Here is a 72,089-nt window from a genome sequence, read left to right on the forward strand (position 1 = left end):
TTTATTTTCCATACATAATCATTTTAGAGAGCTCTTCTTGAAGAAATTTAAATGTATTGCATCATCAGATTAATGTATTTTCATCATCAAACTAATGACTTTGGTGAACAGTACAATGTGTTATTTTGTTTTTGTGTTACCATCATCCTACTTCTCATTCTCTGTTCCAACCACTATTTGATCACTTTTTTAAAAAAGCACAGAATGTATAACTTCTTCCTTTTTTCTTTTTGAGATCCATGGTATTTCTCCATGCATCTACATGTTTCATGGCCGAATGTGTTTTTCAACACTGCTCCCTTTCTCTGCTGGCTGTCTTGCCCTTGTACATTTTTTATCACTTTTCTGTGCCAATAAATCATTTTTGAGAATAACCCAGTTAAAATTTAAATTATGAGTTTTTTTGTCAAAATGCAAAATTGTTCTTCTTTGACAAAAGTAAGAACAGAAATCATCTCATGAGCCATGAAATTGTTGCAATACTTACAAATATTTCAATGCTGGCAAATTAAAAAGATATGGATCTTGAACAGTCATCAGAGGATTTTCATGTAGAATTCTGGAAAATGCAATAGAATTAAAATTGTCTGCATTTTTAATAACTGCTATGAAAGTTTATATTCATTTTGTTGGTTCAAAACGTGAAGGTTAAAAAAATCATTTTTCGTCTATTCCCAGAGATCACCCTTAGAATCTGTAAAGCATTCTCTTTTGTTGTTGTTAATCTCACCTGAAGATATTTTTTCCACTTCTTTTTTTAGAGAGAGTGAGAGAGAGAGACAAAAAAACAACAACAACACATCGATGTGAGAGAGACACATGGGTTGGTTGCCTCCACCACATGACCCAATGAGGGCCAGAAATAGAACCTACAACTCAGCTATGTGCCCTTGACCAGGTATTGAACCCAGAATCCCTTGTTGTATGGGCCAATGCTCCAACCACTGTATAACACAGGCCAGGGCTACAAAGGATTCTTAATTGGGGAACTACCCAAGTTTCTGAATGATAAAGTGCAGAAGAGAAAGTAAAAAATAAAAAAGAAGAAGAAAGAAGTGGATAGCAAAGAAAAATATACTGAAGAACCTTTCAGATTGAAAACCCCATTATTAACTATGCTGAGAGGAAGCTCCTGCTCTACAGAAAATCCATTTCTTTTTTCTTTTTTTCAATATTTCTTTATTCATTTCAGAGAGGAAGGGAGAGAGAGAGAGATAGAAACATCAATGATGAGAGAATCATTGATATGCTGCCTCCTGCACACCGCCTACTGGAGATCAAGCCTGCAACCCAGGCATGTGCCATTGGCCAGTATTTAAACTGGGACCCTTCAGTCCCCAGGGCGGTGCTCTATCCAGTGAGCAAAGCCGGCCAGGGCAAGGAAATACCATTTCCAATGTCCTCATAATTCAAGGTGCTTTTCTATCATCTCCAGAACTTTTTAAAAATCCAGTGTAAACCATCCAGATGAATAGAAAAATAGACCTAATTCCTTGCTTTTGGAGCCACAAATGGGATAGATGTAAGAGGAACTGGTGAAAGCCATGCTCCTATCACATACTCCCATGTGTATTCTTGCATCACAGGCTTCCTTACAATGTATGTAATCACCTATTTACTTGTCAATTTCTTGACTATTAGTGCCTGACATTTACTAGGAATTTAATGGATGCTTGTTTAAAAAATAAATAATATTTTGATTACATATCAATCAAATAAATAAATTTCTTAATTGACACAAACTTTTATTCCCAGTGCTGAAATAAATTTTCCCCTCAATTCAGTATTATCACCCTCCCCCCTCAATTCTTGAAAACAAACAAGCCCATGCCAAAAGTCAGTTCTGGGAAAGCAGAGCATGGCATATGTCAGTTAAACAAGTCTCTTGGACACTTTGTACCTTAGTTTCCTCATTTAAAGAAGAAAAAAAAAACTGAGCTTATACCCAGCCAACCAATCACTGTATGAAGTTTTTACACATAGCTTTTACATGTGTTCATCTTCTATTTCACTTACAACTTGTGTAACAGCTTCATTCCATGCCAGGTCTGAAATGTTCCAAAGTTCACTTTGGTGATTAAATTGCAACCAAGATTTCTATTAAAAAAAGACAAGAGCAAAAGAAGAGAAAAAAATTCTTTCAGATCACTTATCCTTTAGCAGAGATTCTAATTTATATATGATAAAACAACCTCAATACTCCCTCTATATACCAAAATTCTTACTATGGGAGATATTTGCTTATGGTTTATGCTTTCATGTTTATACATGTGGTGCATTAGATAAAAAAAATGCTTCTATTAAACTGATCTATATTTCTCTGAAATAAAGCTACACAACCTCAACACTATTGACATTTGGGGCTAGATAATTCTTTATCATGGGGAACTGTCCTTTGCCTTGAACAATAATTCTGGCCTCTGCCACTAGATGCCATTAGCAAATCTACAGTTCTGACAACTACAACTCTCTTTGGCGATTGCCAAGTGTCACCTGGTGCAAAATCACCCTGGTTGAGAACCACTGCTATAGTATGGTTCATACTGTTTTTAACTTTTTGAGGAAAGTCCATACTGTCTTCCACAGTGGCTACACCAGTCTGCATTCCCACCAGCAGGGGAGGAGGCTTCCTTTTTCTCCACAGTCTCACCAGTACTTATCATTTGTTGATTTGTTGATGATAGCCATTCTGATTGGTCTGAAATGTTATCTCATTATTGTTTTGAGTTGCATCTCTCTGATGATTAGTGACTTTGAACATGTTTTCATATGTCTCTGGGCGTTCTGTATGTCCTCTTTCACAAAGTGTCTATTTAGACCTGTTGCCCATTTTTGTTGGATTATCTATCTTCCTTTTGTTAAGGTGTATGAGTTCTCTGTAAATTTTGGAGATTATACCCTTATTGGAAAAATCATTGGCAAATATGTTCTCCCATGCACTGGGCTTTCTTGTTGTTTTGTTGATGGTTTCTTTTGCTGTGCAGATAGAATGGTTCATTCGGAATGTGACAGAATTCTCACACTAATCTATGCTAGAGACAAATGGGATTTTCTACATAAATTTAGTAGTTTTCTAGTAATAAAATTTTAATCTTACTTCAAAATAAATAACAAAAAGGTTTACAATTATGTTTTATGAAATTCCTAAACACAATGAGGTTATATTTATAACTTACATATATTGTAAAAGAGGTAATGAATCAAATGCATTCTTTTCAATAAATTCTATCTTATTACAGGACAAGTCCCTAGAAAAAGTAAAAGAAAAATAGTGTTTAATTACTTATTAGTATCTAATTAGTAGGAATAACTGGTAGAGCTTACAATAATATTGAATACACAGGTTTAGTCTAAACTGAAAACCTTAAGAATTGTGATTTGAACCATCTACAACCCATTGTACTGCCCTCACTCAAAAGTCTCACCATCAGGATCTTCACAAATACAACATACAACTATAGATCTGGATACATTTTGAAGGTATTTATTCCTGAGAGCAGAAGAATTGATTAGAAGACCCTTTGCGGTCTCATCAAATTTAGATTATGAGCTAAAGTTTATATCTTCGTGTACATTTATAAATGTCTAACATTAAAAAAAAATAGTCTCACATCTACACACCTCCCTGGTTTACTTCTGTGTTTTAGCAAATTCAATACCAGAAGAAATAAAAGATGCCTTTTCACATAACTTAAAAGGAAGTGACTGCTCTAAATAATACAGAACTTTGAACTAATACAGAACGTTGAACTAATGATACTTTCTATTATACTAATAGCAATTCATTTCTTATTATACATTGTTTTAATATCCATGTATTTAATGGCTTCAGTTGTACAGTGGTCGGACAACACAACACAACATGGTGCTGGATTTTTATTTGAAAACACCATCCCTTGTCTATAATTCACTGTCTTATTTCCATTGATTCCACTTTAGTCCCTCACTTTTCTCACTTTTCTCCTCACTTTTCTAACTGTCTTCTGACTGGTGTTTCCATCTATAATCTCGCCTTTGCTAAACCATCCTGCACACAGCCACCAGATTAACACTCCAGAAGTGGTTCTCAAATACCAAGTCAGCATCACTTGGGAACTTATTAAAGATGGAAATTCTCAGTCCGACTGTGGAGCGACTGAATTAGTAACTGAGGGTACAGCTTGGGTTTTAACAAGCCCTCCAAGTGACTCTGTTGTAGGCTAAAGCTTCTCCTCGAGCAATGGTGTGATAACTTGGTACTTGGTATTCAAAACTCCAGAAGATCTGGCTCTAATCTCCTACTCCGCCTACGTGTACTCTACAGCTACTCAAGGTATATTTTCCCAAGCTCCTTTTGCAAGCTTATTCTACTCAAGATGTCTGTCCATTGATCCTCAAAAGCCCTTCAAGGTCGTGTTCAAACAGCATTGCTCTACTGACATCTTTGCTGATCCAACATAAAGTCTTTTTTCTCTCTGCTGTCACCAAAACCAATTTATATATTCATTTCTTACCAAATTTTAATAGAGTTATTTTTGCATCCTATCTCCTCTGAGTACAAACTCCTTAAAGTATGGACTGGGTCTTGCTCATCAGCATTGTCTACTGACATGCGAACAGGTGCAAACTGAAATATTTATCAAATAAACAAATAGCTGGGAAGTAGAGAGAAAAATGATTTTTAAAAGAAATGTAGTTTTATTATTTCATGGCTCCCTCTTGTGTGAGACTGCAGCACATAGTCTTCCATTTATTACTTGTGCTCTGTGGTTTGAGTTGATATGTTTATTTTCCCTATGAGAGCATCAATTATCAGAAGGCTAGGAACCCTGACATAGCTATCTTGTGCCTATAGTTCTAGGTACAGTGCTTGGCATGTTCTGTTTTAGAGTGCTTATTGATAGGCATTTTTTAATGGATGGGGATATTTTATGCTAGCATCAAATAGGTAGCTTACAAAGTATTTCACAGTAGAAGTAATGAATGACATAACCTATTGAGCAGTTATTTACTTCATTTTATTTCCTCCAAACTGTATGGAAGGTTTGAAAGCGAGATAGCAAGAAGACCAATATAAAAGTGGATGTCCCTCTGAAGTTTGAAAGGTTTAATAATACAAATGACTATTTTTAGTGTCATGTGAGGCTCTTTATACCTACTTGCCTGAAGCCTTCCATATTTGCAGAAAGAATCCATTTGCTAAATAGCATCATTCATTAGCCTAGTAAGGATTAATGACAGACACAGCTCTGGGTGCCATGGACAAAGAATCATAGTTGAGTTTTTATCGTAACCAACATCTCCCTATTTCTAAGTAAATAGGATACTAGGCAAGCATTTCTTCCTTGACAAGGAGGCTGAAGAGATTTTTATTTTGTAATTAGTGAAGTTAGGGGCATTTCTGATATATTTACTTAGTGGAGACATTTCTAATACCACTTAACCATCATTTTAAACATTTATTTTTAGTATTGGTATACCAATTCTTGCATTGAAATCCTCAACACCAGTCTGCTCTCTTCATAATATAATATGTTCTTAATAATATTTTTTACATAAGTCATCTGCTAAAACATTTAATTGTAAATGTTAATCTAATTTAGAATCAATTATTAAAAAATTTTGGGTCAATGGCATTCAAATTAATGTAAATGCTTTATAGTTTCTTGTCCTATAGGAGGCAATTTGAGGTTAAGCTAAATTCCTCTCATTTGACTAAATCAACATTTTAAAACCTTTTATGTAAAGGTCAGAAAGTAAATATTTTGGGCTTTGCAGGCCACAAATAGTCTGTCTTGCATATTCTTCTTTGTTTCTTTTCTTTCAAAGTCCTTTAAAAGTGTGAAAATCCTTCTTAACTTATGTGCTGTAAGATCCAAACAATCTGGGGGAGGAAGGAGGTGGCCAGGGAGAGGTAAATGGGGGGGGAAAGGATACTTATGTAATACTTTAAAAAATAAAGAATTTAAATTTAAAAAATGTAATGAGCAATCATAGGCTCAATTTGATTCTTGGGCCCTAAACTAAATATAAATATAAGCAGATGGTATATAAACCTTATATAACAAGGCTCATAATGGTGTGTATCATTACTCAGACCTCATCACCACTTTTACTCCATAACTGAAGAGTTTTTCCTATCAATATTTTGTCTAGAGGGCAAAACTGAAACTGAAAATGCATAGGAGATATTAAATGCTAGAGATGAGCTACACAGACTTATGGAATTGTAGAATTTTATTGCTGGAAGAAATTGTAGAAATTTTTTCATTTGAACCCCTTATTTATTTTATAGATAATATAACTAAAATCTCATAAGTAAATACAATTAACTTACAAATACTGGAGGGAAGCCAGGCCTTCAAATGAATCTTTACGTAATTCTCTCAAATTATTTGCACTGAGATTTCTGAAAAATGAAAAGGTTATATCTGGATCAAAATGCAAAATAACTACAATTATTTCCTGCACAGAAATATATATGGGGAAACCCGGGTAATGGTGCCCGCGAAATACCCTAATTCTTATTTAATTGAAGGGAGATAATCTGTGTGTTTTTTTTCAAACCTTTCTTCTCCTGTCCTCTTTTGCAAACAATATAGCATTCTAAAATGGATTCACTTTCTTTACTCAGCTTTCTTTCTTTCCAAAGAACTTACCAATATTTGAAATGATATGTACCTAGTTAATACGTATATATGTGTGTATATATATATACACAATATAGGCCTAGTGCACAAAGTTCATGAATAGGGTAGGGTCCATATACCTGGCTGGTGATCAGGGCTAATTGGGACCTTCCGGCCGCCTGGCCAGGGCCTCCCTTCCCTGGTTGCTGGCTGCTGGCCAGGGCCTTCCTTCATTTGTTTCGCACCACTCCCTGATGGTCAGCGCACATCTTAGCAAGCCATCGGCCTCCCAGTTGAAATCCCATGGGGACAATATGTATATTAGGCTTTTATATATATAGGTATTCATTTTCATATTGTATACTTGTAAACCCCTTGAAAAATGGAGTAATTTGTCTACTTTGTTCTTGAGCATGTAATTCTGGCACATAAAACAGTTCCTGGCACACAGCAGACGTTCCATAAATACCTTTTCCATGATTTCAGAAAATGACAAACATCATTTTCAGTCTACTACTTTTGTTTAAAACAAATCATCCATTTACTATTACTCATGAGAATAAGCACAGCTTTATAGGCAAGGAACTGTCTTTCTTTTCCTCAACATTTGTGACTATTAATCTTTGGAGACAAGAGCCCTGTGAGAATTTCATAAAACTATGGACCCTTTCCCTAGAAAACTACACTTTCTTGAATACATGCCAAAGTGTGCATATAATTTTCATTTGCTGATTACCACTTCAGGCCAGAGTCGGTGAATAGCATTGTATGGATTGAATTCAGGGGGCCAAACCTGAATGGGAAATAAAATTACATCTCTATTTCCATGAACATCTACCAAAAATTAGCATTGCCCTACATTGTGAATGTAGGCAACAAACCATACTAGATTAACAGTATAGTACTTCATTAGGTCTCCAATAAATTCACAGATGTTTTCATATAATATACTTGTTGCAGATATCTCAAAATAACATTTATTCTCATCACTACATTGAAGTTATAATAGTTATCAGATCAAGCACTACAGATTGTGTTACTTATAAGAGGAGCAGATTTGCCATGGCGGGTTTTGCTTGGTGGTTAGAGTGCTGGCCAACAAACCAAAAGGTCATGGGTTCAATTCCCAGTCAAGGGCACATACCTTGGTGGTAGGTTCAATCCCTAGCCCCAAACCAGCAGGAGGCAGTCAATCGATATCTCTTTCTCATGTCTTTCTATCTCTCTCTCTCTCTCTCTTTCTCTCTTTCCCTCTTTCCACTCTCTTTGAAAAATATTAATGGAAAAAATATCTTAGGACAAGGATTAAAGAAAAACGTAAAAAAGAGAAGTAGTATCAATAATATTTTTATTGCTTTAATTTAAAAATATACTTTTGTTAATTTTACAGAGGAAGGAAGAGGTAGAAAGAGAGAGAGAAACATCAATGATGAGAGAGAATGATTGATCAGCTTCCTCCTGCACAGCCCACTGGGGGTTGAGCCTGCAACTGGGCATGTGTCCTCAATGGGAATCTCACAGGGACTTCGATGTGCATAGGCTGACACTCAACCACTGAGCCATGGTGGCTGGCCTTTCAATAATCTATTTTTTAAAAATATTTTAGTCCTAGCTGGTTTGGCTCAGTGGATAGAATGTCTGCCTATGGACCAAAGGTCCCGGGTTCAATTCTGGTCAAGGGCACATACTTGGGTTGCAGGCTCTTCCCCAGCCCAGGCCTGTTAGGGGCTCCTGCAGGAAGCAACCAATCAATGTGTCTCTCTCACATTGATATTTCTCTCTGTCTTTACCTCTCTCTTACACTCTCTCCAGAAATCAAAGGGAAAATATCCTCAGGGGAGGATAGAAAAATAAATAATCATAGGAAAATAAAAAATGTTTTTGAATACGCATTTTAATAATAGCTTTCCTTTATTTTCATATATATTTTAACTTATACATCTTTTAAAAATATAGTCCTCAAGAATATAGGCTTCTGCAGATAACCAAGAGATATTTGGGAGGAAAAATGGTAAGAAATGGTGCAGTGGGGGGTCCACTGACTCTAAGTTAGGAACCTCTTCTTTCCAAGGTATAAATCTCAAGCTGACTTAGAAATCTCCAAACCTGCCTGGCCAGCATGGCACAATGTTTGAATGTCAACCTATGAAGCAAGGGGTCACGGTTGATTCCCAAGTAGAGGTATATGCCCAGATTGCAGGCTCAATCCCCGGTGTGGAGTGTGCAGAAGGCAGCCAATCAATGGATTCTCTCTCATCATGGATGTTTCTATCTCTCTCTCTCTCCCTCTTCCTTTCTGGGATCAATAAAAAATTATTTTTAAGAAACAGATGTTCAATAAATAAATAAAAGTATCTGAATTCACAAGTAATCAGAAAAATTCAAACTTAGGTGGGACCGCCTTTATTCACCCATTAGATCAGCCAAAAAATGGAGACTATCTAGTGATGGAAGGATAGAAGACAATAAATACTGTAGTTGCCCACTTAGTGGTGTATAAATTGGCATAATTTCTTTAAGGAAAATTAAATGCTGTATCAATATAGTTTCATGCCAACAATTCCATTTCTAAATATCTATTCTACATAAATACCAGCCCATGGTCCCAAAGATGCATGGACAAGAATGTATGTTGCATCAAATACATGTAACAAGAAAACTGGACATAATCTAAATAGCCATCAATAGGGGGATTATTAAACTATGAAATATTCTGAAACAGTTTAAATGAATTGGGTAACCCTCTCTCTAACAAGAAGGAAACATGTGTAAGATATATTATGAGGAGAAAGAATCAAGACATAGGATGTTATCAATTATGTAAAGAAAGATATGAAAATCACATAACATACCTATTTTGCTATCTGTAAATATGTATGTAGGCAAATGCATTGAAAAGGATATGTAAGGAAATATAGGAAACATAGAGAAGCAGTTACCTTCGGGTGGGGATGAGGACACAAGCAGGGTTTTCAGTATATCTGCTCTCTAATTTTCATATATTAAAAAAAAAATCATGTGTTGCTTATCATAAAAGAAAATAAGTTTCAATTGACTGCGATTATAAAGAGGGCCTACCAAATTTAATTTTTTAAAATGAACAGAATTGCAATCAATAGACTTGATTTGGGATACAGAGTAGGAAATACCTTTTCTCAGAGCTACTGACCTCAAAATTCTGGACCAAGAAGTTCTTACAATGCAGTTAGTTTTTTTTAATTTACGTATGGAGAGAATATACTCACAGTTTCTCAACCAAATGGTATGACTTCCACGTATCTTTACCAATGTAAGAAATGGCATTTCCTTGCAAGTTTCTGCAAAGAAACAGTTAATATCATTGAATAAGTAAGAAACAAATGATCAGAATAAGTAAAACAATCATTGCAACCTTGATATTTAAATGGAGGAAACACAAGCTTTCTAATCTACACATCTGACAGCTTTCCAGTTTGCACAATTAATAAAGATATAATGTGAGCTCCAGTTGGTTTTGCTCAGTGGATAGAGCATCAGCTTGTGGACTCAGGGGTCCCAGGTTCAATTCTGGTCAAAGGCACATGCCTGGGTTGTGGCTCCATCCCCAGTAGGGGGCGTGAAGTAAGCAGCAGATCAATGATTCTCATCATTCATCTCATCATTGATTCTCATCATTGACCTCATCATTCTCTCTCTCCCTCTCCCCTCCTCTCTGAAATCAATATTAATGTATTTTTTTAAAAACCCACAACAGTGAGAATGTGTCCATGAATTACAAGTGTTTAAAAGAAGCTGTTAAATTCCTGAGGTTCAGTTTCAAACACTAACTCAGTGGATGACTTTGAATCTTTAGCTTTGTCCTCATCCCTCAGCAATAACTTACCTATTCAGTTTACATATTTTTCAGGAAGGTCAGAAAAAGTCAGTTATCTGTCTGCCCCTCTGCCTAGTGGACATCTCCTCTCAAGCAGAAGCCTTCTTGTTGCTTTATGCTCACCAATGAAAGAAGCGCAAACTGAGCTCACCTCCTAAACCTGGCTCTCTTTCACAACTGCTGTATGCCCACCTGTCATACCACCATCATTCTCCTCATCATCCAGGACAGAAATTTTCCAGGGTCATATTTGATCTTTCTCTTGACTGTACATCCCATCCTCACTCCAGTCAATTACTAAAGCTTGTCAGTTCTTCCTTTATAGTGTTCCGAGGATTTTCTTTCTTCTTCTATCACAACATTCTGATTCAGAGTCTTCTCACTGAACTCCTAGAGTATTCAACTTGGTCTCCCTGAGTCAAGATTTCCTTTCTAGGTCACTCTACCAATGGAATCTGAAATAATCCGCCCCGCCCCCCCTTTTTTTTACTGATCTGTCTTCCTCACTTGAAAACTTTCACTAGAACTCCTTTTTTCAGTGTAACTTCGAAACCCCTAGATCTGATAGTCAAGAGTTTTCATCATCATATTTATCACTACTTCCTAAATCAATTCTTTATAACCAGACTGGTCTATTAAGTCATGATCATTCCTGTAGCCATGCCTTTGCCCTACTGTACTCACTATTTTACCAAACCATAGCCTCCCTTAAGTCCCAGCTAAACTTCTGGGTTATCCATGCAGCTTTCCCTGACTTCCATACACCAATAACTAAAGATTCTGCTGTATTATAGCACCTCTGGCCTGTATTTCTTTCAGAGCTTAATTATATATCACCTCCTTTTTTATGTATATTCCCTTTCTTCCCCCCTACCACTGTCATGTTCCATAGACAAAGTCATACTTCTGTGGCTCACACAGTACTTAAACCTGGGCTGGGAACAAAATGGGTCATTTATATAGAAAGCCAGGCGGCAAAGATAAGTTCTAGATAAGACTGATGGATCAAATAATAATAGCGAACACAGACATATGTTAGGAAATTTTATAAATTATATATATGTATACAAACACACACACACACACACACACACACACACACACACACACACACTAACTCTCCTAAAACTCACAACAATCCTATGTAAAGGTAACTATATAATCTTCAGTTTACAGGTGAGAAAATTGAGTCTCAACACTAATAAAGGTGTACTGGGTTCAAACCCAGTCACTCTGGTTGTAGAATCTCTACTCCAAACCACTTTGCTGTATCACCACCAATGAGTCTGGGAGAGGGCCATGTGGCTAAAAAGAGAATGAAGCATAAGTGGGAGGACAGTAGAGGTTAAGGAATGAAGGGCTGGGGCTAAAAATTTGGAAAAATAATATGGGCAATTACAAGCAAAAGACTGGTTAAGGGGGAACAAAGTATTAAGAAGAATAAAGATAAGAAAGAGCTATCAAACAAAGATAAAAACAAAGTCATTTAACATGGTTTGGGGGAGATGAGGAAGGCCCAGGAAGACCTCAAGGAAAAGGCTGCCATGTCAGCCAGGATGCAGAGAGCAAATGAGGAAAGGCAATACTTACAAGATGGTGAAGGTGCCATTATAGGTGCTGGGCTCTGGTACTGGCACTCTGTCAAGCCTCTGCTTTGAGTCAAAACCAATACACGACAGTATCCCATTACTGCAGGAACAGAGCTCACAGATGTTCATGGTGGCACTCTGTTCAGTCATTGGAGGAACTGTCTCTGATGTCTGTGGAGGCGGAGTTATGGTGACTTCTAGGTTGAACAGTAGACCTGTGGCTGTGACCTCAGGAAAAGTTGGCTGCGTAACCTGAGCAAGTTCTGGATGTTGAAGTGTCACCTCGGGGTGCTTGGCAGGAGCTGTAGTCTGCTGCAGGGCTGTAACATCAGCCTCCAAAGTCGGTTCTGGAGTGATGGTGATCACCAGGTCCAAAGGTGGAAAGGTTGGCTGAGGAGCCTGAACCGGTGCTTCCTGTGGAAATGTCACCTCAGAGGACTTTGGAGGAGCTGCATTCGGCTTCAGGGCTGTAGCCGCAGCCCCCGAAGGGTGTTCAGGAGTGATGGTGAGTCCCAGGTCCACGGGTGGAATGTTTGGCCACTGAGCCTGAACCAGCACTTCCAGTGGAAATGTCACTTCAGAGGGCTTTGAAGGTGCTGCATTCTGCTGCAGGGCTGTAGCCGCAGCCCCCGAAGTGTGTTCAGGAGTGATGGTGAGTCCAAGGTCCATGGGTGGGATGGTTGGCCACTGACCCTGAACCCCCGCTTCCTGTTGAAATGTCACCTCAGAGGGCTTTGGTGGAGCTGCAGTCTGCTGCAGGGCTGTAGCCGCAGCCCCCGAAGTGTGTTCAGGAGTGATGGTGAGTCCCAGGTCCACGGGTGGAAAGGTTGGCTGCTGAGCCTGATGGATGTGAGAATTTTTTATCTCTTCAAGAGGCACAGAAGGGAGAATTGATCTCTTTGAAGAGCGAACATATTCACGATAGGGTTGCTGTTTATCTTGATCTCCGTGGTGGTCCAACAAAAATTTCAACGGCTCAGAGGACACTGCAGGCTGAGTTGCAGCTTCTTGTTGGGGTGGAAGCTGAACTAAAGCCTCCTGAGGGTTTGGAGAAGGTTCCGTTTTCTCAGGGGCCTCTGCAAGTACAGCTGAGACTTCATGGTTGACAGAAGAAAGTTCAAGGTGTGCAGGATTTTGCTGATCCCAAGACCAGGGCTTGGTGGGCCCCAGGGGCATGGGGGTCAGCAGGAGAGAGTCCATGGCCACCTCCGGAATCGGAGCTGCCTGGACCTGCAGCCACAACAGCTGCCATAGGAACAGGAACCGTGGGGCCCACATGTGCAGCCCGGACATGACAGGCAGAGGTCTGGGGCACAGTGAGCCACCAAGGCGAATGGGGCAAGGAGAGTGACCCAGAAGACTGGGGCACAACAGGTAATCCAAAATAATGGAGCACAATACGCGATCCAGGAGACTGGAGCACAAGGAGCGATCCAAAATACCGGGGCACGTACACGCAACCCAGAGAAGTGGATGCAAGTGCCTGCGCTGAGCAGGAGCCCAATAATTGGCAGCCATGTCACAATTGGCAGCCATGTCACAATTGGCAGCCTGTCCTGCATGTGCCCTTAGCAACCAAGCACCCCTCCCCCACCTCAAGTTCTAACCGTTATGTAGGCAATCTTGATTATTCTTGGGTTGAAGTGCCTACAGAAGAGGGAGCTTTTTTCCGCAGAATCATCAGGGACCAAGTGGTTTTTTCACCTGCAGAAAAGAGAACTATCTCCCTCTGGGTCTGCCCTCTCCACTCACAGTGAGGCAGGATTTGGACTGCACACTTGGGTGGCCCCAGAGCCCAGGCATTGTGGGATGTGTGGAGGGGGTGTAAAAGAAGGTGGGGAGGGGGGAGTGTTGAAGAGCTTTCCAAGAAAGCCACAGGGCCTGGCATCTTGTTATAATGTACCCCACGAATCACAGAAGGATGCCTCAAGCAGTCGAATTAAAGAGTCACATTTATTGCAATCCGGGGCTCTGAGGGGGCATTTCACTCTCCCAAATCTCAAATTGATAAGATGGCCGCAATACCAGATTTATAGAGGCAAAAATCACAAAGGTATTGACTACATCCCAGGGTTTGGGATGAGGAACCTGGTTGGCAATAAAGCAGTTTGCAGAAGCAGAATTAAGCATGTTAATTATAGTTTTGGGTCTCCGGATCAATGCATTGACAGGAACACATGATCTAGAGCCCTCGGGTCTTGGGACCACTGAGTTACCAGGAACACATTATCTAGAGCCATGGAGGCAATTTAGAGTAATTACGCTGTCCTGGTTTTTGGGGACCAGAAAAATATGCTTCCTAAAACCAGTAAGATCACAATCAATGGGATATTCACATTACAATCAATAAGGCATTCAATCTAATTGTATCGCTTGACTCAGCGAGATAGACCAAGGACTCAGAAGTTAAATTTAGGCGCCTTTATTAAGCTGGCCAGCTGACTACAGTTCCAGCACCCCGCCGAAGCAAAAGGCTGACTGTGGTCCAGACTGCAAAAGTTACAGCATATTTATTTGCAAAAACTACAAAGTTACAAAGCCTTGTTTACGCAATTTGTTCCCGACACAGTATAGCATTATCACCTTCCTATCTATGTTTTCCGGGGACAGAGAGCACAGTATATTGAGGAAGGACCATGAGACCATATCTCAAGGCCTGACCTGATGTCAGTACCTTTCTATCTGTCTGTTCCAGAAACAGACAGCACAGCGCTCACGGATATGCAGCCCAGTACACTAATGGGATGATTTATATAATTCAGAAAAACAAAATAACTTTTCTATTGTTAAGCCAAAAAGCAAGGTTAGAGTTAAACTACAGTTTCTACCTGAGATGGTTGCTACCATACTTCATTCTCAGGAAATTCAGAAGAGCTAGTCCAGTCTGGCAATCTGAGCTCCTCTACAAAGCTGAAATCTGAGTCTTCCTCCCATGGCCATACTGCTCCCTGGAAAAGTAGCTGACTTAAAAAATACACCACTTAGAGTGGTGTGGAGTGGGACACACACTTTACAGTTTAAAAATGTGGCCATTTCCTTGAAATTCTCAATATCCATGTTTGATTTTTTTTTTTAAATTCTCACCCAAAGATATGTTTATTGATTTTAAAGAGAGACAAGGGGGTAGGGAGAGGGGAGAAAGAGAGAAACATCCATATGAGAGAGAAATATATCAGTTGCCTACAGTACACGGCTGATAACACACGGCATCCTCACATGGAGAGTAGACAGAGAGGAAGCAAGCTCTTCATGACCCTTACAAGGGCACTATTCCCATTCATGAGGGCTTCACCTTATGGTCTCATCTAACCCTAATTACTTGCCAAATGAAATCATACCATTGCATTGGTCATTGGGTTTCAACATATGAATTTAGGTTGGGAGGGACATAAAGATTGGACCGTAACATTTCAATTTTGGACTTCTATACACCCAAAGAGTGAGAGAATAATATTATGTTGTTTAAGCTAAGTTTGTGGTTCTTGGTTACACTGGACCTATAAAACTAATACAGACTCCAACTACCCTTCAGGAATGGTTTTGAACTTCAGTGATGAGTGGGTTGAGAAATCTTCTCAGGTCTCTGGATTAATATAAAGCTAACTGAAAATAGCATATACATAAATAACTTTCCTTAATCTTTAGAGAATTGAAAGAATTATTACCTTTTTAAAAAATATTTTTTGTTGATTTCCAAAAGGAAGGGAGAGGGGAAGAGAGATAGACACATCAATGATGAGAGAGAATCATTGACTGGCTGCCTCCTGCACACCCTATACTGGGGATCGAGCCTACAACTTGGGCATGTGCCCTGATGGGAAATAAAACCATGATCTGATCATTCATAGGTTGATGCAGCCAGGCTACTTATTACCTTTATAAAGGGACATCTCTCAGTCAGACCCCACAATTAATTCACAGTGTGAAGCTGTCAGGATAAAATCTGTGTATTTCCAACCACCCCAGGCAGTTGATCCATAATCCACCAGAGACGAAGAACTTGAAGAGCCCCAGATAAGGTCAGTTAATTAAAAAAATGAAATTATGTTCTAGGACTCCATCTACAAGGAAAAAATGATGAAAGAAAAATCAGAAACTCAAATCAAGCTCCAGATAACTGAAAATTCCAAAATCCTTTCTTGTTGGCTGGGAAAATCTACATCATAGTATAAGTATTATTGTTCTGACTAATTAATGATGTCTATGCCCATGGGAATGCTGGCTAGCCATAAAACAGCAAGAAAGAACACTCCCCTAGAGGAAGCATGTCAAACTCGTGGCTGGCGGGAATGAGGCATGTGCGGCCTGCCGGCTGCAAGTTTGACATGCTTACACTAACAAAACCATTTAAGGCAGAGACTTAAAAAAATCAACTGAAAACAGCTAACAAATTCAAAGATCAAGTGGCTTGTTTTTCTGGGAAATAAATGAATAAGAAAACATAATTTTTGTTATTTGTTTACTCTTATACTATTTATTAAAGAACCACTGATGTGAAAGTAATAAACCAACTCATAGCCACAAATGCCATTGAAAGCAAGCTCTTGAAATTTGCTGTAATTCCGGTTCATTCAAAGAGCCCATAGTTCTCTGCCACCTTATTTTATTTTTGACAAAGTCTGGTTGCATTTTCCAATGAGTTCTGGTAAGCCAGCCAACAACTCTCTGACCTCTCCTATATTTTTTGGAATTTTAAGCATAAAGCCAGCAAGGACTTGCCTGGGGTTGAGGGGACAAAGTTATTTCCGATTAAGACTCTAATTGGATAAAAATCATTAAGAAAATAATTTAGTAATGCCAACTAAATTTACAAAGACTTATATTGATCCTTAAGTTAAAGATTGAGTGTACAATGGCAAGCTAAAATGAAACATTGTATACCGAGCGGTGCTGGGGCCGTGGTCTTCTTCCCCTGCCTGTGTGGCAGCCTTACTAACTCAGAGACTTAAAATAACCACAAAGGATGATCTGAAATTAAAACTGTTTAAAAAATATATATTTTTATTGATTTCAGACAGAGAAGGAGAGAGGGAGAGAGGAACATCAAGGATGAGAGAGAACCATTGATTAGTTGCCTACAATATGGACAGGTGCCCTGACCGGGAATGAAACCCGGACCCTTCAGTCCACAAGTCAGCGCTCTATCCCAGAGCCAAACTGGCTAGGGCTGAATTTAAAACTAAAAGCAGTAGTCACGTTCTAGGCTAGAATCTTACCTGACTAAGTTCAATTTTCACCTTACTAAGCCTGTATGTTGTCTTTTTGCATCTACCATAACATTCCTTTGGAATCTCAAAATAATTTCCTTTTTCTAGACCCCTCAAAGCACAGATACCACATTAGAAGGGAGACCACAAATGCCCTCACTGTTATTGAACTAGTTGCTCACTATTAACTATCTTGTACCCACCTATGTAAAAGAAATATGTGCCGCTCTAACAGGTTTGGCTCAGTGGATAGAGCGTCGGCCTGCGGACTGAAGGGTCCCGGGTTCGATTCCGGTCAGGGGCATGTACCTGGGTTGCGGGCACATCCCCAGTGGGAGATGTGCAGGAGGCAGTTGATCGATGTTTCTCTCGCATCGATGTTTCTAAGTCTCTATCTCTCTCCCTTCCTCTCTGTAAAATATCAATAAAAATATATATATAAAAAAATTAATAAAATATATTTTTAAAAAAGAAGTATGTGTCTATCATTTTACTTTTTATTCTATCACCAATGGATTTAATACATGTAAGTCTTATTTGGATTGTAATGTATCAAATAAGGTGAGAAACTGCCATTCTCTGGAGCATTTTCTCAATCCTTTGAGATTCTGCTTCCCAGCAATTGTCAGTTTGGCTCAAATAAACTCACAAAAGTTCTTACACGTTTGAATATTTCTTAGGTTGACATAACCCAAACTGATCCATTTCCTCAACATAATTTTAAAACCACACAGCTAGGCGTGCAAAGGGGAGTGTGTGTGTGTGTGTGTGTGTGTGTGTGTGTGTGTGTAAGAAAGAGGAGAGAGGGAGAGGGAGAGAGTGAGGGAGAGGGAGAGAGAAAAAGAGGGAACAGGGAGGGAGACAACCTCTCTAAATCCTTAAGTCCCTTTTAAAGAACAGATATATAATATAAACCTAAAGGAAACCACATTAGAAACACAGAGAGGTTTGCAAAACAAGAGGCTTCTTTCATCCCAAAATACCAAACCAACACAAGGGGAGAAAAAATGAATGCAATGGATCCATGTGCCAAAGTTTTGGTCCTGCCTCATGGAGACACTGCAAGCAAAGCCAAAACAAATGTGATAATTCACCTGATTCATTCCCAGGCTGTGCCTTAAACACACTATGTATTTGCCGGCTCACTGGTCAACACAGAGAAAAACACTTGTTTTCATTCTCAGTAAGGAACTTTGGGAGGTAACTTGGGCAGGCACCAAGAGAACAGCATTAAAGAGGAAAATGGGAGGGCTGGGGGCAGAGAAAGAGCGAGCCAGTATGTGGCCTGCAAACTGAAACAAGGCAACCTCCATGAACAATTTGCTCTGTCCTCTGGTAGATGTAGGTGTGCTGTTGTGTTGTGTTGTGTTTGTTTCTATTGTGTGTGAGTGTCACTCGATGTGCCCTGGCATTTCTCCTCAGTCGGGGGAGTGGAGGTTGGGGTTCGGGTTTGGGAGAGCTCGGGTGAGGGCAGAGGAGGTGGGCAAGAGCCCTCAGCCATGGGCTGGGTGGGTACCTGTAGGCGCTGTGCCTCCTGAAGCTGCTTTCCCTGCAGTCACTGGCTGAGTCGGCCTCTTCCTCGTCCTCTCCTCCTCTTCCTCACCATCTTCCCCTCTTCTCCATCTGTGGTCAACGTACAACACACACTATTTGGATCTGAGCCATGGAGCCCCTTACGGCAGTGAGGCACACCTATGACACAAGAACTCGTTTTTTTGGTTGATTTTTCTTTGTTAAATGGCATTTAAATATATCAAATAAATATCAAAAATATAAATCTTTGTTTTACTATGGTTGCAAATATCAAAAAATTTCTATATGTGACTTGGCACCAGAGTTATTTAGGGTTTTTCAAAATGCTGACACACAGAGCTCAACAGGTTCGCCATCACTGCCTAATGGCCCCAGGAGCTCAGTGCCTGGTTGGGGGGAATGTAGGGGAGGAGCTGGCAGCAGCTACCTCCTGTGACTGCTGTCCCCTCCGCCGTGCATCATCTAGGTCCCCACCTCAGCCACCTCCCGGTGCTTCCATAGAAGAGGATTAGGCCAGACTTAGTTGGACCATGTGTCCCATGGCTACAGGTCCTGTGGAGAGGGAGCCTGCATGGAATGCATCATGCTTATAGGCAAGGTGAGGCAGGGACATCTATACCACCACCATGAAAGCTGTTGGATGAAAGAAATTATCTCATTGGAAAAGGGGGTTCTTTTTCCATTATGTGCTGGTACCTGCTGAGCTAGCGATCTGGTGAGCCACTGAAAGGGGTCAGGAAATGAGTCTCCAGGACGATCCCATTTGTTGTTCCTCACCTCCTGGATTCCCCACACTCACTGATCCCCATTCCCAGGCTGTGCCTTAAGCACACTATGTATTTGCTGGCTCACTGGTCAACACAGAGAAAAACACTTGCTTTCATTCTCAGTAAGGAACTTTGGGAGGCAACTTGGGCAGGCACCAAGAGAACAGCATCCGAAAACTAATTAACCACATAGGAATTGGAGGCCCTTGCACTCTGCCTAGAATCCCACCTAACCATTTCAGATAAGAATTCCAAATTGTCCCCATTTACCCTTTATTCTTATAGAAAATCTCATCCTCGTTAGACAATCCTTGTCATGTAGCGTCTGTGCCATGTTTTGCTTGTATGTGGCATTGAGAGGTCTAAATGTATCCCTTAGCCAAGGCGGCTGCTTTCTCCAGAAAAAGCCCTCCTAGAAAACAGATAAATATGAATTCTGCGTTTCCCTTGTTTCTCCTGCCACAAAACATGCTGTCCTGTTTCCCAGTCCCACTGCTCCACTAGGGGACGCTGTGCTATTGTCCTCTGTGTGGTTGGCACCATTCTGCATCTCAGATTGCTAAGCCACCAGCAGTTATCTGTGGTCATTTAGGTCTATTATTAAATCTTATTCACTCAGAATTTCTTTCACTCACTCAGGCATTTAACTCTCACTGACTTAATGTGATGTAGTAATGACTCTCCTCTCTTTGCAGGAGTAGAGGAACCAGTACATTCACTTGGAATCATGCGTCAAAGGATCTGTGTTGGACACAGAAGTAAGTAGGTAGGTTTGGTGCTGGGCTGAGCTGGAGGGAGCGGAGGAACACACACATGACCCGCAGTGGGGTCCACAGAGGCTGAGGCAGGACAAGTGAATGGAGCAGTGGCCCCACCAGTACGTTTCCAGAAATAAAGTCCTGAGGAGGGAAGTCATAGGCAGTTACTGCTCACACATTCTTCGTTATCTCCAGCAACTCCTTGATAGCTGGCCAACAGTTAGGAAGGGATTTTTGTTGTGTGTTTAATAAAAATGCTTGATTATTTTTTTTAGTTCTGGATTTCACAGAGACACAGAGAGAGAGAGAGAGAGAGAGAGAGAGAGAGAGAGAGACTAGATGCCTACGGCCAGCTCTCCTACTAGAATTGAATTTGAAACTGGGCATTTGCCCTCACCTCCTGATGCATGGGACAAAGTTCAACAAACTAAGCCATGCTGACTTGAAGTAACCACAAAGAATGGTTTGAAATTAAAACTTTTTAACTAAAAGTAGGTTATGGCAGGTAGCCAGCCGGCCCCACCCCCTGGTTGAACTTCTGGTCAAGGAGACAATTTGCATAGTAGATTTTTATTACATGGGATATATATATATATATATATATATATATATATATATATAGAGAGAGAGAGAGAGAGAGAGAGAGAGAGAGAGAGAGAAAGAGGAAATATGCAAATTAGGCCAGGACACCATAACGGGTCATGACCATACACCAGGAGGTTGTGCGCACAGGTGAGGCCTGAGCTAATATGGAGACAGAGACAGGAGGGCTGGCAAGCCGTCGTGCTGGACTTGGGCCGGCCCCCTGGAGCCAGAGCGGACACAGACAAGGACAGGGCTCGCTGGCAGCCTCTGCAATGGAGCACAAGCCTGGAGAGGAGACTGTGGGCCCGCATCCCGTGGAAGCAGCAAGGCTCCCTCTGGCCTCCCGCAGAATTGGCGCGAGTCCCTCCCGGCTCCTGTGAGCGCTGGTGGCTCGATTCAGCCTCTTGTGGAAGCTTCGCAGCTCCCTGTGGTGCACCTCGGTTCCCCCCGGAGCCCGCAGCAGCAGCAGGTGGACTACTGCACACGATATCGCAGGATGGGCTACTAGTATCAGAATAACTTCCCCTGACAGTACATCAGGACTCAAATCCACCTATCACATTTCCTTATGTGCTTTTGGAATATGTTAAACCACCCCTAGAAAGTTTTCACTTCCAAAGCATACCCACATATACACATTTACCTGATTGGGGCTGGGGATGGGGGTGAGGGTGGGGGGCTTCCTCTGGCTACTACCCTTGGGCAAGCTTAGCCCCATCTTGGGCACCACCTCAGCCTGGGCAACAGCCCACTTGCCCCGGCTGTTGCCTAGGTGCCTGGAGCAGAGCACCTCTCCCCGTGGGTGCAGCATATGGGCATCTACCATGTAGGGCACAGACAGAGCTGGAGCTGGGGGCTGCATGAGTGGTCTGCCCCTGCTGGCCCCTCCAATGGGAGTGCAGGCAAGGAAAAAGGGAGAGCTGAGTGGGGAGGTGCTGGGGCCAGGCAGGAGGTGCAGGCCTGCAGAAATTTGTGCAGGTAGAAGGCCCATCGAAATTGCTGAGGTCCCTCTGGATCAACTTCAGACTTTTCTTATCTCTGGCTATGTGACCAGAACTAACAATGGGTTTAGCATGGTCAGTCAAGGGAGCTATGTCTCCAAGGAGCCTAGAAGAGACTGAGCCCATGAAGGGACCACTATAGGGCATGCAGTGAGGTTGGGATAGGATGGGGGTGTGGGGGGTACTATAGGTAACCCAGGCGGCTCTGTACTGTGGCATATATCTCATCAGGGCCTCCCTCCTTGTCTCCCTTTAAAGCTTGGAGAGGAAGGCAGGGGAGGCCTCAAAGGTGTCCCCCTCCTGACCCTTTGATGCCAAGAGATCTCGAGGGTATTGCAGGGGATGGGGGAGGGCGGGGGGAGGAACTTATGCAACCCAAGCAGGCCAGGGCAGCAGTTAATCCACTCCATCCACAAACAGCCCTGCCTCTGACTTAAAACCCTAAGCCAAAGTGCTATAGATTTTAGGGAAAAAACTCAGTACTGATCAGAATATCCTATTTACATTTGACTCTTTCTCCTCTAGCCCCTCTATAAGAGGCAAAGGACTGAATATTTTCATGAGAGTATTTAAATCTTTGGAAGGTAATTTTAATGGAAGGCTACACAAGATCAGTATTTGAAGCAAAACCTTAACCAAAATTTCCCTCCTCCAAGCATCCTAGCAAGAAGTCATCTCTAAAATTTTAAAGTTAATGGTTCTTTCAGGTATTGCTTAAAATTAAAAAACAAAAACATGCAAGCAAAAAACCGGTGTTGAAAGGCAGAAAAATTCTGCTCAGAGGGTTAGTGGTTTAACAATGGGAGAACTTGATGATGTATTTGAAAAGATGAGTTTTAAATCAAAGAAAAAAAGAGAGGTCCCTACTACCCAAACACACTCCAGAAACAGACCCTCCTCCAGCTTACCCAAACGCTCCTCGGCCATGCCAACTCCGAGATTCCTGCACTCAGGATGACACCACCTGTAAAGCACAGAACTTCAGCTTTGCTTCTGAAGTGGTGCAACCACAATACCTTCATTTTCCCTTTCTTCAAGGTCAGAAAGATCCTGAAGCTGTAAGGATTTTGAAGTAAAGGTCCTTCCCAGAGTCTCAATGTAGACTTCAAAATGTTTTGTTATTAGAAATAAAAACTAAATTCCAACAATCCCAGCTATCAGTTGAGGTGTTCTGCGGCTTCAAAATCAAAGAAGACTTGCAGATGCATTACTAGACATAAACAATTGTTTTTATAAGTACCATAGAAATACCGGAGAAAATTATGGACAGCATCACCCAAGTCTATGAAATTATTATGAATTCTAGCTGGCAGTCCAATACTCAGATACTTCCACTTACAGGCCTTTCACATCTCCTCCCCACAACCCAGGTCTATTCTTGTCTCTAAAGTCTAGAATTTCAATGTTGAAAGGAGTCTAGTTAGTTCATTGGTCAGCAAACTAATTAGTCAACAGAACCAAATATCAACAGTACTTCTTCAAAATAGACTCGCCCAGGCCCAAAACTGACTTTTGCGCATGGGCCACAAAGTTTCAATCGCACTGTAAATGCACACCCACACGTGGTATTTTGTGGAAGAGCCACACTCAAGGGGCCAAAGAGCCGCATGTGGCTCGTGAGCTGCAGTTTGCCAACCACGGAGTTAGCCAAAGAAAATCCACAAAGTTTACCTTGATGATTCCTTTTGAACAATCACTGAAAACAATGTAGTAAATTGCCAGTTCTTAGTTAGCACTGGGAGCTGTTTAGGTCAAGGGCCTCATGTTGAACTGTCCTATGTCTGATGCCAAGATGAACCATAGGACAAAAGACATAGACATAAGAATATCACAAATCTGGAGAAACCAAGATGCTGGCATAGGTAAACACTGGAAATTGCTGCCTCCCACAACAAATTCAAAAAACAACTAAAAGACAAAAGGACATCATCCAGAACCACAGGAAAGCTGGCTGAGTGGAAATACTACAACTTGAAAAAAAGAGAAAAGCACACTGAGACTCAGAGGAGGTACGGAGGTAAAGTGCAGAGGTACAGAGGCACACACGGCAAGGGCTGGCAGGAGGGAGTCACAAGCCCCCTACTGCTCTGAACTCCAGTTCCAGGTGAGTCTCTGGGGACCTAGACTCATACAGGGAGAACCTGGACTGTCTGGCAGCAGGCAGAACTCAGAACTCGAGGGCGGCTTTCTCTCAGGGGTGCCTGCAGCAATTACCGGGACACAGAGGGGGGGGGGCGGGCCTTAGCGCAGGGCTGAGGATCAGCCATAGCTGCTTGCTCCACCCTGTTGTTTCCCTGAGACCCCACCCCACCCAAGCTGCTGCAGAGGCTTTTGCATATGAATGCCCTGGCCCTTTGCAATATGAACATTATCTAACAACTGCAGCTGGGACAGACAGACCCAGAACTTCCAAGAGAAGGCCCAAGGCCCCACAGCAGCTTGCATTGCTTCACAGCTGGGACTCATCTGGGCACCTCCAAACCCCAAACAAGGAAGGGGAATCTGCAGATATCTTCATAGCTCCTGTCGGGTAGCCTCAGGCAGAGGCTAAATTAAACCACCTTAGATCCAAGAGCCAGTGTACCCAGTGGTCAGAGTGAGACCATCCAGATTACAACTCCTCAGATCCATAAGGGACACACTCAGGGGGCAGACTCAATGAGCACCAAAGCCCCACTGAAGCAAGTCTTGCCCCAGAAGGGTGTCTTCAGCACAGAAGTTCTCCCACTGCAGACACAGCTGATTCTCACAGCCAATTGGTCTGGAGGTCAATTCCTCCCAGTGATACCTACAACAATCAAGGCATAACTACAACAAGACTGTGCACAAAGCTCACAAAGGGCTGCACCAACAGTGTCCACCTCAGGTAATTGGGGAGGCTGAGCCACTGGTCCCTATAGGACACCTAGCACACAAAGCCACTCTATCAACACAGGGAAGCAGCCAAAATGTGGAGACAAAGAAACAGGTCACAAATGACTGAAATGAAGGAAAGCCAACGACTGGATATAGAGTTCAAAACCATAGTATTAAGGTTTGTCAAGAATTTTCTAGAAACCGCCGATAAATTTAGTAAGAGGATATGAAAAAAGACCAACTAGAAATTAAGCATACACTGACTGAAATAAAGAATAATATACAAAGATCCAACAGCAGACAAGAGGATCCCAAGAATCAAGTCAAAGATTTGAAATACAAAGAAGCAAAAAATACCGAACCAGCCGAAACTAGTTTGGCTCAGTGGATAGAGCGTCGGCCTGCTGACTGAAGGGTCCCAGGTTCAATTCTGGTTGAGGGCATGTACCTGGGTTGCGGACACATCCCCAGTGGGGGGTGTGCAGGAGGCAGCTGATCGATGTTTCTCTCTCATCGATGTTTCTGACTCTCTATCTCTCTCCCTTCCTCTCTGTAAAAAAATCAATAAAATATATTTTTAAAAAAATACCCAGCCAGAAAAGCAAAAAGAATCCAAAAATACGAAGATAGTGTAAGGAGCCTCTGGGACAGCTTCAAGCGTACCAACATCCGAATTATAGGGGTGCCAGAAGATGAGAGAGAGCAAGATATTGAAAACCTATTTGAAGAAATAATGACAGAAAACTTCCCCTACCTGGTGAAAGAAATAGACTTACAAGTCCAGGATGCACAGAGAACCCCAAATAAAAGGAATCCAACAAGGACACACCAAGACACATCATAATTAAAATGCCAAGGGCAAAAGACAAAGAGAGAATCTTAAAAGCAGCAAGAAAAAAACAGCCAGTCACCTACAAGGGGGATACCCATACGACTGTCAGCTGATTTCTCAACAGAAACTATGCAGGCCAGAAGGGAGTGGCAAGAAATATTCAAAGTGATGAATGCCAAGAACATACAACCAAGATTACTTTATCCAGCAAAGCTAACATTCAGAATTGAAGGTCAGATAAAGAGCTTCACAGATAAGAAAAAGCTAAAGGAGTTCATCACCACCAAACCAGTATTATATGAAATACTGAAAGGTATTCTTTAAGAAGAGGAAGAAGAAGAAAAAGGAAAAGATAAAAATTATGAACAGCAAATACACATCTATCAATAAGTGAATCTAAAAATCAAGTGAATAAAAAATCTGATGAACAGCGTAAACTGGTGCATATAATAGAACCAAGGGCATAGAAAGAGAGTGGACTGACAAATCTTGGGGAGAAAGGGGTGTGGGGGTACAGGAAGGGGAAGAGGGTGGGGTGGGAACTGGGTGGAGGAGAGCTATGGGGGGAAAAAAGAGGAACAACTGTAATAATCTGAACAATAAAGATTTCATCTAAACAAAAGAATACCACAAATCTGACACAGAGACCTATTTTTAATACACCTGAAATTTATGAATTTCATAGTGATTGTGAATATTAAATAGGATACATTTTAAGCAATAAGTTCATAGTAAACTATAAGTATTATATTTTAAGCCACAGTACTTTTCGGCACCATTTCTAGGGGCCCTGGCTAACTGAAAAGTTGCACTGAACCCTGGTGGTGAAAATGATGATGGAACAACTTAGAAAGCCATGCCTATGCCAATATAGGGTTATGGGTACCCAGAGGAAGTAAATTGTTTTAGTCATCCCATCCTGTAGCTCCTGTTTCAGACTATAGCATGAAGAACAGAAAAAATGGACCTCCCACCAATAGGATCTTAATTTGCAGCACTCCCCTCCCCAAGTTACTAACCCCTGTTAGAAGATACCTCTGCATAAATTTTATAAGCAACTAAAACAAAGGTCATCTGCATCTAAGATTCAAAGCTGTTTTCAGAATGCAAATCTTCAGTGTTAACTCTCTAAATAACTTACACATTCATGTGGATTTCTCATATCCCTAGACTTTCCTTAAAGGTGTATTTCAATTTTTAATGTACCGCAGGTCCTCAAATTCAACATCATTTTGTTGTGTCCTAATGTCCACAGGAACTTAACTCTTATCTTATTAATTAATCTATATGGTAAAATTGTTTTTGTTTTACATCATTTCACTTAAAAGTTGCAGAACATACCAGCATGGTTATGTGAGCACTTTGTGTACATGAATGGATTTATAAAATTCCAATAATACAAATAAAGTCAAAGCATTATTTTTATTGAGTTATTGGTACATCTTCCTCTATCACTAGTTTGTAAGCTCTTCAAGTGCTAGAAGGAACCATTATCTTATTTTTTCATCTCCAGAACCTAACACAGTTCTTGGCATATGATAGGAGATTGATAGTCTGTTGATTGAGTGAATGAATGAAATGAGCAAATATGAAAATGAAATTACTTTATCCAACTGAAGCTGACTGCTGACAAGCAGGGCTGAAGACAAATTTTTAAATGCTGACTGCTGCAGGGAAAGCCAGCCTGTACAGTGAATCAGTGAAGCAGCTCTGGACAGCAAGGAAGCTTCCGAAGCTGGTCCCTGGGGAGCAGAGACAGTTGTCTCCTTGGATAACCTGGCCACACTGCTTGCTGGCAACCATTTTCCTTCATGATACTGAAAAAAAAACAATCTCTCTGATGCCTTAGGGCTTTCCTTGATTTTAAGACATTATTCATTTTCTGAATTTATAAAGAGTTTAATCATGTGTACTTGCCAAAAACATAAAGGTACAAATAATCACTAATACTTAAGGCCCTGAATTAAAAAAAATAAATCTACAATGCTCTCTTTTCTCAACTATATATTAACATGTGGAACATTTCCTTCATTACTCTATCAGTGATGGGCTTTATGTTGTGAAAATCTCAAAACCTAAAGCTTATGCTATGAATAGGTCTTAATGTCCAATTGAGAGGGGAAGAAATGTATTACAACAGATACCAAGTAACTGTTTCCTGATCTTTCAAGTACCTGTAACATCTGAATAGCTGTGTGAAATGGCTACAGGCTTGAAAGAGGTAGATTGGCGTCTGCAAATTAATGTCTGCTGATCATCTTTTCAGTGACAGGATTGAAGAAGGTGGTGAGCAGGGGACACAAGTGAAGGTGGTCTACCTGAGTCATATCTGAGGAGAGTTCTCAGATTCAGTAGAGGTGAAGTCAATGAGGAAAGGAACATGGGTAAGAATAGGCAGCAAGGTCAATAAAAAGCCAGATCATGAAGTCAATCAGAGAAGCTTATGAAGACATAATTATAACATGAAAAGTTTGGGAAATCTAAGCCTCACTCATTCATTCAGAGGAATCAAAATGGTCCATGAGAGATTGGGTAGGTGGGAAGACATCAACCAAAGAACTTGCATGCGTATATGCATAACCCATGGACAGAGACAATAGTGTGGTAAAGGCCTGAGGTGGGGGCGGGGGAGGACTGAAAGGGGTCAATGGGGGGAAAAGGAGGATATACTTTCAACAATAAAGATTTTTTTAAAAAGTCATGGCTAATAATAATGAAATGGTCCATGAAAAAAGAATGATGGTTGAATTGAGGCACATACCTGGTAATTAACTATACTTCTGGGGCTCTGTGAAAGTAAAATTGGACAGCACTTAAATGGAATAATGTTTCTACAATGCATTAAAGAATGTTTAAACAGCCAAAACCGGTTTGGCTCAGTGGATAGAGCGTTGGCCTGCGGACTGAAAGGTCCCAGGTTCCATTCCGGTCAAGGGCATGTCCCTGGGTTGCGGGCACATCCCCAGTGGGGGATGTACAGGAGGCAGCTGATCGATGTTTCTCTCTCATCGATGTTTCTAACTCTCTATTTCTCTCCCTTCCTCTCTGTAAAAAATCAATAAAATATATTTTAAAAAAATAAAAATAAAGAATGTTTAAACATTTTTTCTGGGAACTGAAGGGAGTTCTGAATAGGCAGTTTGGGAGTGATGATAAAGCATCCTTTGGGTTGTAACGCATGAGAAATTTTGTCAAGCATACATATCTTAAAACCACATAATAGTAAATGCAAGCAAGATTCTTCCTGGGAACATTTCTTAAATTAAGGGGCAGCATAAAATGACATGGGGCTTTAACATCATTAAATTTGGGTGTGACCTCGAGCTTCCACCGGTATTGTCATGAACCTTAAGTAAGTCCCTTCACCCTCCTGAGTTTACGTTTCTTTATCTAATAACAAGAGTAATCACAATAAAACCGGACCCAGCGGCAGGGTGTAGGGAGGCATCCGCAGGCGTTCTGTAAGCCCTGCAAATGGCAGCCTGTTACCCTGAGTTCAGTGCTTCCTGCGGTGGAGCTGGGAGTGTGCACCTGGGCCCCTTCACTGGAGATTTCGGGGAAAGCTGCTCTGGTCTCAGGCCTTGGGCTCCGTGGGCATCCCTGGCTGAAGAGCAGGACCCTCCATGAAGGCACGGGAGCCGGGCGGCCCTGCAGCGGGGAGGCCAGGCTGGGAGCACCCGAGGACGCTGTGGGTGGTCCCCGGACATTTAAGTGAAATGTCAGCCCGGAAAACAAAACCGCCCCTTCCCGCCTCTTCCCCAAGGCACCTGCCGAGGGGTCATTTCATGAACCAGTTTTGTCTGAAATCCTAACATTCGAGAAGAACGAGGAGCTGCTGTGGAAAGTTCTCTCTCGAAAATCAGTGCCTGCGAGCAAGGGCCCCGCTCTTAGGACCTGAGGCGGCTGAGGTGCAGAGGCTGGACTCCGGGGCGCCCCGTCGCCCGGAAGCTGTGTCTCCATCCTCCCTCCACCCTGGGCTCAGCTCCCAAACCGCCATGATTTTCTTACTGGCGGTCGGATTCGCAAAGGGCACGGACTCCCGCCTTCCACCTTGAAGGGTTCCGCGCAGACCCTTGAGTAGCCAGCGGCACTGCGCCTGCGCCAGGCTGTGCGAGGGGCGGGGCCAGCTCGGCACCTGACCTCTCCTTGGCCCCGCCCACTCCGGGATTCTTAGCCTGCAGATTCATTCTTCCCAAAACAGACTATGGAGTGCTAGGGAGTTAGCACTAACTGCTGAATTTTTAGAAATGTTTCCACTTCCTGACTCTGAGAAATGACCACTAAAGATGTAATCCTTTGGCCGTGCCGTCAAGCGCTGGTCCGCGCGGGGTCATCCCCGCGCGGGTCCCCTCAGCGCTCCCACCACCCGCCTACTCCCACCCCAGCCCCACCCCCGCTGCAGAGCAGAGCCATACAGAAGTCGGGTGATACACACCGACAAGGTAACCCTGGGTTATAAATTAGGTGAAAGTCATGACAGGCAGAGTGAGGTGAGGCGGGCGGGTGGTGACTGGAGTGACTGGAGGGCTTACTGGACGTGTGGGAGGGAAGGGTCTCCAAGAAGATGACATCTGAGAGGCACCAGCCACGGAGAGCAGGACAGGCGTAGTGCCCAGCCAAGTGCAAAGGTGCTCGGTGGGGGAGTGCCCAGGGCAGTAGAGGAGCCGAAGGCGCTTCTCGTAGCTGGAGAACTGAAATGTTCAGTGGGGTGAGGTGCAGAGTGGAGCGGACCAGGTACAATAGGAAGCCAGCAGCCAGATTATGAAAGGCGCATAGACACTTGGATAAAGTCTGCAGTGATATGCATTGAAAGGTTTTTAGAAGGTGACCTGATACATTGTGATAGATGTTATAACAAGACCACTGGGTAAAGGGGGAATATCTATCTGCCTTGACTTACGTGGGAGATAAAACTGTCAGAACCAATTGTGGGAAGCCTTGGTTTCTGTTCTAAACCTCTTTCCCTCCAACGCTGGGGCTGTTTGGAGCAGAGGAAGCAAAGGAGTTTCTAAATGAGAAAACCAGCAGCTGCAGGACTCCAGGGCAAGGCCAGGCATTCCCAGGTTTCCTGGGCCTTGAGTCACTGGCAGTGCAGCAGGCAGCGCACAGGAATGTGTCCAGGCCAATGGTCTGGCAGGAGGGTGGGCAGCAGGCAGGCAAGGACAATGCAGCACTGGACCCTCAGTGCAGGCCCCTTAGGGTCCCCAGCTGTTACCCTACAAGGGTGGTTGGGGGGGGGGGGGAGACAAACCCTTTTTGTACTTCCAGGCTCCACCCTGACCCCCAAGTAAAATGATCCTTGGGAGGCTCAAGGGCTGCCTAGGGGCTTCTGACGAGGATGGGGGAGAAAAAAATACAACTTTCATTCCTATTGATTTGTATTTTACTCGGGATTTTTAATTTATTGTGGGTTTTTTTTTTTTTCAAATAAGCAGCACATTCATATGCTTTAAAAATGTAAAGATACAAGGATCTCGAAGAGATATTGGTACCCCCATATTCATAGCAACATTCTTCACAATAGCAAAAAGGTAGAAGCAAAGGTAACAAGGGAGGACAGAATAAACAAAATATGGTATATACACTGGAATATTATTCAGTGCCCCCACTTGCTACAATATGAACTTGGAGGAAACTATGCTATGTGAAGAAAGTCAAAGACAACAAGGCAAATACCATATGATCCCATTTGTATAAGGTGTCAGAGTGGTCGAATTCACAGGACTAGAAAGGAGAGTGGTGGTTGCCAGGGGCTGGAGAGCAGGCATGGGTAGAGTTTCCGTTTTGCAAGATGAAAATGTTCTGGAGATGGATGGTGGTGATCATTGCACAACACTGTGAATGTACTCAATGTCACAGACGTGTACACTAAAAGATTGTTAAGATGGGCCGGGTCAGTGTGGCTCAGTGGTTGAAAGTCTATGAATCAGGAGGTCTCAGTTCAATGCCCAGTGAAGGCACATGCGTGGGTTGTGGGCTCAATCCCCACTAGGGTGTGTGCAGGAGGCAGCTGATCACTGATTCTCTCTTCACTGATGTTTCTATCTCTCCCTCTCCATTCCTCTCTGAAATCAACCAAAAATACAGTTTTTAAAAGGGTTAAGATGGTCACTATTATAGTATGGGCATTTTACCACAATTTTTAAATAAGAAAAATGCAAAGAGTACAGAAGTCACTCTTCCACTTCTGTCCAACAGCCATCCAATTTCTTCACCCAAAACACCTAACATCACCAGTCTTTGTGTGTCTTTCCAGAGTCTATGTATATACACGCAAATCCATAAGAAGATATAGACAGGTTCATATGAGGAGGAATTAACGCCTAATACACTGTGATACAGGGGTTCAGTGAGACAGACTTGAGACCCTTTGAGCTCTTATATTAACGAATGATGCCCTTATAATGGTTGGGGACTTGACTCCATGCTCTAAGTCTTGCTCCGTATAATATCAGCCACGCTAACATCCTATAGATTTTTGTGGGCATAAAATTCCTTGAACCCAGCATGTAAAGAGGACACATGTGTCAATATAGTGTTGCTTATTTGGGGGAAGAGGGACTTCCAATCAAAATAACAGAGCCCTGGCCAGAGTGGCTCTGGGGCTTGTATGTTCTCCTGTACTCAAAAAGTTGTATGTTGGATTCCTGGTCAGGGCAAACGCCTGGGTTGCAGGCTCAATACGAGGCTGGGGCCATGCAATCAATGTATTGCTCTCATGTTGATGTTTCTTTCTCCCTCTTCTTTCCCTTATCTCTCTCACATTTTTCACATATCTTTTAAGCAATTTAAAAGAACAAAGCAGAATTTACTCAATCCCTATGTTTCCATAGAAGGGGATTAGGCCAGACTTAGTTGGACCATGTGTCGTATGGCTACAGGTCCTGTGGAGAGGGAGCCTGCATGGAATGCATCACACTTATAGGGAAGGTGAGGCAGGGACATCTATACCACCACCATGAAAGCTGTTGGATGAAAAAAAATTATCTCATCAGAACAGGGGGCTCTTTTTCCATTACGTGCTGGTACCTGCTGAGCTAGCGATCTGGTGAGCTACTGAAAGGGGATGGGAAATGAGTCTCCAGGACGATCCCATTTGTTTCTCCTCACCTCCTGGATTCCCCACACCTCACTGATCCCCATTCCCAGGCTGTGCCTTAAACACACTATGTATTTTCTGGGTCACTGGTCAACCCAGAGAAAAACACTTGCTTTCATTCTCAGTAAGGATCTTTGGGAGGTAACTTAAGCAGGCATCAAGAGAACAACATCAGCAAACTAATTAACCACGTAGGAACTAGAGGCCCTTGCACTCTGCCTAGAACACCACCTAACCACTTCAGATAAGAATTCCAAATTGTCCCTATTCATTTACCCTTTATTCATATTGAAAATCTCATCCTCATTAGACAATCCTTGTTGTATAGCCTCTGTGCCATGTTTTGCTTATATGTGGCGTTGAGAGGTCTAAATGTATCCCTTAGCCAAGGCGGCCACTTTCTCCAGCATAAGCCCTCCTAGAAAAAGACACATAAATATGAAATCTGCATTTCTCCTGCTTTCTCCTGCCACAAAACATGCTGGGCTGTTTCCCATTCCCACTGCTCTACTGGGGGACGCTGTGCTATTGTCCTGTGTGTGGTTGGTACCATTCTGCATCTCATATTGTTAAGCCAGCAGCATTTATCTGTGGTCATTTAGGTCAATTATTAAATCTTGTTCACTCAGAATTTCTTTTACTTACACAGGCATTTAAATCTCATGACTTAATGTGATTTCGTAATGACTCTCCTCTCTTTGCAAGAGTGGAGGAACCATTATCACTTGGTGTCATGCAGCCAAGGATCTGTGTTGGATACAGAAGGAAGTTGGATGGTTACTGCTCACACATTTTTCTTTACCCTGTATCTTCAGCAATTCCCTGGTAGCTATCCAACAGGTTAGAGGGGTTTCTGTTGTGGTTTGTTTTTCAAAAGACTTTTGATTCTTTATTATTTTTATTGATTTCAGAGAGAAGAAGGGAAAGAAACATGCTCCCCTACTACCCTGACATGTGCCCTGACCAGTAATCCAACCATGGACTCCTGGTAAACGATACAACATTGAATCAACTGAGCCACACCAGCTGGGCTGGGAGTTTAATTTAAAAAAAATACCAAAACCTACTGAGAATTTTACACTAGCTTTTAAGGGTGAAGATCCTGCTACACCAGGACAGGGCACACATTTGTGTATGATCTTAAAAGCTTGGGGGGCAAATAGGCTCAGGGACCCAAATATTCTGACAACCCCAAGATCTGTTGAGAGGGGCGAAAGTGAATGATCCGGTACAGATAGGTTAAATATGTTATAAATAACTGGTGAGCCAGGGGGACAGAGCACCTGAGTAGCCTATACCCCTGGGGGAGGAGGTGTCTGCCAGTTCTCAGGGACTGAGTGTCTTGGGGAAACAAGGGAGAGAAGACCTCTTCACCTGGTTGGACCACACTGCTGCTTGAGGAAGTAATGTCTTCCCCAGGGATTCCAGCTTCAGCCCTGTTTGTCTTGCCTATGGCCCTTGTTATTTGCATATAAATACTTGACTATTTACACTATAATTCCTTACCTCAAGGCTAGAGTTAGCTATGAATTGATACATTTCAAATACATGCTTTATTAACTATACTAATAAAAGCCTAGGTCAAGGGTGGGCAGCCTTTTTGTGAGTGCATGCCCAAACCAGCAAAATCTCTGACTCAAAATTCTTCTGCGTGCCAACCCTAATTTTTTGAGAACATGTTAGGCCTACTTGATATCTCTTAAGGTGTACATATGTGAAGAAACTTGAAGAGACCTGACCGATTTGGCTCAGTGGCTAGAGCGATGGCCTGTGGACCAAAGGGTCCCGGGTTCGATTCTGGTCAAGGGCATGTGCCTCGGTTGCAGGCACATCCCCAGTGGGGGGTGTGCAGGAGGCAGCTGATCAAGGTTTCTCACTCATCGATGTTTCTAACTCTCTATCCCTCTCCCTTCCTCCCTGTAAAAAATCAATATATTTTAATAAAAAGAAATTTGAAGAAATAATAAAATTCATTTGAGCGACAAAAACACAGTATATGATGATGAAAAATACATTTATTTTTTAATGTATACATGTACACTGCAAGTCCAACAGAAAACTTTATGACTCCATTTGATATTATCAGTGGGACTTTTGCTGCTGCATCACTGATGACAGAGAAATTACATCAGGTTTATATTTTGTGACCTTCAGAGATATGCACAAGCTACTACTTTCATCCGTCAGGCTACTCCTATTATGAGACTTAACAAAATTCATCACTGAGAAGAAAGATTCACAAGTGTATGTGGATGAAACCAAAACACTAGTCGGATCTAGGAAGGAAGAGACAGTTAAGGCAGAGGCATAGAAATTGCTCTCCCCCTCTCTTGTCAATCCATGTCTATGGTCTTTATGATAACTTGTTATGTAAAGTTATTTATTTATCTAAGATGTACCCACACTGAATTTATCTGAAAAGTAAAAAAGTCGATATTAAGAAAAAAATTGTAAATGGAAGCTTATAACAGAGGGTCTCAGGTGCCAGCAAAAGTTACTCATTATTATAACTCATTATAACTATTCATTATTTCCTCATTTTAGATAAGAACTCTAAGTGTTCCCAATTACTTACGTTTTTAGGAACAATTCCTCCTCCTGAGACTTCCACTCCCCCTTCTTGCGTTTCTTGCTGCCAAACATATGGTTCAGCCAAACATGGCATCCGTGTCAGGGGTTGCCCACCCCTGGCCTAGGTGGTCCTCACGACCTTGCATGCGACATCATCACAAGATGGCCACCACAAGATGGCCACATGCACCACGCAGGCGGTGCCCAGTGGCCGCTCCATGTGGTGAGGCCTAGGGGTCCCATTGCTCCACATGGTGCGGAAGAGGCCAGTATGGGCATCTCCGCCACCTCAAGTAAAGTAGGCGGATCCCAGTGGAGGAGGCGGGTCGCTATAGCAGAGGGCAGCTGGGGGCGATTGGGCCGGCAGGGGAGGGCAGCTGGGGGCGATCAGGCTGTCAGGGCAGCAGTTAGACATCAATTGGGCTGGCAGGGGAGCGGTTAGGGTGCGATCAGGCGGGCAGGCAGAAGCGGTTAGAGGCAATCAGGCAGGCAGGCAGGTGAGTGGTTAGGAACCAGTGGTCCCGGATCGTGAGAGGTATGTCCGACATCCCCCGAGGTGTCCCAGATTGGAGAGGATGCATGCCAGGCTGAGGGACAACCCCTCCCCCCCCCACACACACACACGAATTTCATGCACTGAGCCACTAGTGCTTTATTAATATGCCTGAGGATGGGGTTCACTCTGGAGATTCATTCAGGAATTTATTAGAGTCTAGCAGCTCACTCATAAGAAATGAGGAAGTGTAGCTATTTTTGATAGAGGATGCCCTCTCTGACTCAATGGTCAGCTCAGTGCTGGTGTTCTGTCGGCCTTGTAATGCTTTGATGACAGTTCCTTCTAATAGGAGTTCTTCATCTGTCAAAAAAGAAGAAATCACATCTGATATTGAAAGACTCACGGGACAGCTATTTGTCAGTCCAGAGCCTACATCCCAGTCCAATATATAGGGACTCAGCAAATATTTGAGTGCCATTTGGAGAGGAGAAAAATAAACCCCAACTTACATCTATGATTGTTGACACAACAAAAGGAGAAACTGTCTCTTTTTTTAAAGTGGTTACTTAGAACATTCCCTAGCATGACATATGGTGACTATATTTAGGACTATACCATTGGTCCCCAAGGGCCAACAGCCAGTTACTGGAGGAAAGCCAGGGCTGGAAGACCCACTCAGTTAGACACTCTGCAGATCTACTGTGAACTCACATTCACGCATCCATCCTGTCCTGCTTCAGATGCAGAGGGGGCCTGAGCCTTCCTCTCTCCACTCTTCAGGATGCTTGTGTCCTTGCTACCATCACAGATGACCACGATTAACACCCACGGCTAACACGTCCTCTTCTGGACCCACCCTTCTTGCACTAACTCACCTATTCCTCACTTGGGCCCTGCCTTCACATATGCCAGCCCCATAACAGATGGCTCTATACAGAAAAAACAATATGTCTACCCTCACTCTGTGCTTAAGATTTAGGCAGGTACTCGGGATGTATGTTAAGAGACTTGCCAGGTTGTGTACCACTGTAGAATCTCCTATATATATAAAAGCCTAAGCAACCATCGCAACTGAACAGGCGACCAAACAGCCTGTGTGAGGCAACTAGGCTGGCAGGGGGATTAGTGAGGGGCAACCAAATGATCGAGCAGCAGGCTGCATGCGGTGACCAGGCCCACAGGGAGTTAGTGCGGGGTGACAAAACAACCAAGCAGCATGGTGCATGGGGCAACGAGACCCACAGTGGTGGGGGGGGGGGGGGCAGTTGTGGGCAACCAGGCCGGCACAAGGGGGGGGGGCGGGGGGGTGGGGGGCAGTAAGTGGTGACCAGGCCAGCACAGCGGCAGTTAGGGGCAACCAGGCTGGCAGGGGAAGAGCAGTTGGGGGCAACTAGGCTGGCAGGAGGGGCAGTTGTGGGTGACTTGGCCAGCAGGGGGGGCAGTTAGGGCTGATCAGGCAGGCAGGCAGGCAGGCAGATGAGGAGTTAGGAGTCAGTGGTCCCATATTGTGAGTCAGACATCCTCCAAGTGGTCCCGGATTGGAGAGGGTGCAGGCTGGGCTGAGGGGATCCCTCATGTGCAAATTTCATGCACTGAACCTCTAGTGTTCAATAGATCTATGAAATAATTTTTGGGGTCCTAAAATACAGAACGGGAGAAACAACTTTTGTCAGTTGCCTACTTTGCTATCATTTCATGTAATTTCTTATATTTTCAGCTTTACTTAGGGAACCATCTAAAGATTCTGACTGTGTGAAGGTCAAGTGTACCATTGAGCAGCTGGGTTTATTTTCCAGAAGAATTGAAAGTGTTGCTGGTGATGATAAGGGTCAGAGAAGGGGGTAACGTTCGGGGAAAGAGGAGCATGGATGGTCTTGTGGAAAGTCCAAAACTGGGAGCTGGAGACCTGGGCTCTAGGTGACAGCTCTTAGCCCTTTCTGATCTTGTTTTTACTCACCTTAAAAGCAGATTAAAATGCCTATTCTGCCCACTGTTGGGGCAGAAGGGAGTAATATAATTGGTCAAAACATTGTTTTGAAAAAGAAGCTAAACTGACTTCATGTAAGTAGCACAGCAGTATTATTTCTGATGTGCCCCAGGTCACGATGGAAACCTGTATTTAAGCTATCTGGGCATGAAAACACATTTGGGAAGTTATCAAGTAGCTGCCAATAAACCTAATGTATAGAAAAATACTTAAAAGCACACGACTGTTTGGTGGATAGAAAACCTTGTGCTTCAGAGCAAGTTCAGAGGTGCACAGTCTAAAAAGAAAGAGCCCTCCCATGCCATAGAAGGGCTGGGTAGCAGCTTCTGGTGATGGATCCAAAAACTCTCAGGTTCCAAATAAAACTTACATAAAACAGCATCATTTGTACTCTTTTCATAAACTTGCAAAAACAAACAAAATAAAAATGTATCTTCATCTGTCTACTCTGCAAAGGGCAATTGAAACCTAATGCATACAAAAGAGTTTACAAACTGTGACACACTAATGAACAATTTCTCTTTTGGAAGCAAAGCACCCGGCAGAGAGCACAACACACAGGATGTGCCCATTAATAGAAATACCCTTCCCTTCATCAGACTCTTAGCAAGGAGTAGTTCTTAATAATTTAGAGTTGAACTCTGAATAAATGAATAGAAATAATACAGTTACTTTATTTGCTTAAAATGTATCGTCATTGATTGCAAATAAAGAAATTATACTAATAAAAGGGTAATATGCTAATCAGACCGGACATCTTCCAGAAAAAGCCAGGGTGGCAGGGAATGAGGCAAAGGCAGTTAGGAGTAATCAGGCCAGCAGGGAAGGGCAGTTAGGGGCGATCAGGACGGCAGGTAGAATGGGTAGGAGCAATCGGGCAGGCAGGCACTTGATCAGTTAGGAGCCAGTGGTCCCGGATTGCAAGAGGGATGTCCTGGATTGGAGAGGGTGCACGCCAAGCTGAGGGACTCCCTGCCCGTGCACAATTTTGTGCACAGGGCCTCTAGTGAAAACATAAAATAAAAAAAAAAAAAAGTCTATCATCGGGCATTTCAGACTCATCACAAGGTGTGTTGGTCACACATTCAGACTCACAATGCAGTTTCACTGTCTTGGCAAGACCTCAATATGATTTTTAAATTGGCAGAGGCAGCAGGCCAAATGGTTAGGTAAGATACTATAAATGGAAACATACAGAATTATATTAGTGACAAAGGAGTTACTTGGAAAATAGTTTTTTTTAAGGTTAAACAGACACCTACTGTATGACCCAGCCATTCCACTTTCAGGTATTTACCAAGAGAAATAGAAGTATATTTCCATAAACAGACTTGTACATAAATATTCATAATAGCTTTCTTTGTAAGTCAAAAATTGGAACAACTCAAATAGCCATCAGTGTTGAAATATACTGATATATCCATTATTAATGGAATACTATTCAGCAATAAAAATGAATTATTGATATGCAAAACAAGATGGACTAATCCTGCATAATAAAAGGCTAATATGCAAAACGACTGAATGACGAAATGACTGGTGACTATGATGCACACTGACCACCAGAGGGTAGACGCTAAACACAGGAACTGGCCCCTGGTGGTCAGTTGGTGGCACAGGGGGAGCGCCTCTCAGCCAGAAGCTGGGCTCATGGCTGGTGAGTGCAATGGTGGTGGCTGCAGCCTCATCTGCATCCAAAGCAGTGCTAAGGATGTCTGAGTGCTGGCTTAGGCCCGCTTCCTACAGGGAGCCATCAGTTGGGCTTCCCCCGAGAGCTGGGCTGAGAGACCCCACTCCAGTGCACACATTTCGTGCATGAGGCCTCTAGTCTTAAAGTAATCATCTGAGTAAAGGAAGCCAGTAAGAGAGAGTAGATGTAGGTGTGCTGTTCTGTTGTGCTGTGTGTGTTTCTGTTGTGTGTGAGTGTCACTCGATGTGCCCTGTCATTTCCCCTCAGTCAGGGGAGTGGAGGTTGGGGTTCGGGTTTGGGAGAGCTCGGGTGAGGGCAGAGGAGGCGGGCAGGAGCCCGCAGCCATGGACTGGGTGGGTAGCTGTAGGCGCTGTGCCTCCTTTAGCCGCTTTCCCTGCAGCCACTGGCTGCGCTGTCCTCTTCCTTGGCGTCCTCGGAATCCAGGGCCTCCTCTGCTTCCCGGCTTCGTTGTCCTCTTCTCCTTCGTGGTCAACGTACACCACACAGCATTGGGTCTGAGCCAGGGAGCCCCTTATGGCCCCAGGCGCTGGGGGTCGGGTCGGGAGAGGTGGGGGAGGAGCTGGCGGCTGCTACCTGGGGTTACTGCTGCCCCCGCCGCCCCCCCGCCCCAAATCATCTAGGCCCCCACCTCAGCCACCTGGTCCTGCCGGGGAAGCGCCGCCAGGGGAGCGGAAGTGCCACCAGGAGAGCGGAACCCTAGATGGGTCCTCACGTGGGTGGGGGCGGGGCCAGCGCTGCCTGGGTGGACTGGCAGGTGGGAGGGGGCGGGGCCAGCGCTGCCTGGGTGGACTGGCAGGTGGGAGGGGCGGGGCCAGCGCTGCCTGGGTGGACTGGCAGGTGGGAGGGGGCGGGGCCAGCGCTGCCTGGGTGTCCTGTCCCAGTGTCCATTCAAGTTGAAGCTGGCCGCCTGGTGCGGGCAGGAATGAGGCCCTAGGGAATTGCTGGGGCCTCACTCTGGACCGTCTTGAAGCCCTAAGTCCTATCCTCCAATTTTCTAGGTGACTGCTGGAACCCATGGTTGACAAGCAACAGGTACCACAGGCCTGGAGCAGCGTGGTCACCTGAGCTGCACCTCCCAGGAGCCTAGAACTGAATGAGCCTCACTGATGCACTAAAGCAGCGGTTCTCAAACTGGGGGTTGAAGGACCCTTTCACAGGGGTCACCTAAGACCATCGGAAAACACATATGTAATTACATCTTGTTTTGTGATTAATCACTATGCAATGAAAATACATCCTGCATATCAGATATTTACATTATGATTCATAACCTTAGCAAAATTACAGTTAGGAAGTAGCAACGAAAATAATTTTATGATTGGGGGTCACCACAACATGAGGAACTGTATTAAAGGGTTTCGGCATTAGGAAGGTAGAGAATCACTGCTCTAGAGGGAAATGTGCATGCTGTCCAGACTGATGCCTCCCTGTTGCTGTTATGAGTATTTGCCTTTTAATATTAATTTGGAGACATACTATTTATTTATTTATACTAGAGGCCCAGTACATGAAAGTCATGCATGGGTAGGCTGCCTAGCAGATGCTGGGGGGAAGGGGGAGAAGGGAAGAAGGGGGGGAGAGTTGCAGGGGGGCGGGGTGGGTGGGGAGGGCCTCCCTCCCCTGGCTGCCAGGTGGGACCTTCCTTCCTTCCATGCTGCCCCCTGGTTGTAGCGCACATCATACTGAGCCATCGAACTTACGGTCTCCCAGTCGAACTCTGGAGGAGACAGTTTGCATATTAGCCTGGAAAAACCCCATACAGTTTTATATATTTACATTCCATACCCTGCTAAATTTGCAGAAATGAAAGATTTTGCTACATAGCAACACAAGCAACTAAAGAATCTATGTTAGATCCTTTTGTTTCTGAAGTCTCTAGGCTATTTCCCCAGAATGTGCTCCAGCTTTGTAGCAAATACCTTTTGTTACCAGTCAGGGCACATACCTAGGTTCAATCCCAAGTAGGAGGTGTGCAGGAGGCAGCCGATCAGGATTCTTTCTCACTGATGTTTCCTCTTCTCTCTCTCTCTCTCTCTCTCTCTCTCTCTCTCTCTTCCTCTCCACTCCTCTCTGAAATCAATAAAAATATATTTTTAAAAGGTTAAGATGGTAAATTTTAGGGTATGTGCATTTTACCACAATTTTCATGCATTGGGCCTCTAGTAAAAACATAAAAAGTACAGAAGTCACCCTTCCACTTCTGTCTTAACATCCATCCAATTCCTTCACCCAAAACACCTAACATCACCAGTCTTTGTGTATCTTTCCAGAATCAATGTCTATACAAGCAAATCCATACATACATGTAGACAGGTGCATATGAGGAGGAACTGAGGCCTAATACACTGTGATACAGGGGTTCAGTGAGACGGACTTCAGACTCTCTGAGCTCAAATATTAACCAATGATGCCCTTGTAATGGTTGGGGACTTGAGTCCAAGCTCCAAGTCTTCCTCTGTATAATATTAGCCCCACTAACTACCTATAGATGTTTGTGGGCACAAAATTCCTTGAACCCAGCATGTAAAGAAGACAAATGTGTCAATATACTGTTTTGTTGTTTTTTGGGGGGAAATAACCATCAGAATAACAACAGAGCCCAGGCTGGTGTAGCTCTGTGACTTGGGTGTCCTACCATGCACCTGAAGGTGGTTGGTTTGATTTCTGGTCAGAGGATATACCTGGGTTGCAAGCTTGATCCCCGGTAGTGGGCATGCGACCCATGTTCTCCTCTCACATCTATGTTTCTCTCTCTCTCCTTCTCCTTTCCCCTCTCTCTCAAATTAAAAAAAAGTATATTCATAGCAACATTCTTCACAATAGCAAAAAGGTAGAAGCAAAGGTAACAAGGGAGGACAGGATAAACAAAATATGCTATATACACTGGAATATTATTCAGTGCTCCCACTTGTTACAATATGAACTTGGAGGACACTATGCTATGTGAAGAAAGTCAACGACAAAAAGGCAAATACCGTAAGATCCCATTTGTATAAGGTGTCAGAGTGGTCGAATTCACAGGACTAGAAAGGAGAGTGGTGGTTGCCAGGGGCTGGAGAGCAGGCATCGGTAGAGTTTCAGTTTTGTAAGATGAAAATGTTCTGGGGATGGATGGTGGTGATCATTGCACAACACTGTGAATGTACCTAATGTCACAGACGTGTACACTAAAAGATTTTTAAGATGGGCTGGGTCAGTGTGGCTCAGTAGTTGAAAGTCAATCTATGAATCAGAAGGTTACAGTTCAATGTTCAGTCAGGACACATGCCTGGGTTGTGGGCTCAATCCCCACTAGGGGGTGTGCAGGAGGCAGCCAATCACTGATTCTCACTTCATTGATGTTTCTATCTCTCCCTCTCCATTCCTCTCTGAAATCAATAAAAATATAGTTTTTGAAAGGGTTAAGATGGTCACTATTATAGTATGGGCATTTTACCACAATTTTTAAATAAGAAAAATGCAAAGAGTACAGAAGTCACTCTTCCACTTCTGTCCAACAGCCAACCAATTTCTTCAGCAAAAACACCTAACATCACCAGTCTTTGTGTGTCTTTCCAAGTTTATGTATATACACGCAAATCCATATTAAAATATAGACAGGTTCATATGGATTGCGGGAAGATGGCGGCGATATAGGCAGACGCGTCCCAGGTCTTGTCCCGGAGCAAACGGAGTAAGCAGCTGAAACTAATAACACCCACCCCGAATTGGCAAATTTACTCAGCTGGTGAGACGGCTTGCAGCCTGGAAGGGCAGACCTCCCCTGGAAAGGTTAAAAACCAGGGATCTGGGCAGGAAAGTTTGCCAGACCTGAGCCCAGAGGGTCGGAGGGAGACCGCATGGCAGACAGCCGCGTCTCTTGGGACAGACACAGACCCTGACCAGGGTAAGGAGTTCCGCGGGTTTGCTGGCGCCAGGAGATTTGAGATTTGGATTTTGTGATTGCGGAGAACTGAGACTAAAGGGGGCATCCTGAGGAACTGATCAGACCATGCAGTGCCCATAAGAGAGGAGCGTTTCCCAGACCGCAGATCCAAGCAACAGCAGCCCCCTGAGCACCGCAGCCTCCTGATCACCACAGCCTCCTGATCACCACACCCTCTGTCTGTGGAACAGCAACTGTACTTGAAGCCTCCCCCTACCAGCCAGAAGAGCCAACACAGCTGTGAACAACACCCACCAGAGGAGCTGCTGCCAACTGGAAAGCAGCTGCTACCGCAACCATCTGAGCAGCAACCACAACCCAAGGAGCCCCTGCCACCCAGGGAGCAGCCACTGAACATCTCAACATCTACATATGTCAGCGAGATCAAACATGGGTAGGCAAAGAAACCCCCAAAGGAAAGAAAAGGAGGACTCCCCAGAAAAGCAGCTAAGTGAGACAGAGATATGCAACATGACGGAAAAAGAATTCAGAATAAGGTTCCTAGAGTACATGCACCACATGTTCAAGAAGCAAGAAGAAACAGATGAAAAACTCAACTACTTATGCAAGAAGCTAGAAGAAACAGATGAAAAAATCAACAACTTAAGTAAGTCCCAAGAAGAAATGAAGAGTGACATAGCTTCAATAAAAAACTCCATTGAAAGTATCAACAGTAGACTGGGAGAAGCGGAGGACCGAATTAGTGAATTAGAAGACAAGGAAGCAAAACACACTCAAACTGTACGGCAAATGGAGAAAAAAATTAAAAGACAGGAGGAGAGCCTAAGGGAGCTTTGGGACAACATGAAACGAAACAACATACGAATAATAGGGGTGCCAGAACAACAGAAAGACGAACATGGATTAGAAAACCTATTCGAAGAAATAATATCAGAAAACTTCCCTGAGGTGGGGAAGAAAAAAGTCACACAAGCCCAGAGAGTTCCAAACAAGGTGAACCCGAAAAGACCCACACCAAGACACATCATAATTACCATGGCAAATGTTCAGGATAAAGAGAGAATCTTACAGGCTGCAAGAGAGAGACGGAAAGTAACATACAAGGGATCTCCCATTAGATTATCAAATGATTTCTCAACAGAAACACATCAGGCCAGAAAAGAATGGACGGAAATCTACAAAGTGATGCAAAGCAAAGGACTGAATCCAAGAATACTCTATCCAGCAAGGCTATCATTCAAAATTGAAGGGGAAATAAGAAGCTTCACAGACAAAAAAGGGCTAAGGGAGTTTATCACCACCAAGCCAGCCATGCAAGAAATGCTAAAGGGACTGGTGTAAAAAGAAGAAATATCAAGCTCAGAAAGAAAACAGCCACATACACACACACAAAAAAGAAATGGCTACAAACAAATACCTTTCAATAATAACTTTAAATGTAAATGGACTAAATGCTCCAACCAAAAGACATCGAGTGGCTGAATGGATAAAAAAACATGACCCATACATCTGCTGTCTACAAGAGACCCACCTCATTAGAAGGGACTCACACAGACTGAAAGTGAAGGGATGGAAAAATATCTTTCACGCAAATGGAAAGGAAAAGAAAGCTGGGGTAGCAATACTTATATCTGACAAAATACATCTCAAAGTGAAGGCCATAACCAGAGATAAGGAAGGCCACTTCATAATACTAAAGGGATCAATACAACAAGAAGATATAACCCTGGTAAACATATATGCACCCAATGCAGGAGCACCCACATACATAAGAAAACTTATGGAAGATATCAGGGGAGAGATCGACAACAATACAATCATAGTAGGGGACTTTAATACACCACTGACATCACTGGATAAATCCACTAGACAAAAACTCAGCAAAGAAACAGCAATCCTAAATGACTCACTAGATCAGATGGACTTAATTGACATCTTCAGAACACTTCACCCCACAGCTGCGGAATATACATTCCTCTCAGGTGCTCATGGGACATATTCAAAAATAGACCACATATTGGGTCACAAGCAAAGTCTCCACAAATTCAAGAAGATTGAAATCATAAAAAGCTTCTTCTCAGACCACGATGGCATAATGTTAGAAATAAACTACAATAAAACCAACCCAAAATACTCAAACACTTGGAAGCTGAATAGCATGTTATTAAATATTGATTGGGTTACCGATGACATCAAAGAAGAAATTAAAAACATCCTGGACACTAATGACAATGAAAACACAACAATCCAAAACCTCTGGGACACAATGAAAGCAGTCCTGAGAGGAAAGTTTATAGCTCTACAGGCCTATCTCAAAAAACAAGAAAAAATGGTAGTCAATCATCTAACTCTACAACTCAAAGAATTAGAAAGAGAGCAACAAGAAAACCCCAGAGTGAGCAGAAGGAAGGAGATAATAAAGATTAGAGCAGAAATCAATGAAATAGAGACCAAAAAAACAATACAGAAAATCAATGAAACCAAGAGCTGGTTCTTTGAAAGGATAAACAAGATTGACAAACCCCTAGCCAGGCTCACCAAGAAGCAAAGAGAGAGGTCCCAAATAAACCAAATCAGAAATGATAGAGGCGAAATAACAACAGACCCCACAGAAATACAAATGATTGTTAAACAATACTACGAGCAACTCTACTCCAACAAACTGGACAACCTGGAGGAAATGGACAAATTCCTAGAAAAATACAACATTCCAAAACTCAATCAGGAAGAATCTAAAAACCTCAATAGGCCAATAACTATGGAAGAAATTGAAGCAGTCATCAGAAAGCTTCCAGCAAACAAAAGCCCAGGGCCAGACGGCTTCACAGGGGAGTTCTACCAAACATTCAAGGAAGAACTAAAACCTACCCTCCTCAGACTACTACAAAAAATTCAAGAGGAAGGAACGCTTCCAAGCTCATTCTATGAAGCCAGCATCACCCTAATACCAAAACCAGGTAAAGACATCACAATGAAAGAGAATTACAGGCCAATATCCCTCATGAACATAGATGCCAAAATCCTCAACAAAATCTTAGCAAATCGGATCCAGCAGTACATCAGAAGGATCATACACCATGACCAAGTAGGATTCATCCCAGAGATGCAAGGATGGTACAACATCCGTAAATCAATAAATGTGATACATCACATAAACAAATTGAAAGAAAAAAACCACATGGTCATATCAATTGATGCAGAAAAAGCATTCGACAAAATCCAACACCCATTTTTGATAAAAACTCTCAGAAAGGTGGGAATAGAAGGATCATACCTCAACATAATAAAAGCCATATATGACAGGCCCACAGCCAACATCATACTCAATGGACAAAAACTAACACCATTTCCCCTAAGAACAGGAACAAGACAGGGATGCCCACTCTCACCACTCCTGTTCAACATAGTACTGGAAGTATTAGCCATTGCAATTCGGCAAGAAGAAGGAATAAAAGGCATCCAAATTGGAAAAGAGGAAGTAAAACTGTCCTTATTTGCAGATGACATGATATTATACATACAAAACCCTAGAGACTCCATCAAAAAGCTACTAGACTTAATACATGAATTTGGCAATGTAGCAGGATACAAAATTAACCCCAAGAAATCTGAGGCATTTCTATACACCAATAGTGAACTTTCAGAAAGGGAGATCAGAAAAACAATCCCATTTACCATCGCACCAAAAAAATTAAGATACCTAGGAATAAACTTAACTAAAGAGGTTAAAAACCTCTACTCAGAAAACTACAGGACGTTGAAAAAAGAGATAGAGGAAGACATAAACAGATGGAAGAACATACCATGTTCTTGGATTGGTAGAATCAACATCATTAAAATGTCCATACTACCCAAAGCAATCTATACATTCAACGCACTTCCCATTAAAATACCAATGGCCTTCTTCACAGATCTAGAACGAACTCTCCAAAAATTCATCTGGAATAAAAAAAGACCCAGAATAGCTGCAACGATCCTGAGAAAGAACAAAGTAGGTGGGATCTCAATGCCAGATACCAAGCTGTATTACAAAGCCACTGTTCTCAAAACTGCCTGGTACTGGCACAAGAACAGGCATATAGATCAGTGGAATAGAATAGAGAGTCCAGAAATTAGCCCGAACCAATATGCTCAATTAATTTTTGACAAAGGAGGCATGAACATACAATGGAGCCAAGATAGTCTCTTCAATAAATGGTGTTGGGAAAATTGGACAGACATATGCAAGAAAATGAAACTAGACCACCAACTTACACCATACACAAGAATAAACTCAAAATGGATAAAGGACTTAAATGTACGACAGGAAACCATAAAAATTCTAGAAGAATACAAAGGCAACAAAATCTCAGACATATGCCAAAACAATTTCTTCACTGATACAGCTCCTAGGGCAGTTGAAACTAAAGAGAAACTGAACAAATGGGACTACATCAAAATAAAAAGCTTCTGCACAGCAAAAGAAACCATCAACAAAACAACAAGAAAACCCACCTCGTGGGAAAACATATTTGCCAACGTCATATCTGATAAGGGCTTAATCTCCAAAATTTATAGGGAACTCATACAACTTAACAAAAAGAAGATAAACAATCCAATCAAAAAATGGGCAAAGGATCTAAATAGACACCTTTCAAAAGAGGACATTCAGAAAGCCAAGAGACATATGAAAACATGCTCAAAGTCACTAATCATCCGAGAGATGCAAATCAAAACAACAATGAGGTACCATCTCACACCTGTCAGAATGGCCATCATCAACAAATCAACAAACGACAAGTGCTGGAGAGGATGTGGAGAAAAAGGAACACTTGTGCACTGCTGGTGGGAATGCAGACTGGTGCAGCCACTATGGAAGGCAGTATGGAGGTTCCTCAAAAAATTGGAAATGGAACTCCCATTTGACCCTGTGATCCCACTCCTAGGAATATATCCCAAGAAACCAGAAACACCAATCAGAAAGGATATATGCACCCAGATGTTCATAGCAGCACAATTCACCATAGCTAAGATCTGGAAACAGCCTAAGTGCCCATCAGTAGATGAATGGATTAGAAAACTGTGGTACATCTACACGATGGAATACTATGCTGCTGTTAAAAAGAAGGAACTCCTACCATTTGCAACATCATGGATGGAACTGGAGAGCATTATGCTAAGTGAAACAAGCCAGTCAATGAAGGAAAAATACCACATGATCTCACTCATTCATGGATAATAAAGACCATTACAAACTTTTGAACAATAATAGATACAGAGGCAGAGCTGCCTCAAACTGATTGTCAAACTGCAGTGGGAAGGCCAGAGAGAGTTGGGGGACAGGAGGGAGGGGAGTAAGAGATCAACCGAAGGACTTGTATGCATGCATATAAGCATAACTAATGGACATAAGACACTGGGGGGTAAGGGAGGGTAGGGGTTTGTCAAGGGGGGGGGGGGGAAAGGATACTGATGTAATACCCTTTGTAATACTTTAAGCGAAAAAAAAAATAAAAAAAAATAAAAAAAAAAAAAGAAAAAAAAAAAAAAATATAGACAGGTTCATATGTGGAGAAATTAACGCCCAATACACTGTGATACAGGGGTTCAGTGAGACAGACTTGAGACCCTTTGAGCTTGTTCATATGTTAACAAATGATGCCCTTGTAATGGTTGCGAACTTGACTCCAGGCTCCAAGTCTTCCTGTGTATATCAGCCATGCTAACAACCTATAGATTATTGTGGGTATAAAATTCCTTGAAGCCAGCATGTAAAGAGGACACATGTGTCAATATAGTGTTTGGTTGTTTTGGGGGGACACTTCCAATCAGAATAACATAGCCCTGGCCAGAATGGCTCTGAGGCTTGTATGTTCGCCTGTACACCCCAAAGTTGTCAGTTAGATTCATGGTCAGGGCACACGCCTGGGTTGGAGGCTCCATTCCCGAGAGAGGGCATGCAAGGGATGTTTTGGTCTCATATTGATGTTCCTCTCTCCTTCTTTCTGTTCTCTCTCACATTTAAAGAAAATCTTTTAAAAAATTTAAAAGAATGTAACAGAATTTACTCAATCCCCAAGCTTCCATAGAAGGGGATTAGGCCAGACTTAGTAGGACCATGTGTCCCATGGCTACAGGTCCTGTGGAGAGGGAGCCTGCATGGAATGCATCACGCTTATAGGAAAGGTGAGGCAGGAACATCTATACCACCACCATGAAAGCTGTTGGATGAAAGAAATTATCTCATTGGAAAAGGGGACTATTTTTCCATTACTTGCTGGTACCTGCTGAGCTAGCGATCTGGTGAACTACTGAAAGGGGACAGAAAATGAGTCTCCAGGACGATCCCATTTGTTGTTCCTCACCTCCTGGATTCCCCACACTCACTGATCCCCATTCCCAAGCTGTGCCTTAAACACACTATGTATTGGCTGGCTCACTGGACAACACAGAGAAAAACACTTGCTTTCATTCTCAGTAAGGAACTTTGGGAGGTCACTTGGGCAGGCACCAAGAGAACAGCATCCGCAAACCAAATAACCACATAGGAACTGGAGGCCCTTGCACTCTGCCTAGAACCCCACCTAACCATTTCAGATAAGAACTCCAAATTGTCCCCATTTACCCTTTATTCTTATAGAAAATCTCATCCTCATTAGACAATCCTTGTCATGTAGCGTCTGTGCCATGTTTTGCTTGTATGTGGCATTGAGAGGTCTAAACGTATCCCTTAGCCAAGGTGGCTGCTTTCTCCAGAAAAAGCCCTCCTAGAAACAGACACATAAATATGAATTCTGCCTTTCCCTTGCTTTCTTCTGCCACAAAACATGCTGGCCTGTTTCCCAGCCCCACTGCTTTACTGGGGGACGCTGTGCTGTTGTCCTGTGTGTGGTTGGCACCATTCTGCATCTCATATTGCTAAGCCACCAGCAGTTATCTGTGGTCATTGAGGTCAATCTTGTTCACTCAGAATTTCTTTCACTCACTCAGGCATTTAACTCTCACTGACTTAATGTGATGTAGTAATGACTCTCCTCTCTTTGCAGGAGTAGAGGAACCAGGACATTCACTGGGAATCACGCGTCGAAGGATCTGTGCTGGACACAGAAGGAAGTAGGTAGGTTTGGTGCTGGGCTGAGCTGGAGGGAGCGGAGGAGCACACACATGAGCCACAGTGGGATTCACAGAGGCTGATGCAGGATAGTGAATGGAGCAGTGGCCCCACCAGTATGTTTCCTGAAATAAAGTCCTGAGGAGGAAAGAATTGGTCAGTTACTGCTCACACATTCTTCTTTATCTCCAGAAACTCCTTGATAGCTGTCCAACAGTTAGGAAGGGTTTTTTGTTGTGGTTTGTTTTTCAAAAGACTTTTGATTCTTTATTATTTTTATTGATTTCAGAAAGAGGAAGGGAAAGAAACATGCTCCCCTACTACCCTGACATGTGCCCTGAGCAGTAATTCAACATGGACCTCCTGGTAGGTGAGACGACATTGAATCAACTGAGCAACACTGGCCGGGCTGGGAGTTTTTTTAATTAAAAAAAAATACCAAAAACCTACTGTGAATTTTACACTAGCTTTTAAGAGTGAAGAACCTGCTATTCCAGGACAGGGCACACATTTATGCATGATCTTAAAGGCTTGTGTGTGGGGGATGGGGGGAGGGGGTGGAAATTGGCTCAGGGACCCAAATATTCTGAGAACCCCAAGGCCTGTTGAGAGGGGAGAAAGTGAATGATCCTCTATGGATAGGAGGTCAAATGTATTATAAATAACTGGTGAGCTAGGGGGACAGAGCACCAGAATAACCTATACCAAGGGTGGGCTCCTTTTTGTGAGTGGGTGCCACAACCAGCAAAATCTCTGACTCAGAATTCTTCTGCGTGCCAACCCTAATTTTTTGAGAACATGTTACACCTACTTGATATCTCTTAAGGTGTACATATGTGAAGAACCTTGAAGAAATCATAAAATTCATTTGAGCGACAAAAACACAGTATATGATGATGAAAAATACATTTATTTTTTAATGTATACATGTGCACTGATAGTCCGACAGAAAACTTTATTACTTCGTTTGATATTTTCAGTGGGACTTTTGCTGCTGCATCATAGATGACAGAGATTTTACATCAGGTTTATGTTTCGTGACCTTCAGAAATATGCACAAGCTACTACTTTCATCCATCAGGCTACTCCTATTATGAGACTTAACAAAATTCATCACTGAGCACAAAGATTCACAAGTGCATGTGGATGAAAACATGGAGAGTAACGCTGTTGCAGTTTTTTAAACAGAAAAAATTTTCTGCAATGGCATTTCAAGTCCTCAATAGATCGTTTTCGACACTATTGACATTGCTCTTCCCCTCTCTCGTCAATCCATGTCTATGGTCTTTAAGATAACTTTTTATGTAAAATTATTTAACTAAGATGCACCTACACTGAACTTACCTGAAAAATAAAAAAGTCGATATTAAGAAAAAAATTGTAAATGGAAGTGTTAGGTCAGAGAGAGCCCAGGATCAGATACATGAAGACATGTGATGAGACAATGGGCTTCCCTGGGAATTTCTCACATGTCAGCGTGCCAGACAGATACTGGCTTCTCCCTGATGGCCCCCACACAGATACTGACTCCTTCCTGAATACCTTGCTGACCCCCTGCAGCTGAAACTTCCTCAGTAGATACCTCAGCTCATGTCCCCGCCCCTCACCCAACCGCAGTATAAAAAAGCGCCCCCCCCTCCCTGTTGGCGTGAATCCACGTGCCCTGTCTTTGGAGTACGTGGGTCTCCCGGGGATGCAGAAATAAACCTTTCCTTCTCTTTTCTTTTCTGATTCACTCGAATCTTTATTTCTTATGCTGCCTCCTGAGCCACCTAACCTAACATTTGGTGCCTTGAAACCTGGGTGGCGTGAGCACCTCATTTGGCCGTCCCTCTGCAGCTTGGGGTGCCTGCCTCTTCCTCCTTGTAGCTCTGGACCCATCAGGACCTCATCTCTTCAGCTCAGCAACTTTTCCCAGTTTGGCAACATCAGCGCTGAGTCCCATTCCACCCCTGTGCCGGTCCCAGGTGGCCACCTGCCCGCCAGCATCTCTGTCCATAAAACGCGGCAGAGTCAGAGATTGCCTCTTTCCGGACCCTTCCAGGAAGGCTCCTCCGGACCAGGGAAGTAGTGGAGACGTCCCTACATTTCCTGGCCCAATCGTCCTTCCGTAGCGTGGGTTAAACTGCTGGGACGCCAGCCTTTGGCCCCTCTACAGGCCACGGGATCAAGCACAGGGGGAATCCAAATTCCAAACCTGACTGAGCACACCTCTAGGGTGCCGGCTCACCGATCTGGCTAAACACTATGCCTGCCCCGGAACTGCGTCCTATTTCTGTAATGTAGCATGGCCTCAGTCTGAAAACGGGACCTTGACTTTACCATCCGCACCGATCTCAGGAATTTCTGCCAGCGAACTGGGAAATGTGCCCAAGTCTCTCTCTCTCAGTCCCTCTCTCCACCCAGTCTGTGTCCCCATCTCTTCCCCCCACAGTTCCTTCTGCGGTCTCTCCTCGCCTGGTCCTTCCTCCTCCCCCTGGGCTGTCCCTGCACTGCCCAGCGGCCTTGCGTGCCTCCGAGCCCGCGGTGTCTGTGGTGCGTGGGGGGGTGGGTTCATGTGCTGTGTGTGTGTGGTGGCGACGGCACTGCCATCGTCTCAGCGTCCTCCCACCCCCCCCCCCCCCCACACTGGAGACCACCCGGAACATCCCCTGGCAAAAGCCGCCTGTTCTCCCACCAGCTTCTGTGCCCCTGTCCATCCACACTCTCCCCTCCTCCCTGCCAGACCCTCCTCCAGCCTCGCCTTCTCTGCAGCCTCCTGACCCCGCCTCCCTTCTTCCACCCGCCCCAACGGAAGCCAAAAATTCAAAAGGCCTGGACAACAACCCCACGCTCCTGCACGCTACCACTGTGTGCACTGCGCCCTCGTCCTTAGGCTGGGTCAGTCCGTGAGCACAGGCGCGCGCGCGCACGCACACACACACACACACACACACACACACACACACACGTCTGTAGGCTCCACCTTCCTTCTATCTCTCCTCCCCTTTGCCCCGCCCCTGGGAGGTTGTGACTTTTAACTACAATTGAGAAGCAGCTGGTGTCTTTCTCTGCCAACCCCACTGCGTTCATCGTTCATCAAAGAATTCCGGTAACTCTCCCACGCCCACCCAGGCCACCTCTCCAGCTCTCTCACCTCCCCTTACGGGCCTGCCTAGTAACCTGGACCCCATGCAGTACCCTCTGTAAATTCTAATTGCCCCCCTTCCTCTGTGCGCTCCACCGAATCTCCTCCCTCATGACTGCCAACACTTTAATTCACAGGTGGCCGGCCAGTTCCCTTTGCGAGAGGTTGCAGCTGGGCTCTCTTCAGACCCTCTTAACCAGCAGCTTCCTTCTCCCCTATCCCTGAAAGCCCAAATCCTGAGAACGTTAGCTCCAAAATAGCCTCTTCCCTCATACCCCGGTCCGAGATCAAGTGAAAAAGGGCCTTGAAGGTTCTTAATGCCCGTGAGGAGCAGGCACAGTCAGAATGGCAGGCCTGCCTTTCACAGAAGGTAGATCTGCAGACACGCCTTGGTTTTGGCCCTGAGGTCAACGGCAGCCACGCATGGCCCTAAGGGGGCTGTGCGCAGTGGGGTGCAACAAAAGGAACGCCACCGGAGAATGCTTCAAATGCAGAGATGAAGGCCACTGGACAATGCAGTGCCCCCAGCCCCAGGCTCCAACCAAGCCCCGCCCAGCGTGTGGTCAAAGCTGCCACTTGAAAAGTGACTTCCCCTGGAAAGGTGGCAGGCCCTCTGCACCCCAGTGTGGAGGGGCCACCCTTCCAGGTCATGACCCACCGCTGGCCATGCTGGGACTGGCTGAAGACTAAAGATGCCCAGTCCCGACGGCCCCCACCACCATCGCGAGTCCAGGGCTGCACTGAAGGCAACAGGTCACCTTCCTGGTCGACATGGGGGCTACCTTCTCTGTCCTGCCCTCCTTTTTAGGGCCCCTTTATCCTTCCAAGATCTCGGTCATGGGTATTGATGGCAAATCCACCTGCCCGCTGGCCACTGGTCCCCTTCCCTGCCTCCTTGATGATAGCATGCCCCGTGCCCCTTTTAGGACGAGATATTCTCACCATCCTAGTGGCCACTCTGCCCTTCAGACTCCCTGCTCCTGTCCCCCTTTACAGGGATGCCGACCATCCACTGCCACGAGGCCCCTTATGGGGCCCTGTTGTCCCAGACCTCAGTCTCGCCTACCTCTGTGGCCTACCTCAGTCTCGCTGTGAACACCTGATCTCCTTATCTCCTCCACGACTGTCCCCTTTTCTTAACTGAGAACTACTCTGACCTCAGCGCCTTCTCGCCCCATCCCTCTCCACCCTTCCCAAAGGAAAAAATGCAGCAGTTTTATAATCCAAGCTGCTAGAGGCCTGGAAACAGGCTGCACGACCTGCTCCCTCCCTCCCCGCCTTTTCTCCAACCTCCAGATCCCTGGCTTCCACTGCTCTGTCCCTTTCTCTTTTCCCTTGGATAACAGCACATTCTAACATTTCCTCTCACTTTCACTGCAATACCTACCTCTCTCAGACTCACCAAATGCCTCCCACCATCCCTGAAGAAGATTCGGCGACACCATCCAGGACCTGATGGATGACCCATCATTCCTCACAGGCTCTTACCTGGCAAGGGACCCTCCAATTTTGCTCAGGTTTTTTATATTTTCAGGTGAAACGGACATGGTATGATGAGGAAGTCATCAATTCTACTGTCTGGGATGGGAAATCCTCTAGTGTCACTCTCTATTTATGAACCCTGGACCTACTCCTATGCCCACCCTCAATCACACAACTTTCCATGTGCTCTCCAACATCAATCCCTCCTCTTCTACATCCTGCTGGATTTGTCTGTCACTGGCTCGAACCCTCATCATAGCCATTCAACTCCAATGAATTGGACCATCTAACTAAACTCTCTCTAGAAATTCACAGCTCCTGGCCAGACCTCCTGCCCATGGCCCTGACCAAATTCTGCTATACCAAGGAGCCCTGCCTTCTTAAGTCCTTTTGAACTTCTATATGGGAGACCCTTCTTGCTCAACCACCGTCTCCTTACTGATCCCCCTCCCCTGGGAACCTACATCCACAAGCCTTGGAGCCTAGGTGGACGGGAGCTCACATCGTGATCCTTACAACACCCACCGCAGCCAAGCTGCTCGGTGACCCATCGTGGCACCACCTCTCCAGGCTCAAGAGGACTCCGGTGCAGCATGACTTCTGTAAATGTGAGGTGTTGGGACCCACTAAAGTCCGCCTCAGCCACCCACCCTCTCCTCCTTCTCCTCCTGGCCCTGAGCAACCTACACCAACCCCTACCTGCTTATGTGTGGAGGTTCAAGGTCCATGAAACTTACCACCAGAATGGCAAACAAGTCACCCAGCAGGTAGGATCTCAGGATTGCCCCCTGGTCAGAGGCCAGACAGGGATCAGGGTAACATCCGGTCAATATACAATGGTGGCTGACCCTATGCCTGTTTTGCTTATGACCAAGAGGACCCAGACAGGTGTAATCAAGATGTTGACACCTATGGGGGTTGCCGCTGGAGAGACTGTGTTGTCAATGATGCCTACAGGGGTGGCTCCTTTATCGGGGAGAAGGGGGCCTTCCACATCATAATCCGAGATCCCTGAGACCAGCAATGGGTTACAGGTGTTGTGGGAAAGCTATACTTAAGTAGTTGGAGCTCAACCCCTTCAGGGACCATTTACATCTCCTGGGAATATGACCTGGCCCAAGAGGCCCAAGTCCAGGTCTCCAACAGCATCCTACAGGCCGGACAGTCCCTTAAAGGGCAGCTGCCTGACTCCCCCCAAGTAGAAGTCCTGTCTTCTTGGCTCCGACTTGTTCAACACACCCTACTATTCCTCAATGAGACCCACACCCTGCCCAATGTCTCGCACTGCTTTCTATGCACCTCTCTCCGAAGGTCTTTGCTGGCTGCCATCCCACTCACGACTTCTCCAAGAACCCAAGGGAAAGGTGAATGTCAGCCTCCTGTGGCTGGCATTCCCCTTTGGGAACCTGAAACTCCAGAGCCCACCCTGCCCCCAAGGATATGCTACCAGACCAGTAATCCAGTAATCGGAGGGCGAGTCACTTGGAACTGCACCCAGAACTATATCCCATCCAGTTTCACCAAGGCCAGCCTGGGTACCTTCTTTTGGTACAACGGCATCTTAAGCAACTGCATAAACTCCTCTGACCCCAGTCCTTGCTTCGTGGTCATGGTAGTTCCCCAACTAACCTTGTATGGAGAGTCGGAGCTCGCCTGGCTGCTCCCTCCATCCAGCCCCCGGGCCCGCTAGGCCGCCTTCCTCCCTGTCACTGGAGTATAGCTACCTCCATAGGCCTTGCCGGGGAGGGGGGGTGGGAGAGTCCTCAGGATTAGTCTGGTCATGGCTCAGGACTTTAATGACAAGCTCCAGTTAGCCCTGGAGTCCACTACTGCTTCTTTAGCATCCCTACTGCGACACATAACATCAGTAGTCCAAGTAGCCCTACAGAACCAGAGCGCCTTAGACCTTCTGAGTGCAGAAAGAGGAGGAACCTGCATATTCCTTCAAGAAGAATGCTGCTGCTACATCAATGAGACTGGAGTAGTGGAGTAAAACGTAAAGTCCCTGACTAAGCTGAGTGAAGAACTACATGCAGGACACTTCCAGGACAACTCTCCTTTCAGCTGGTTCCAAAGCCCCTTAGCTACCTGGGTCCTACCCAGGGTAGGGCCCCTGATTCTCATCTGTGTCTTTTTTCTCCTAGCCCTCTGCCTCCTCAAGTTCATCTGCTCCCGGATTTCGGAGATGTCACGGGTGACTGTGAACCAGCTCCTGCTTCATCCCTACACTCGGCTCCCCTCTGACCTGCCTCTACCTGACCCTGGCCTTTAAACAACCCCCACACCCCCATGTCCCTGGTCAACTGGAAGTAGCCAGAATGAGTCGGCATCCCCTATCACCAAAAGGCCAGGATGTTACCTCAGAGAGAGCCCAGGATCAGATACATGCAGTCATGTGATGACACAATGGACTTCCCCTGGAATTTCTCACAGATCAGCATGCCAGACACAGATACTGGCTTCTCCCTGACGGCCCCCACACAGATACTGACTCCTTCCTGAATACCTTGCTGACCCTCTGCAGCTGAAACTTCCTCAGCTAAATACCTCAGCTCAGGTCCCCGCCCCTCACCCAACCACAGTATAAAAAAAGCGCCCCCCCACCCCCGATTGTGTGAATCCATGTGCCCTGTCTTTGGAGTACGTGGGTCTCCCGGGGATGCAGATATAAACCTTTTCTTTTCTGATTCACTCGACTCTTTATTTCTTACGCCGCCTCCTGAGCCACCTAACCTAACAGGAAGATTATAAGAGAGGGTTTCACGTGCCAGCAAAAGTTACTGGCGTGCTCTGTTTGGCACGCGAGCCAGGGGTTGCCCACCACTGCCCTATACCCCTGGGAGAGGAGGTGTCTGCCAGTTCTCAGGGACTGAGTGTATTGGGGAAATAAGGGAGAGAAGACCTCTTCACCTCCTTGGACCACACTGCTGCTTGAGGAAGTATTGGCTTCCCCAGGGATTCCAGCTTCAGCCCTGCTTTTCTTGCCTATGGCCCTTCTTATTTGCATATATACTTGACTATTTACACTTTCATTCCTTACATCAAGGCTAGAGGTAGCTATGAACTGACACATTTGCAAAACATGTTTAATTAGGCAGAAGATGGCCTTGCTCTGTGAAGGTATCAGGCGCTAGTTTCTCCACCTGTGTCAGAAGCAGACTCGGACATGTCCATCCTTAAGGAATCAGCAAATTTACTCCACTCCCTGGAGTAAGAAGAAGACAAAGGTCAAGGCTTTGACTCTTGAAAGATACAATTAAACTATTCATTATTTCCTCGTTTCAGATAAGAATTCTAAGTGTTCCCAATTATTTACGTTTTCAAGAATGGTTCCTGCTCCTGTGCCTTCTGCTCCCCCTTCTTGTTTGTCTTCTTGCCAAATACATGCTTCAGCTTAAACGACCGCCTGCTCCAAAATCCATGTTGCTAGAAAACAGATGGGGAGACATGAACTCTACGTTTCCCCTGCTTTGTCTCGCCACAGTACTTTGTCCTCCTCAAATTTACCTCTATATCAATGTCAGACGAAGATGTGAATCTGGAGAAAAAGCTGCTTGGAGGAAAATACATACCGACAGTTAGTGATTCATGCCATTCTCCATGTCTCTCACACATACAGTTCTGGTCTTATTCGGACTAATTGGGTACTTGGGTCTATATTCCTGAGCAAAATCACCACACACCTGGGACCTTGAAAATGATTCCTTGCATGCTGGGCTTCCAATTCTCTGTGACAGTTTAAAATGGCCCTGCAATGTCTCTGGGGGACCTATGTATGTAGCTTCGCATAGGATATAGGCAGGATTTTCAGTGTGTTACTGCATTTTTAAGCATGTGCAGTGTGGACAAAAGGGATCACACCTAACCAGACAAGCTCAGGGGAGGTCTGCATGGCAGTCTTGCAGACTCAGAGACCTAAAGTAACCACAAAAGATGGTCTGAAAATTACATATTTAACTACACACAGGTTACAGTGGGTTCTCATGTCCTAGGCCAGTATTTTCCCTGACAAAGATCAACTTAGATCTTTACTGAGCCCATTTGTCTTCTTGCCTCTAAGATAACATATCTGTGAAATGTCTGTGTAACGTGTAAATTCCTCTTTTTTCAGGACCCCCAGGGTGCAACAAATAGCACCAAGACATTCCCTCATTGTTATGTTATCAAGTTAATCGTCAACTGTTAATTATGTTGAACTGTCCTGTATCCATCTATGTAAAAGCAGCACATGTCCATCAGTTCACTTTTCTCCTATCCCAGAGGTTTTCCTGCTTTGCTTAATCCCACCTCCTTAATCTATCACCAATGGATTTCATGTAATCCACCTACATCCCTTTCCTTTGATTGCAATGTATAAATACAGATGTAACCCACCATTCTTTGGAGCATTACCTCAATTCCTAGAGGTTCTACTTCCCAGCATATGTTGACAGTTTGGCTCAAATAAACTCAAAAAAATTCTTTACAATGGTTTTTTTACGTTAACAGCAGCAAAAATTCAGCACTCTTTGGGGTCACCAACCTGCACCCAATCCTGCACCCAGCCCCTCCATTGGAGCACGCCTACCAACTCCACCACTATAATGACAGAATGGCACACATTGCTCCTATAAGGTGACATCCTTCAGATGCTTGGTGGTTTTCAGATATGCATACCCTTGATGACCTGTGTAGTTTTCACCAGTGTCCTTAAAGTAAACACAAAGATTTAAATCTCTTGACTTTCGTGATTTTGTGGGGTTTTCTGACTCAAGTGAATAATGGGCCATTTTCCGAGATCACCTCTGGCCGCTTACAGAAAGAGGAAGTTCCTCTCCTTAAAAAATTCTACTTTAAAAATCACCAGACCCATATTTACCTTGAGCTTCCCTTTTTCTTTAGCTTCCTCCGAAAAATCTATTTTGGAAGAAAACGTCATGATTATTCAGCACAATGACCTCTAAAGCTTTATTCCTTCTCTTTTAAGTGAGATGATTAATTTTCTGAGGACAGAAACTCTGTCTAGTCCTTTGTCTCTCCCATAGTCCTAACTTAGGACCTGGCATGCAGCTGGCAATGCATTTTATTGGTTGTTTCAGATCACATTCAGCAGATAATTCCCGATAAAAACTCTTAGAAGTAGCAAAGAAAATGAAAGTGCCTACCAGAAACCTACACAGCAGGTTTGTTTTAGGTCAAGAACCAGAGTAGGAGGCCTGTTATTACTGATACTATTCATCATTGTTGAGGAGGTCCTAATTAATTTAATAGGAAAAATGAAGTACTGGAAGGAAAGAGACAAAACATATTTGCACGTGAGATAATGCACAACCTAAAAAGCCCAAGAGCATAGATTAAAATTTTAGTCAGTAAGATGGCTAAATCAAGACATGCAAATCTCAACACCTTTCCTACATACCACAAATAACTAATAAAAAAATGAAAGAGTCCATTTACAATATCAATAAAATGTATAATGGAATAAGCTTAACAAAAAATGTGCGAGACCCATTAAAACTCTTCTGAAGGACTTTAGAAAGAATACACAAAGTGAGGTACCATATTCCTAGAAGGTAGTAAAGATGCCAATTCTCCTTAAATTAACCTACAAATGCACTGTAATCCTATTCAAATTCCAAGATAATTTTTAAACATAAACTGACCAACTGACATTTGGTAGAGAAAATATGCAATGAAATGTATGAAAAAGATAAGAAAAGGAGGCGTTAAACTTCCAAAAAGGAGTTTAAAATGGAACTGGAATTATATAGTGACACAGGCCCTAGCCAGTTTGGCTCAGTGGATAGAACATTGGCCTGCAGACTGAAGCATCCTGGGATCCATTCTGGTCAAGGGCACAGTCCCGGGTTGCAGTCTTGATCCCTAGCAGGGGATGTGCAAGAGGCAGATGATCAATTTTTCTCTCATCATTGATGTTTCTATCTTTCTTTCCCTCTCCCCTCCTCCCTGAAAGCAGTATACATATATAGATAGATAGATAGATAGATAGATAGATAGATAGATAGATATAGATATATAAATATATATATATATACTGATATATGTATATGTCTATATCATTATATATATATTGATACTGCTACTGATAGTTCTACTGGTACAAAACAAAGATAACTGGGTCAACAGAATACAGTCCACAGAAAGGTAAATTTCAGATCAGTGAAGAAAGAATGAGATCTTCAATAAAACATTTTAAGACAATTGGATCTTCATGTAGGGGAGTAACAGTCAACCACAAGAAAAGCAAATAAAACCAATGATAGTTTTTTTTAATTTGAGAAAAAAAAACAAATATTACAAAAAGGACTAGAAGAAAATATCAGACTACTTTCATACTGTGAGGTGACAAAGACCTCCCTAATAAAGTCCACACCCTATAAACCAAGAGAAGATGGACAGATATGGTGACAGACTGTCTACACACAGCATACTCTTCACAGCCCTTGCCCTCTTCCACCCTAGATTGTCTTCTTCCTGTTGATTTATGGAACTCTTTTTACATTAAATAACTTAATCCTTAGTGGCTTTCACTGAATTTCAATGTTTCAAATATTCCCCAGTGTTCTTTTTTGTTGTTGTTAATCCTCACCTAAGGATATTTTTTCCATTGTTTTTCAGAGAGTGTGGGAGGGAGGGGGCAGGAGGGAAAGAAGAGAGAGAAATAGGAATGTGACAGAGGCACATCAACTGGTTGCTTCCTGCATGGCAGGTGCCCTGCTACCCAGGTACCTGCCCTTGTCCTGGAATCAACCTGGGACCCTTCGGTGCTTGCACTGATGCTCTAACTACTGAGAAACAGCGGCTATGGCCCCAGTGTTTTTGTCTTTAAGGACACAGAACAGTGGAGTAGGAAGCACGGACTTCGCAGTCAGGCAGAACAGGGTCCTGCTTTTGCCTTTGCCACTGGGAGCTTAAGTCCATCTCCATCTATGGGAGAAGGTGGTACTATCTTCCTCACAGGATTGTGGGGATTGAATCGCTCATGTATATGGAAACATCTTCATCCTGTGCTTGGCATCAACCAGTGCTAAGTTTGCTAATGGTGTCACAGACAAGGTGGTCAAATCTATCAAAGTTTCTGCCTGTGGTATCAGGCTCAAAAAGCTGTTTCCCACCACCAGATTATAAATATATTGCTTCTGTTTTCTTCTAGTACTTATACAGGTTCTATTTTTTTTTACATTTTGTAAATATGTTTGTTTAAGATGAGAATATAAATCTGCTATTATTTTCCCTCTCAAATAATTAGGTGGCTTTTCTATTCCCATTTTTCATTTTCTTCCACAGATTAGAATATTGAAATGTGACATTTCAAAAGTCTTAGGAACATATAGGTCTGAAGCCACTTGGTCTTTACACATCTCTGCTCTGCTCCATGATGTGTTCACCCAGGTATTTCTCTCTTGGGGAGGCACATTTTTAAAAATTGTTTACCATATTTTTAAGTTCTCAGGGGATGGAACTGCCTTACTATTACCTCAAAGAAAAATAGTGACACAGCTCACAAAAAAACTAGGAACAGCATGGCTGGAAGACTCTGGGAAAGCTTCATGAAGAAAGATGAACCTGAGCTGGCTTTTGAGATATTCACCGGACTTCCCCAGGGAGAGCACAATAAGGGAATTTTAGATGGGCAAAGGCATTTTAAAAAGTGGGAATGGGGCTGGTGTGGCTAGGTTATGGTGTGGGGTGCCTTTGGCTGGAATGGAGGGCTGTCATGACTGTTGAAAGGGTAAAGAAAATATGTTGGATTTATGGGGTAGAGTCAAGATCATCAGCTTACAAAATCGTTCTTTTAATGTCAGCAATCTGCCTATAGGGAAAAGTACACCATTATGTAATTGAACAAAAGGGACACAGACAAGCTCTAGGAACAGGTGACTCTAACATGACATGCTTTAGAGAAGCCTGATGCAGGATTTAGGTTGCAGTGTTTTAACTGAACCTACGAACACCATGCCTTACACACTGGAGAAGAAAGCTGCTAAGTATACCTTAAGAATTGACAAGATCACACTTTTATCATTATGCCATGTCCCATCTGCTAGGGTGACATAGCTCCATGAGGTTGGAGATTCTATATCTCTCCTCATTTTATCCAACAAAGTAAGAAATCAGGAAGAGAGTAATAGGTGAGTACATCAACTCAACCTCGTACATTTTGAGTTGAAGAAATTTTGCTATCATATCAAATCAGGCCTATAAAACTTAAGTTTCAAAATAGTCTAGTGGCTGGTATGGCTCAGTTGATAGACCATTGGCCTGTGGACTGAAAGGTCCCAGGTTCAATTCCAGTAAAGGGCACATGCCTGTGTTGCGGGCTTGCTCACAATAAGGGCCTTGCAGGAGGCAGCCCATCATTGATGTTTCTATCTCTCTCTCCCTCTCCCATCCTCTCTGAAATCAATAAAAATATATACTTTTGCCGAAACCGGTTTGGCTCAGTGGATAGAGCGTCGGCCTGCGGACCAAAAGGTCCCAGGTTGGATTCCGGTCAAGGGCATGTACCTGGGTTGCGGGCACATCCCCAGTAGGAGATGTGCAGGAGGCAGCTGATCGATGTTTCTCTCTCATCGATGTTTCTAACTCTCTATCTCTCTCCCTTCCTCTCTGTAAAAAATCAATAAAATATATACCTATTTTGCTATCTGTAAATATGTATGTAGGCAAATGCATTGAAAAGGATATGTAAGGAAATATAGGAAACATAGAGAAGCAGTTACCTTCGGGTGGGGATGAGGACACAAGCAGGGTTTTCAGTATATCTGCTCTCTAATTTTCATATATTAAAAAAAATAATCATGTGTTGCTTATCATAAAAGAAAATAAGTTTCAATTGACTGCGATTATAAAGAGGGCCTACCAAATGTAATTTTTTAAAATGAACAGAATTGCAATCAATAGACTTGATTTGGGATACAGAGTAGGAAATACCTTTTCTCAGAGCTACTGACCTCAAAATTCTGGACCAAGAAGTTCTTACAATGCAGTTAGTTTTTTTAAATTTACGTATGGAGAGAATGTACTCACAGTTTCTCAACCAAATGGTATGACTTCCACGTATCTTTACCAATGTAAGAAATGGCGTTTCCTTGCAAGTTTCTGCAAAGAAACAGTTAATATCATTGAATAAGTAAGAAACAAATGATCAGAATAAGTAAAACAATCATTGCAACCTTGATATTTAAATGGAGGAAACACAAGCTTTCTAATCTACACATCTGACAGCTTTCCAGTTTGCACAATTAATAAAGATATAATGTGAGCTCCAGTTGGTTTTGCTCAGTGGATAGAGCATCAGCTTGTGGACTCAGGGGTCCCAGGTTCAATTCTGGTCAAAGGCACATGCCTGGGTTGTGGCTCCATCCCCAGTAGGGGGCGTGAAGTAAGCAACAGATCAATGATTCTCATCATTCATCTCATCATTGATTCTCATCATTGACCTCATCATTCTCTCTCTCCCTCTCCCCTCCTCTCTGAAATCAATAATAATGTATTTTTTTTAAAACCCACAAACAGTGAGAATGTGTCCATGAATTACAAGTGTTTAAAAGAAGCTGTTAAATTCCTGAGGTTCAGTTTCAAACACTAACTCAGTGGATGACTTTGAATCTTTAGCTTTGTCCTCATCCCTCAGCAATAACTTACCTATTCAGTTTACATATTTTTCAGGAAGGTCAGAAAAAGTCAGTTATCTGTCTGCCCCTCTGCCTAGTGGACATCTCCTCTCAAGCAGAAGCCTTCTTGTTGCTTTATGCTCACCAATGAAAGAAGCGCAAACTGAGCTCACCTCCTAAACCTGGCTCTCTTTCACAACTGCTGTATGCCCACCTGTCATACCACCATCATTCTCCTCATCATCCAGGACAGAAATTTTCCAGGGTCATATTTGATCTTTCTCTTGACTGTACATCCCATCCTCACTCCAGTCAATTACTAAAGCTTGTCAGTTCTTCCTTTATAGTGTTCCGAGGATTTTCTTTCTTCTTCTATCACAACATTCTGATTCAGAGTCTTCTCACTGAACTCCTAGAGTATTCAACTTGGTCTCCCTGAGTCAAGATTTCCTTTCTAGGTCACTCTACCAATGGAATCTGAAATAATCCGCCCCGCCCCCCCTTTTTTTTACTGATCTGTCTTCCTCACTTGAAAACTTTCACTAGAACTCCTTTTTTCAGTGTAACTTCGAAACCCCTAGATCTGATAGTCAAGAGTTTTCATCATCATATTTATCACTACTTCCTAAATCAATTCTTTATAACCAGACTGGTCTATTAAGTCATGATCATTCCTGTAGCCATGCCTTTGCCCTACTGTACTCACTATTTTACCAAACCATAGCCTCCCTTAAGTCCCAGCTAAACTTCTGGGTTATCCATGCAGCTTTCCCTGACTTCCATACACCAATAACTAAAGATTCTGCTGTATTATAGCACCTCTGGCCTGTATTTCTTTCAGAGCTTAATTATATATCACCTCCTTTTTTATGTATATTCCCTTTCTTCCCCCCTACCACTGTCATGTTCCATAGACAAAGTCATACTTCTGTGGCTCACACAGTACTTAAACCTGGGCTGGGAACAAAATGGGTCATTTATATAGAAAGCCAGGCGGCAAAGATAAGTTCTAGATAAGACTGATGGATCAAATAATAATAGCGAACACAGACATATGTTAGGAAATTTTATAAATTATATATATGTATACAAACACACACACACACACACACACACACACACACACACACACTAACTCTCCTAAAACTCACAACAATCCTATGTAAAGGTAACTATATAATCTTCAGTTTACAGGTGAGAAAATTGAGTCTCAACACTAATAAAGGTGTACTGGGTTCAAACCCAGTCACTCTGGTTGTAGAATCTCTACTCCAAACCACTTTGCTGTATCACCACCAATGAGTCTGGGAGAGGGCCATGTGGCTAAAAAGAGAATGAAGCATAAGTGGGAGGACAGTAGAGGTTAAGGAATGAAGGGCTGGGGCTAAAAATTTGGAAAAATAATATGGGCAATTACAAGCAAAAGACTGGTTAAGGGGGAACAAAGTATTAAGAAGAATAAAGATAAGAAAGAGCTATCAAACAAAGATAAAAACAAAGTCATTTAACATGGTTTGGGGGAGATGAGGAAGGCCCAGGAAGACCTCAAGGAAAAGGCTGCCATGTCAGCCAGGATGCAGAGAGCAAATGAGGAAAGGCAATACTTACAAGATGGTGAAGGTGCCATTATAGGTGCTGGGCTCTGGTACTGGCACTCTGTCAAGCCTCTGCTTTGAGTCAAAACCAATACACGACAGTATCCCATTACTGCAGGAACAGAGCTCACAGATGTTCATGGTGGCACTCTGTTCAGTCATTGGAGGAACTGTCTCTGATGTCTGTGGAGGCGGAGTTATGGTGACTTCTAGGTTGAACAGTAGACCTGTGGCTGTGACCTCAGGAAAAGTTGGCTGCGTAACCTGAGCAAGTTCTGGATGTTGAAGTGTCACCTCGGGGTGCTTGGCAGGAGCTGTAGTCTGCTGCAGGGCTGTAACATCAGCCTCCAAAGTCGGTTCTGGAGTGATGGTGATCACCAGGTCCAAAGGTGGAAAGGTTGGCTGAGGAGCCTGAACCGGTGCTTCCTGTGGAAATGTCACCTCAGAGGACTTTGGAGGAGCTGCATTCGGCTTCAGGGCTGTAGCCGCAGCCCCCGAAGGGTGTTCAGGAGTGATGGTGAGTCCCAGGTCCACGGGTGGAATGTTTGGCCACTGAGCCTGAACCAGCACTTCCAGTGGAAATGTCACTTCAGAGGGCTTTGAAGGTGCTGCATTCTGCTGCAGGGCTGTAGCCGCAGCCCCCGAAGTGTGTTCAGGAGTGATGGTGAGTCCAAGGTCCATGGGTGGGATGGTTGGCCACTGACCCTGAACCCCCGCTTCCTGTTGAAATGTCACCTCAGAGGGCTTTGGTGGAGCTGCAGTCTGCTGCAGGGCTGTAGCCGCAGCCCCCGAAGTGTGTTCAGGAGTGATGGTGAGTCCCAGGTCCACGGGTGGAAAGGTTGGCTGCTGAGCCTGATGGATGTGAGAATTTTTTATCTCTTCAAGAGGCACAGAAGGGAGAATTGATCTCTTTGAAGAGCGAACATATTCACGATAGGGTTGCTGTTTATCTTGATCTCCGTGGTGGTCCAACAAAAATTTCAACGGCTCAGAGGACACTGCAGGCTGAGTTGCAGCTTCTTGTTGGGGTGGAAGCTGAACTAAAGCCTCCTGAGGGTTTGGAGAAGGTTCCGTTTTCTCAGGGGCCTCTGCAAGTACAGCTGAGACTTCATGGTTGACAGAAGAAAGTTCAAGGTGTGCAGGATTTTGCTGATCCCAAGACCAGGGCTTGGTGGGCCCCAGGGGCATGGGGGTCAGCAGGAGAGAGTCCATGGCCACCTCCGGAATCGGAGCTGCCTGGACCTGCAGCCACAACAGCTGCCATAGGAACAGGAACCGTGGGGCCCACATGTGCAGCCCGGACATGACAGGCAGAGGTCCGGGGCACAGTGAGCCACCAAGGCGAATGGGGCAAGGAGAGTGACCCAGAAGACTGGGGCACAACAGGTAATCCAAAATAATGGAGCACAATACGCGATCCAGGAGACTGGAGCACAAGGAGCGATCCAAAATACCGGGGCACGTACACGCAACCCAGAGAAGTGGATGCAAGTGCCTGCGCTGAGCAGGAGCCCAATAATTGGCAGCCATGTCACAATTGGCAGCCATGTCACAATTGGCAGCCTGTCCTGCATGTGCCCTTAGCAACCAAGCACCCCTCCCCCACCTCAAGTTCTAACCGTTATGTAGGCAATCTTGATTATTCTTGGGTTGAAGTGCCTACAGAAGAGGGAGCTTTTTTCCGCAGAATCATCAGGGACCAAGTGGTTTTTTCACCTGCAGAAAAGAGAACTATCTCCCTCTGGGTCTGCCCTCTCCACTCACAGTGAGGCAGGATTTGGACTGCACACTTGGGTGGCCCCAGAGCCCAGGCATGGTGGGATGTGTGGAGGGGGTGTAAAAGAAGGTGGGGAGGGGGGAGTGTTGAAGAGCTTTCCAAGAAAGCCACAGGGCCTGGCATCTTGTTATAATGTACCCCACGAATCACAGAAGGATGCCTCAAGCAGTCGAATTAAAGAGTCACATTTATTGCAATCCGGGGCTCTGAGGGGGCATTTCACTCTCCCAAATCTCAAATTGATAAGATGGCCGCAATACCAGATTTATAGAGGCAAAAATCACAAAGGTATTGACTACATCCCAGGGTTTGGGATGAGGAACCTGGTTGGCAATAAAGCAGTTTGCAGAAGCAGAATTAAGCATGTTAATTATAGTTTTGGGTCTCCGGATCAATGCATTGACAGGAACACATGATCTAGAGCCCTCGGGTCTTGGGACCACTGAGTTACCAGGAACACATTATCTAGAGCCATGGAGGCAATTTAGAGTAATTACGCTGTCCTGGTTTTTGGGGACCAGAAAAATATGCTTCCTAAAACCAGTAAGATCACAATCAATGGGATATTCACATTACAATCAATAAGGCATTCAATCTAATTGTATGGCTTGACTCAGCGAGATAGACCAAGGACTCAGAAGTTAAATTTAGGCGCCTTTATTAAGCTGGCCAGCTGACTACAGTTCCAGCACCCCGCCGAAGCAAAAGGCTGACTGTGGTCCAGACTGCAAAAGTTACAGCATATTTATTTGCAAAAACTACAAAGTTACAAAGCCTTGTTTACGCAATTTGTTCCCGACACAGTATAGCATTATCACCTTCCTATCTATGTTTTCCGGGGACAGAGAGCACAGTATATTGAGGAAGGACCATGAGACCATATCTCAAGGCCTGACCTGATGTCAGTACCTTTCTATCTGTCTGTTCCAGAAACAGACAGCACAGCGCTCACGGATATGCAGCCCAGTACACTAATGGGATGATTTATATAATTCAGAAAAACAAAATAACTTTTCTATTGTTAAGCCAAAAAGCAAGGTTAGAGTTAAACTACAGTTTCTACCTGAGATGGTTGCTACCATACTTCATTCTCAGGAAATTCAGAAGAGCTAGTCCAGTCTGGCAATCTGAGCTCCTCTACAAAGCTGAAATCTGAGTCTTCCTCCCATGGCCATACTGCTCCCTGGAAAAGTAGCTGACTTAAAAAATACACCACTTAGAGTGGTGTGGAGTGGGACACACACTTTACAGTTTAAAAATGTGGCCATTTCCTTGAAATTCTCAATATCCATGTTTGATTTTTTTTTTTTAAATTCTCACCCAAAGATATGTTTATTGATTTTAAAGAGAGACAAGGGGGTAGGGAGAGGGGAGAAAGAGAGAAACATCCATATGAGAGAGAAATATATCAGTTGCCTACAGTACACGGCTGATAACACACGGCATCCTCACATGGAGAGTAGACAGAGAGGAAGCAAGCTCTTCATGACCCTTACAAGGGCACTATTCCCATTCATGAGGGCTTCACCTTATGGTCTCATCTAACCCTAATTACTTGCCAAATGAAATCATACCATTGCATTGGTCATTGGGTTTCAACATATGAATTTAGGTTGGGAGGGACATAAAGATTGGACCGTAACATTTCAATTTTGGACTTCTATACACCCAAAGAGTGAGAGAATAATATTATGTTGTTTAAGCTAAGTTTGTGGTTCTTGGTTACACTGGACCTATAAAACTAATACAGACTCCAACTACCCTTCAGGAATGGTTTTGAACTTCAGTGATGAGTGGGTTGAGAAATCTTCTCAGGTCTCTGGATTAATATAAAGCTAACTGAAAATAGCATATACATAAATAACTTTCCTTAATCTTTAGAGAATTGAAAGAATTATTACCTTTTTAAAAAATATTTTTTGTTGATTTCCAAAAGGAAGGGAGAGGGGAAGAGAGATAGACACATCAATGATGAGAGAGAATCATTGACTGGCTGCCTCCTGCACACCCTATACTGGGGATCGAGCCTACAACTTGGGCATGTGCCCTGATGGGAAATAAAACCATGATCTGATCATTCATAGGTTGATGCAGCCAGGCTACTTATTACCTTTATAAAGGGACATCTCTCAGTCAGACCCCACAATTAATTCACAGTGTGAAGCTGTCAGGATAAAATCTGGGTATTTCCAACCACCCCAGGGAGTTGATCCGTAAACCACCAGAGATGAAGAACTTGAAGAGCCCCAGATTAGGTCAGTTAATTAAAAAATGAAATTATTTTCTAGGATTCTATCTACAAAGAAAAAATGATGAGAAGAAAAATGAGAAACTCAAGCTCAAGCTCCAGATAACTGAAAATTCCAAATCCTTTCTTGTTGGCTGGGAAAATCCACATCATAGTATAAGTATTATTGTTCTGACTAATTACTGCTGTCTGTGTCCATGGAAATGCTGGCTAGCCATAAAACAGCAAAAAAGAACACTCCCCTAGAACACGCGTGTCAAACTCGTGGCTGGCGGGAATGAGGCATGTGTGGCCTGCCGGCTGCAAGTTTGACATGTTGCACTAACAAAATCATTTAAGGCAGAGACTTAAAAAAAATCAACTGAAAACAGCTCACAAACTCAAAGATCAAGTGGCTTGTTTTTCTGGGAAATAAATGAATAAGAAAACATAATTTTTGTTGTTTGTTTACTTTTCTAATATTTACTAAAGAACCACTGATGTTAAAGTAATAAACCAACTCATAGCCACAAATGCCATTGAAAGCAAGCTCTTGAAATTTGCTTTAATTCCAGTCCACTCCAAGAGTGCATGATTCTCTGCCACCCTATTTTATTTTTAACAAAGTCTGGTTGCATTTTCCAATGAGTTCTGGTAAGCCAGCCAACAACTCTCTGACCTCTCCTATATTTTTGGGAATTTTAAGCATAAAGCCAGCAATGACTTGCCTGGGGTTGAGGGGACAAAGTTATTTCATATTAAGACTCTAATTAGATAAAAATAATTAAGAAAATAATTTAGCAATGCCAGGTACATTTACAAAAACTTATATTCATCTTTAAGTTAAAGATTGAGTGTACAATGGCAAACTAAAATGAAACATTGTATACCGAGCGGTGCTGGGGCCGTGGTCTTCTTCCCGCGCCGCCTGCACTGCAAGGAGAAGGAGACTTGAAGCGGTTCATGCAAACTAGGAGGCGCTTTTGGGATTAAAGAAATAATGAAAGACAGACATAAAATAGATTAAAAGCTTGGGCTGGGTGTGGTGCCTGCCTTCTGGAGGAGCAGTGCACACAGAGAGAGAGCACCAGCTCCGAAAGCTGCTTTATTATTTACTTGAGTTACAGGAAGCCAGGTCACATCTGGGTGGACCTTTGACATCATGAGATCCATCCCTTTAACACTGACAGGGAGAGTCAGTCTGGGTGGCATCCAGTCTTTGACTGGTCCCGCCTTCAGGGAGGGTTTTTGCCCTCACACTGAATCCAGCTGGTATAAATTAAGCCAATGTATTCTAAGGGCCCTTAGCAACATTGAGTCAATCATTTAGGTAATTTAGGTCTAAAGTTGCTAGTATTTAGGAAGATAATATTTAGTTAATGGAGTCATGATTTATGAAAATAAACAACCAATACTGACCAGGTAACAACCTTTCCCATTTCACTCCAAATTTACAGTATTATCCTAATGATTTTTATGAAAATGTTATAAGAAATCTTTTATGTTAAATGAAAACCACAAAAGACTTCATAAATTGACCAAAATAAAATGAAATAGTTCAGTGAATATCTTCTCTTTGTCCCTAATAATATAAAACAATAACCAACACACAAAGAATAGGGCCCAACAAGAATTATATTGAATTCTGAAGACCTTTTTCTTTACCTATTTTTAAAAATTGAATTTTGAGAGAGTGTCACGAAGAGAGAGAGAAAAATTGAGAAAAGTTTTGCTCCACTTATTTATGCATTCATTGGTTAATTCTTTTTTTAAAAAATACATTTTATTGATTTTTTACAGAGAGAAAGGGAGAGGGATAGAGAGTTAGAAACTTC

At 43.5% G+C, this 72,089-nt stretch overlaps 2 long non-coding RNA genes across 4 annotated transcripts; one reads left to right on the plus strand and one right to left on the minus strand.

Annotated features, from left to right (window-relative positions):
- Positions 1–15,986: 15,986 nt before the first annotated feature.
- Positions 15,987–29,671, minus strand: LOC139016766 (uncharacterized). The gene is made up of 4 exons (XR_011472715.1): positions 29,598–29,671; positions 22,810–22,865; positions 18,774–18,880; positions 15,987–16,111 (listed from the first exon to the last, which is right to left on the minus strand). It is a non-coding gene; the product is annotated as an uncharacterized lncRNA (long non-coding RNA).
- A 104-nt stretch (positions 29,672–29,775) lies between these two features.
- On the plus strand, positions 29,776–58,340 carry LOC139016145 (uncharacterized). Of its 3 annotated transcripts, none has more exons than XR_011472629.1 (5): positions 29,776–30,031; positions 40,452–40,641; positions 50,365–50,435; positions 50,719–50,795; positions 57,183–58,339. It is a non-coding gene; the product is annotated as an uncharacterized lncRNA (long non-coding RNA). The 3 variants fall into 3 exon arrangements; XR_011472630.1 differs by lacking the exon at positions 29,776–30,031 and adding an exon at positions 33,598–33,676; XR_011472631.1 differs by lacking the exon at positions 40,452–40,641 and having other exon boundaries at positions 57,183–58,340.
- Positions 58,341–72,089: the final 13,749 nt, after the last annotated feature.

This window comes from Myotis yumanensis, unplaced genomic scaffold, assembly GCF_028538775.1.
Source record: "Myotis yumanensis isolate MYYU_CA2020_CCGP unplaced genomic scaffold, mMyoYum1.0.hap1 SCAF_9, whole genome shotgun sequence".
In the NCBI taxonomy this organism is placed as follows: domain Eukaryota; kingdom Metazoa; phylum Chordata; class Mammalia; order Chiroptera; family Vespertilionidae; genus Myotis; species Myotis yumanensis.